General features: G+C 55.7%; 3 protein-coding genes across 3 annotated transcripts; 2 read left to right on the top strand and 1 right to left on the bottom strand.

The window, feature by feature from the left end:
- The first annotated feature begins 7,547 nt into the window (after positions 1-7,547).
- Positions 7,548-34,525, top strand: KASH5 (KASH domain containing 5). The gene is made up of 19 exons (XM_077840349.1): positions 7,548-7,704; positions 10,480-10,575; positions 11,231-11,411; positions 12,500-12,561; positions 13,739-13,811; positions 14,620-14,781; positions 15,779-15,896; positions 16,913-16,963; positions 18,087-18,164; positions 18,910-18,966; positions 19,589-19,648; positions 20,610-20,674; positions 24,582-24,669; positions 25,786-25,914; positions 26,765-26,877; positions 27,763-27,916; positions 31,782-31,846; positions 32,978-33,088; positions 34,263-34,525. The coding sequence occupies exons 1-19, from the start codon at positions 7,548-7,550 to the stop codon at positions 34,471-34,473; spliced, it is 2,031 nt and encodes a 676-aa protein (XP_077696475.1). The 3' UTR covers positions 34,474-34,525.
- A 1,063-nt stretch (positions 34,526-35,588) lies between these two features.
- Positions 35,589-39,432, bottom strand: LOC144278954 (GTPase KRas-like). Its single transcript, XM_077840350.1, has 5 exons — positions 39,312-39,432; positions 38,251-38,436; positions 37,954-38,132; positions 37,152-37,311; positions 35,589-36,673 (listed from the first exon to the last, which is right to left on the bottom strand). Exons 2-5 carry the CDS (start codon positions 38,359-38,361, stop codon positions 36,563-36,565), a joined length of 561 nt encoding a protein of 186 aa, XP_077696476.1. The 5' UTR covers positions 38,362-38,436; positions 39,312-39,432; the 3' UTR covers positions 35,589-36,562.
- Positions 39,433-41,687: 2,255 nt separating this feature from the next.
- On the top strand, positions 41,688-43,333 carry LOC144278735 (galanin peptides-like). The gene is made up of 5 exons (XM_077840061.1): positions 41,688-41,765; positions 42,027-42,081; positions 42,544-42,633; positions 42,713-42,787; positions 43,150-43,333. Exons 1-5 carry the CDS (start codon positions 41,688-41,690, stop codon positions 43,200-43,202), a joined length of 351 nt encoding a protein of 116 aa, XP_077696187.1. The 3' UTR covers positions 43,203-43,333.
- Positions 43,334-68,765: the final 25,432 nt, after the last annotated feature.

The raw sequence follows: 68,765 nt of genomic DNA on the forward strand, positions 1-68,765 counted from the left end.
GAGATGGCGACCAATCTTTTTGGGGCAGGGGACCATGCTGACAGGATCTCCCCAGCCACCCTGCCTCCCTTCACTCAGGCAGAGTTTGTGGGATGATGTAGATACCAGGGTGTCTGGGTTAGGGAGGGTGTAGAGTCCTTCTTGCAGCTGCTGCTGAGATGCTCCATTCTCCCCAGGGCTGCCTGAGTGACCATGGTTGCTGGACGGCCCACTTCTGCTCCTCTTCCCTCTTTGCCAGCCAGTGCTGGGAGTGTAAAGCTAAGCACATGGTGAGTGTGGGTGATGCATTGGGGCATCTTCTGTGCCAGAATGGGACTGGCTGTCTCAAGGGGATAATGAATAGGACATGGGGCCTTTCCCCTCTAGGGGGCACCTGCTCCAATCAGGCCCCAGTGGGGCGGGGAGTGCTGCCTGGGCTACCTGTGTGTGGGGGAGAAGTGCGCAGAAGGTGTGAGCCGTGGCGAGAGTGGGACAAGGTGCAACCCATAGCAAGATGAATGTGCCCCGGGCCTCTGCTGCACCAGCCATGCCTGTGAGATGGATTCTCTGCATGACCCCTCCCTGCGGCCCAAGCCAGCCAGCTCCCACAACCTCAGGAGGAAGCAGTGGGCCCCGAGAGAGCTCGATCAGTGCTGCCAAAGCAGTGAGAGAAAGCCAGACCCATTGGGTGGGTATGACCCACCCACATAGGGTCACACCTTGTATCTGTGGGCTTTGACCCCCTGTGCCTCTGTCACTCCTGCCCCTTCCCAATCCTGGTCTCTCTTAGTCTTTCAGCACAGGTCCATATTCCCCTCGTCGCTCTTGGAGGAGATGACACCTTTTGGGATTGACGATGAACCTGAGGAAACCTCGCACTCTCTTTTATTAGGGCCATTGGCGTAGAAAATCATCATCTTAATCCGCCCTCATCTCTCCCTTGTCACAGTCTCGGGCTTTGTCTATACAGAGCAACGATAGATGCATAGATTCCCAGAACACTGTGATCATCCAGCCTGACCTCCTGCATAACACAGGTCAGAGACCTGCCCTGAATTAACGCCACGTTGAACTAGAACAGATCTTGATTGAAAAATTGCCAGTAATGGAAAATCCCCCACAGCCTTTGGTAAATGGCTCCAATGGTAATTCCCTTCGCTGTTAAAAATGGGCACCTTCTTTCCAGTTTGAATGTATCTAGCTTTAACTTTCAGCCTTTGTCTGCTGGACTAAAGATCCCTCTGTTATCAAAATTTCAGTTCCCTGTGTAGATGCCTGTAGACTGTGCAATTAACTGGAATAGCACTCGTGCTTTATATTCACACCCTACCTTCCTAAGAATCGTTCAGCATTGGAACAGGTGACCAAGGGAGGCTGTGAAATCCCCATCACAGGAGGTTTTGGACAAACACCTCTCAGGGATGGCATAGGTTTACTTGGTCCTGCCTCAGCACCAGAGGGCTGGATACAGTGATCCTTTAAAGCCCCTTCCAGCCCTATATTTCTACAATTCATCTGACATAACTTTCAAGTTGTGACTCTGCTTTGGTTAAGGGGTGACTTGATCACAGTCTATAAGTACCTACATGGGGAACCAATATTTGATAGTGGGCTCTTCGACTGAGCAGAGAAACGTCTAACACGATCCAAAGGCTGGAAGTTGAGGCCAGACAAATTCAGTCTGGAAATAAGCAAGGCGTAAATTTTTGGCACAATTTCCCAAGGGTTGTGGTGGATTCTCCAGTACTGGGAATTGTTAAATGGAGATTGTCTGTTTCTCTCAAAGGTCTTCCCTGGGAATTATTTCAGGGCAGTCCTCTGGCCTATGATGTACATACAGGTGGTCAGACTAGATGCTGGTTTTGGAATCGCTGACACACACAAGGATTACTGATTATTTTTGCACTGGATTTTGCCTTTCTGAGACCCGGCAGTGGCACACATCACAAAGAGAACTGGGTAGATCCAGTTCGGGCATGCGATATTTCCTCAAATCCCTTCCCCCCCCCGACTCACCCCCCATGGCCTGCACAAAATTCAGGACAGACAGAAGCCATGCAAGGCTGCTAAAAGATGGGCTCGCTGCAGAAACGACTGAGTGAATTGCTCCAGGTTGTGTTATGCCAGAAGTCACACCCTTCTGGCCTTGAAATATGGACCCTTCTGGCCTTGAGATCTGTGCAGATTTACTACAGCCACCAGCTGCAATCAGGGGCTCCCACTGGGCCAAGGGACACACACCATGTCAGCGCTAAAGAACTTACAATCCCTATATTGAACAGAAGAGTTCACATCCCCAGTTTTACAGATGGGGGAGCTGAGGTTGGGAAGGTTGCTCGACTGGGAGGCATGGGTTTGAGTCACTGCTCAGCTACAGATTTGGGCAAGTCATTAAGGCCCAGATCCAGCAGGGAATTTAAGGGTCTAACTTCCATGGGATCCTTGGAGGATCTGGACCTTAGCCTCTCTGTGCCCCACTTCTCAGCCTCAGAAGGGTGCTGTGAGGGATAAATGCGTTAAAGAGTGAGGTGCTCAGATGCTGTGGATCACAGAGTTGCCTTAGATGGAGATAAAATGATTCACCCAAGGAGCTGGGAATCAAACTCAGATCTTCTGGGTCCCTGACCCCCACAACCAACCCTTCTTCTCCAAGGATCTCCTGGATGTTTGACCACATCCCTCCCCTCTATGTCCCTCCTCCCATTCCCAGTCTGTGCCCTCTACCTGACAGAAGGAAAGGCATGTCTGAGCCTGGATGACAGCCTATTGAACCTGATGGCTTGGGGGAGTCACTTGCAAATGGAGACCGAACTCCCAGTCTGCCTTCAGTGTTGGGGGGTCCCTTACTTCGGGCCGTGGCTGAAGAGATGTGGATAGATGTATGGAGGGGTATGTGTGGGGAGGAAGGGATGGAGGGTTGTATGTGGGGAGGAATGGATGGATGGATAGACAGTTGTGTGTGGGAAGGAAGGAATAGACTGGAATGGATGGAGGGGGATGTATGCCGTTGAACCTGATCCAGTTTAACACATCAATGAGAAACTGAAATCTGAGCTAGTTTTACAGATCCCCTTTCAGCCGTCCGGACATTATCAATCCCCAGTTATCTGACTGGTCCCCCATTATTAGCTGACCTGCTGTGACTCCAGAGTCCCTGAGCACACTTAGGGCTTGCAGTGAGGCATTACTGCCAAGCAGCAGCCATTGTAGGAGGCTTGGGAACTGGCCTCCATTCACTGTTTGCCACCATTTTGTTTCCCTCCAGATTCAGCACAATGTCCATATGCCAGAGGCCAGAGGGCAACATGGATTTGAGGGGCTTGGGCCAACAGCTGTCTTTCCTCCAGCCAAGCCTGGCGCACAGGGAAGAGGCAGTGGCATACTACAGCACCAACTCTTTGCGATGGTCGCTGCAAGATGGCCATGGGTCGGTAGCCAACCTCCCCAGAGGTACCACTTCTGTGGAGGACAATGGCCAAACCAAGAGGCTGAGTGAAGAGCTAGTGGATGGCTACGAAGGGGAGAGGCTGCCATTAGACACAGACGATCCTGACCAATCCAATTTCCAGTAAATGGCCAATCAGCTGGGACAGTACTTTGGGCCTGGCTTTTACTGAGGACTCACGCTCAGCTATGGCCATTAACTATTGACCTGGCTCATCCCTCCCTTCTCTCTTTTTCCTTCACCTTTTCCACCTCTTCATAGTTTTCCACCTAAATCAGTAGCTTTTCCAGACAAATATCCTGACAGTGACCGATTTCCGGCCGCTTTGCAGCAAATCAACCTCAATTATTTGATTGAAATTAAACACACAGCAGATTCATATTACCCCCTGGGCAATGGCTTCTCATTGCATGCAGTAATTGTGTTTTTTATTGCTTCAGGGGGCTTGAATCCTGTTTTGTACAGCAATCTATATAAAATCCTGGGCTGCTTTAATTCATCTGCACAACGTCCTATTGGATCTAGCTCTGTTTGGGACCTATATTCACGTTTTTCGTATTGTGACAGCTCTACTGTAATGTGGTGGTTTTGCGTGAGATCAGATGGTGTGTGTACGTGCCAGAGAGAGGGAATGCATGTGGGTTTTGTGCTAGAGAGAGGGAATGCATGTGGGTTTTGTGGGAGAGAAAGATCAGGCATCTGCTGCTCCTGCTTGTAGGAGATCTATAATCAAGGCTGGATTTTGGGATTTCTGGTTTCATCATGTGTGCAGTTGTGGTTGAATTCATTATAGTGCCACTTCTGCCTGCCACCTGCTGCTCAGATGCACAAGCTACACAAAGCTTGTGGGAACAAGGGGACCAGAACGACGCATAAAACTGAAGAGCTGATGCTCATTAGTGATTCCATGGCACTTTTTGCAAGAGTAACTCTCGGCTGCTGGTGCAATTTTAGCTGTGGGCAATTCCATTCGGCTTCTTGTAAATGTTGTCACTGCTATTGCATGAAAAGTGGGAGTGTTCCACTTCCTGTCCTAAACCACTGCGTACGGAAATGATTATTAACCACCTCAGAGTTTGGATTGTGAAGCCTTTTGCCCTAGATCAGAGAAGTGACTCAACCCTCTGATTGCTGGAGGCAGTTCTCAGCCCAGATCCGAGGACCAAGTGGCTGCCGCCACAAAAACTATTGGTGCTCGTTAATCTGTCACCAGGCCCAGTTTGAAATCCCCACACACACTTGGAAGAGGTCTCCACAGAGTGTGAAATGTATTGGTGAAGGGACAGCTGTCGTTCATGCCTGTCTTGTTTGTGCAAGTATGTCAGGTGTGAAGGCTTTGAATGCTTACACAACTCCATGCCCATTACATATCTTGGCATCCCATGCTGTCCATTCTTCCAGGGCTAGGCCAAGGTCATACAGACCCCCCCCCCCCGCCCAGTTACCCCTTTTTACAGCCACTTTCCATTGAAGTTTGGAAGCAGGTGGGGATTGGATGGTCTCCTGGGGCACAAAGCTACCCATTTTCAGGGTGTTTTGGGGTGTGGGGGGGATAGAGGGCATGATTGGACCTGTGTCATACTGCATATGGTACGTTTTTGGTGGGTGGCGTGGAGAATTAATTTTACCGGGGAAAGCATTATGGGGTGGATGGGCCACCCGTGTGGGCAGAGGTCATATTGGCATAATGGCACTCCCTGCCTTGCTATTTATGACTTGTAATATGGAAAGTTTATCTGAGGTATGTAGGAGAATTAATCCACTTTTCTTCTCTAGGGGGTGGTGTCATTTGTAAGGGGGGGGGGCTGCCTGCAAGGTCAAAGGTCATGTTGCCACAGGGATGCCATGTTGTGCACCTTATGGCCTGAAGTACTGCACATTGACTTCATTTTATGTGGGAAAAGTTAATTCCCTTTAGTATGGGGGGAGCCCCTCATTTAGGGATGTCCATGGACCATAGGTCACAGTTGCATGACAGCTCCTTGCCCAGCGTGGCCTATTTATTTCATGTGGATTAGGGGAATGAATCCACCTTCTTTTGGGGGAGACGCTAATTTAGGGGGAGGCCAGTCATTCATGGGCTCTCAAGAGGTCATTTTGTTGCTGTGACCTCTGACCTCACCCTAAATTGCCATTGTGATTTTTGCTCCTGCGGGTAGCCTCCCAACCCTCAAAGGAGAAAGCCCCCCCGCATCCCCGAGATGGTTGAAATAAGCATCTTTAAGAGGTTGCGTAGCCTAGTGGATAGACCCTCAGGAGATCTGAGTTCTGTCTGATCCAGGGCAAGTCATTTTGCCTCTCTGTGCCTCAGTTTCCCCATCTGTGGGGCTCATGATACTGCTCATTGGTAACACGCTTTGAGAGCCGCAGGGGAAAAGCCCCAGAGCTGGTCCTCAGCCCCAGCCCGTTTTGGGGTCCCCTTCTCATATGAAGGGGTGCTGCCTGCTCCCCACGCTGCTTGCAGCCTGTCAATGTTTGTTTCACCTGTGTGTGGGGGCCCACTTTTCTGGGGGGGTCCCTCATTGTGGGTGCCCTGCTCATGACGGGGGGGCAGCCTCTCACCCCTCCTCTATTTAATGCATGTGGGGGGTGAGTAGCCTGGTTTATCTGGGGGGATCCCCGATAAGTCACTGGTGACATAGACCCGCCCCTCCCCCACCGAGCCGAAGGGGCTCGAGCCGCGACCGTTGCTCCCGCCCCAGGTTTGAATATTCCCGCCTTTTTCGTGGAGGGGCGGCAGCGTTCTGAGGCGCGCGCGCCGGCGGCAACTGCCGCGCGCCGCTCTCCGCCCCCTCCCCCTCCCCCGCGTCCTCGCCCCGCCCCCTCCGAGGGCAGCCCGCCCCCTCAGCCACAGGGAGATGGCTGCCCTGGGTTAGAGGGGGGAGGGAGTGACGATGAGGTACTCCCCCAAGTCCCCCCCAGCTAATGTGGGGAGGGGGGAATAAATGTTGGAGGAACTTTAAATCCTTCCCCCCAGTAAACCCACAGGGAGCATCCCACGGCAATTTGCCCACGCCAACAGCCCCCCAGACAGAGCCCTTGGTGCCAGTCGCCCTCCCTCAGGGAGCCTGTGCCCAGCCACGGACATGATACCTCTCCCCCAGTTCCTGCCTTGCCCCCAACCCTCACGCCAACCCCAGAGAACCCCACAGACCAATGGCCCCCGTAAACCACCCAACCCCAAATCCCCAGCTTGCCCCCTTACAGTCACGCCAACCCCAGAGAACCCCCACAGTCCAACTGCCCCCTGAAAACCACAAAAGAGGTTGGTATCATTAGCCCCACATGGGAAAACCGTGGCACGAGCTGAGGCAGGGACATGCTGAAGGTCACCCAGCAGGCCAGTGGCCAATTCGGAATAAAACCCATTCTCCCTAAATACACCCTCATGTAGGCCAGACATCCCAGATAACGTCCCCCAAGTCACCTGGCCCATTGGTTCATCATGTCCCATTTCACCCCATTTTTACAGACTTTTGGGGTCTGCCTTGAGCTCAGGGCCCTGGTACAATTGTCCCCCCCCCTTCTCTTTCTTTCAGCACCACTCCCAAATACCTCCCTCAGATAGGCTGTCTACCCTAAATCCATCCCCTCCTTCCATCCCTCCCCGGGTAGGGAGGGCAGACCCAGATAACCCCACAAATACGCTTTAAATGGGCGTGGGGGGTCTCTTGACCCCCATATTGCCCTCCCTCTGCTCCTCTGGTTGATGGATGCCCCAGTTGATTAAACAAGACAGTTTCCATTCTGAGCATGGGTTGGGTTCCCCTGAGACTTCTTCCAAAAGCGAACACAGTTTGGGGCCAAGTTCTGATGGCACCACTGGGATAAAACCCTAGCTACACCCTAGCTACACCTTCTTCTAGATACACCCATGGGTAATCTGAGGGTCTGGCTGTACTGGTGTAAATACACCAATTCAGCTAACCCAGTGGCTAACCCATACAGCCAGCCCGTCGGTCTAGGCCTGGGAGTCCCTCGCCACCCGTTCTAGCCTCTCTTCTCATCTAATTTAATTAGATCAATCAATCTGCTGCAGTTTACCCCATTCCCAGCAGAGAGCTTGCTTGGAGGGCATCACGCTGTCTGTTTTATTGCAGGGCCAGCTAAGGTGATGGGAGACATGGCCTCGGGAGACATGCTTTCCCCACAGGGGGACGCTTTCCCCTGGATCTTGGATGAAGCCAGCTGCTGTGGGGAAACAGGTCAGCCAGTGAACATGGAGACCATGTCTAACCTTGCAGCAGTTGCAGAATTGCCCATGGTCCAGTCCTCAGAGGGTATGTAGCGCCCTTTATGGGGTCTGTCTGTCTACTCTGTTTCCCCCATTATTGCAGTTACACATTCTTTAATGCTACCCTATGAGCTAAGGAAGTGGCAACCAGAGGGTGCTTAAGTGCTTTGCTGAATGGGGGCCCATGTTGCAAATATGACCTTGAAAACGTGACCCAAGTGTCAAGTGAGCAGTATGGCCTGCCTGATTCTGCAGCAATAAGGGGAACAGAGGACCTGGAGAATTATAGACCAGTCAGCCTAACTTCAATACTTGAAAAGATACTAGAACAAATCATTAAACAATCAATTTGTAAGCATCTAGAGGACGCCTTCTTCTGTAGCATGGGGCACGGGTCACTTGCTGGAGGATTCTCTGCTCCTTGAAGTCTTTAAACCACGATTTGAGGACTTCAATAGCTCAGACATAGGTGAGAGGTTTTTCGCAGGAGTGGGTGGGTGAGATTCTGTGGTCTGCGTTGTGCAGGAGGTCGGACTATATGATCATAATGGTCCCTTCTGACATACATCTCTGTGTGTATATAATATCTGCTGCAGTTTCCACGGTATGCATCCGATGAAGTGAGCTGTAGCTCACGAAAGCTCATGCTCAAATAAATTGGTTAGTCTCTAAGGTGCCACAAGTACTCCTTTCCTTCTGACCTTAGTATCTCTTAGAGACGAGATCCGCTCCATTCCTCCAAATGGGTTGTTGGCTCTGAAACCTACAGATGACAAATTCACCGTCAACACTGTTAACTTGCCCAAGGTCGAAGAGGAAGACGGGGGTAGAACCCAGGTGTTCAGAAGCCCTAGCCTGGTGCTCGGCCTGCTAGACCTTGCTGCCTCCCAGGTTAGGGTCTGATTCTGCAGTCAGGTCGGTACAGGAGCCACAGTGGTGCAGACTGGATTTCAGGATTGAGGCCTTTCTGTGTGAGCTTAAGTGTGAAGAGGAAAAGCAAGGAGCACATTTGCTATAAGGCTGGGAGAGTTCATGGAAGGTGCTCTGTACCTTGACTAGCACTAAGTGCTATGATTCCACGCCAGAGGGACTCATAGATATCAAGGTCAGAAGGGACCATTATGATCATCTAGTCTGACCTGCTCAACGCAGGCCACAGAATCTCACCCACCCACTCCTGCGATAAACCTCTCACCTATGTCTGAGCTATTGAAGTCCTCAAATCATGGTTTAAAGACTTCAAGGAGCAGAGAATCCTCCAGCAAGTTAAAAGAACGCTGATGCTGTCTTTGTAGGGTGCACAGGGGAGCAGCCTGGGTTTTATTTGAATTGAGGTAAGTCACAGAGGTGGATGAGTCATCCTGTTCCACACAGCTGCCTCCCACCACGCTGCTCAGTAGGGCTTGCTTTAGTACAGAGTATGGATGCTGACTTGGTTATTCCAAGTTGTTAGGGTAAGAGATCAAAGAATGCTTGGGTACTGCGGTGGTTGCTGTATGACAGATAGATGGGCTGTGGGGGAGTGTATGGAGATGGAAAGATACGTACATACATAATATACTGTGGCTACGCATATCAGCCTTTGTGAACTCAATTCTCCTCTTAGTCACATCCTGTGATTTGACCTGTCAGGCCAAGTTCTGCCCTCAGTTACGTCAACATAAATCCCGAGTAACTCAATTTAAGTCCGAGGAATTAGTCCAGATGGGGCTGGTATAAGCAGAATTTGGTCTGTTGATATCCCTGGGCATAAGCATGAGATTTTTGTGGTGTGTGTGTGAATCATGGCATCTTAAAAGTTAGTGCAGGGATAAAACCTATAGTATTAGATTCCTGGGAGACCGTTCCCCACCTTCCTGCCCCCTCAGACAGGTCAGGATTGTTCCTTATAGCGTAATCACAAAGGCCAGTTGTCCACTATCCCACAGCACAGTACTGGGATCATAGGACAGTCCGGAATGGGGGAGATTTTGCTTACAGGTAATTAGGTCTGGAACCAGACATTAAGTTCTCCGGAAACATTCGCTCCATGTGCAGGGGCTCACGGTGTGTTAGAAACCATTAGGGAAGGGATTGATAGTAAGATAGAAAATATCATAGTGCCACTATAAATCCATGGCACACCCACAACTAGATTATTGTGTCCAGTTCTCGTTACAACCTCCACCCCAAACCCTGCTTTGCCTCCAGCATTTATAATGGTGTTAAATATATAAAACAGTGTTTTTAATTTATAAGAGGGGTTGCATTCAGAGGCTTGCTATGTGAAAGGGATCACCAGTAAAAAAGTTTGAGAGTCACTGCGACAGAAGTCTATAATATCAGGAATGGTGTGGAGAAGGTGAAGGGAAGTGTTATTTCCCCCTTCACATGACACAAAACCAGCGGTCACACAATGAAATGAATAGGCAGCAGGTTTAAAACAAACAGAAAGAAGTACTTCTTCATATGATGCACAGTCAGCCAGTGGAACTCATTGCCAGGGGATGTTGTGTAGGCCAAAAGTATAATTGGGTTTAAAAAAGAATTAGATAAGTTTATGGAGGGTAGGTCCATCAATGGCTATTAGCCAAGATAGTTAGGCACACAACCCCATGGTCTGGGTGTCCCTGAACCTCTGACTGCCAGAAGCGGGGACTGGTGGACAGGGGATGGATCATTCGATAATTGCCCTGTTCTTTTCATTCCCTCTGAAGCGTCTGGCATTGGTCACTGTCAAAGACAGGTTACTGGGCTAAATGGACCATTGCGCTGACCCAGCTTGGCCGTTCTTATGTTCTTAGCTTGTAAATGTTACAACTCTCCTCCTCTTCCTTACTAGAGTCATGGGAGAGCACTGCCATCAGCAGCAAGAGCCGATGCTCCGAGGAGCACGTCCTGACCTGCACGTTTGAAGCCTGTGACCTGGAACAAACAGGTAGAAAGCTTTCTAATGTCAGCTGGAAATGCACAGCCCTGGCAGAGTCCCAGCCACTTTAATGCTACCAGGAAATCAACTGTGCGTTAGATTCAATGGCTCCTTTGTGGAAGCCAGTGAGCATTCAGATGGCAAATTCCAGCCCCTTCACCTACCTCCCATTCTCAAGACCTTTGAAAAAACCATCTTGCATCCTAGTGTCCTGTACCTGGGATCTTCCACTCTCCTAGGAGTTAACAAGGCTGAGCTGAAAGCAGACAGCAGACTGCATGGTCAACTTCCTGAAGCAGGGGTGGGGGGCTATATTGCTATGAAGCAGAAGGGGCATAGATTACCATGTAGCTGCAGCAGAGGTGGCCCCACCTGTTAATCAGAGGTTGCATTGACCTCAGTGGGTCACTTTGAAAAAAGTCACTTTATTTAGGTCCCTTGATGTGGATTTAGGACAATGCACAAATCCATTGTCAACTACGCAGGGATTCCAGCAACTCAAACACCTAAATCCCTTTGAGGATCTGGGCCTCCCTCCCACTGATTCCATTGATCTCCAAACTCCCAGGCCATCACTGTAATCACAAGACAAACCTTGCATCTCTAGCAATGTTCTTGGTTTGCCAGGGGGTGACTATTGGTGTGTCTGAATTTCTGATTGCAGGACAAGTGTCTGTTTTCCGTATTATCGAGTACTTACAGTCTGTGACAGGGCAAAGCTGTGAGGAAGGGAGACTGCAGTTGCTTTACAACATGCTGGACCCAGAAGAGAGGGGTGTCGCTGTGGATTTACCGACCTTCCATGCCGTTATGAAGAACTGGATTGCAGATTGTCGGCAGGATGGGTGAGTAGATAATTTAGGAACATCTGTGGCATAGGTGTCACAACCCCACAGCGAGAGAGGCTAAGATTTTCATCCACAGAAAGAGAAACTGAGGCACAGACAGGTAAAAGGCCAGATGTTCAAAGGTACTTTAAAAAAAAATGGAAATGAATGGGTATTCAGCACCTAAGGCCTTGTGAAAATCCTGCTATGCACCGATCTGCATCTGCCAAGTGGCTTGGCCTTCCAGGGTTACACAGGAACTCATTGGAACCCAGGAGTCCTGACTCCCATTCCCTCCTGCTCTAATTTCCTAGACAACATAACACCGCAGAGCAGCAAATAGAACCCAGGAGTCCTACTCTGCCCTCCTAGTCTATATTCTCTCCAAGAGTTGGGACCCAGGAGTCCTGACTCCTACACTCTTGCGGAGACTTGATATACATCTCCCAGAGTTGTCCTAGGAGTTCCTTTCTCTTATCAGGTTTCAGAGTAGCAGCCGTGTTAGTCTGTATTCGCAAAAGGAAAAGGAGTACTTGTGGCACCTTAGAGACTCAATAAATTTGTTAGCCTCTAAGATGCCACAAGTACTCCTTTTCTCTTATCAGAGAACCTCACTGCTGTAAGAATCCACTCCCTGTGCTGTCCAGCTGTGTATCTATGTCATATGTGCCTCTTAGTCTTTAACAAACAAAAAAAAGGCTTCCAGAATCAGCTCTCATTATCAATATTAATATTTATTAGCTCTGTTCCCTTCTAACAAAACAGCCAGGTGAAATGCATAATATAACCCTTCTCTGGGCCTTTCTATCACAGCTTTATCTAGGACAACCCTAAGGCTCACCTGTTGCATGCATAACTTTTCTGACTTTAATCATTAAAGAGACCCAGTTGTTTCTTACCCCTGACTAATTAAGCGACCATCCTGCCTTAATTACAGCATGGTACAACACTCACCACTAAACTTGAGGAACTATTTTCATCCTTGTGTTTATTAAGAAGTGGGTGTGAATAGCGAAAAGTCACCTGATATGCACAGAGCACACGATTCATTTCGTACGGATGGTGATAAAGTGGGAATTATAACTATTCATTTATGTTTCATCCAGGGGATTAGACACCATGAAGGAGCAAGACAAGTTTGTGTACAATATGTGCCTGTGGCCATCTGGTAAGTTGTGCTGAAAGGGATAATAAAAAAAAGACAGTGTATTTAATTCTAAGTATAGACGGTTCGGTAATACAACCTCCTGTGCTACTGATTGGCCTGACTGAGGCGTCTGTCCTTGCCCTTTCTGCTGGGGACACAGGAAACCACCCAGGTTTTGAAATACTCTCATAATTAATCCTTGCATAGCCCCTCTGTCGCTGTAGCATCTGAGCGCCTCCTGAGGGTTTATAAATAGAATAATCAACAGCAGTCTTTCTCTTTCTGCCTGGTCTGCAGGAGAAAGAGCTTGATTAGCTTATAGGGCAGAAGGGTTGTGTCTGATTGGGTTTGTCTGCGTATGTGAAGATGTGTGATTCAGGGTCTTCTGGGGCCCAGTTCTGGGCTTCTGCAAAGCAGCCAGAAAGCTAGCTGAATTGGCTACCTGGGAGTTCTTAGGGCAATCTTCAGATGATGGGACTGAACCCAGAAGTCTGGACTCCAATGGGTCAAAATGCTTTTGAGGATCTAGTCCTACGTCTCTTTCTCTGCCCTCACTTCCTCGGTGCTCTGACAGTTTTGATGCACTCAGAAACTGCAGTGATATAAGAGTGTAGGTTATACAGAGGGCTTTGTAGAAGGATAGACTGAGTAGGCCTGCCATGCCAGGTCTTTCTCCCTAGCCTCTGGCACAGGAAAGCGGGGATGTGGCCAGAGTATCTCTGCATTCCAGTTATCCCAGCCACTCTCACAATCTCTAAGGGCTGCCAGCAGCCACAGTAAGTTAAAACAACCTCTGAGCTGCTCTACCTTATGTGGGGGACTCAAGTGCTGTCTGGATAGCCCCAGGATTGGGGAAACACAGACATAGCATTCAGCCACCTTTACACACCCCTACCCCTGGCACAGCACAGAAGCTGTGACATCCTCCCACGGCACATCTCCAGTGAGCCCAGGAGAGGCCAGTGGCCTTTCACAGACAAGAGAAAGACTCTTAAACATCAGTTATAACTTATTCCTGAGTTTAATACACCTCCTGGTCGGTTAGTGGGAGCCACTGAGCAGGTGTTCCTGAGCATAATTCGATATAGATCTTCAGGTTGCCATCCTCTTTTCCTACTCCTGGCAGCCACAAGCATCACGACCAGAAACCCATGGTAAGGCTGTGGCCCTGACATTGATCTCTGTTTTTCCTCTTCAGGGAGGAGGAGGAGGCCTGTCTCTAGTGCTGCTCAGTTAGAGGGATATGGCGGGGACGTCAGCTGTGTAAACTCGTAAGTACTAACTTCCCATAGTCAGCCAAATCAGGAAGGCTGGGATGTAACTAACCCATGCTGTAGGGTATTACAGGCTCGTACCTGTGTAAGTTTCCAGAAAAGGATTAGATGCTGTACTATCTGCAAACAGCAGCCACACGGCCTCTATCTCGACAAATGTTACAAGGACCATTCACATGCTTCAGGGAGTCAGGAAGGGATAACCCTCCTAGGTGTGCAGTGTTCAGTAATGAGATGCATTACTGGGGAGTCACAGTCACGCCCTTCTCCCAACCAGCCAGCACCAGCCATTGTTAGAAACCGTACACTGGCTTAGATTGATCACTAGTGTGAGCTGGATTGATCGCTGGCAAGTGATCCAGCGCAGCAGAACGTGGGATGCTGGATTAGATGGACCACTGTGGAGTGTCAGGAGGGGGATACTAGGCGGTCATCATTTTTCCTGTGGTGGTAATTTGGTCACTTTCCCTCTCAGAGTCTCTGAAGTGTCTTGTGCTGAACAAGATAAACCGGTGGGTCTTACCAGGTGCTGCCGATCCAGGTCTCCTTTGCTAGCCTGTAGGCAATGCCATCTGATCGCCATCCAGTCGGGTGTGATATGGGGTGGAGGTGTTCCAGTCCATTTCCTAGTGGGCTAAGACAAAAATCTCAGGCTCAGCGGCTGAATGCGTCCCCGATCAGTGCTGAGCCTGTGGTCTGGAGGCTGGGGTTGAGTGAGTGATGCTGTGCGGCGTCACAGTAGTGCAAGTGAGGAGAGCTCTCCCTACCGACTGCCCCCTTGCCCTCATTCGTGGTGGTCTCCAAGGGAAGAGGCTGCTGCCTTGATGAACAGCATTGAAGACCTGGAGTATGGCAACAAAAAGTTGACCATGCAGAATGCCAAGCTGCAGAGGACCATCGAGGCAGCTGAGGAACTCAACTCCCGCCTCACCGAAGAGATCTCCCAGCTGCAAGGCAGACTGAGAAGGTGAGTGGGACGGGAGGCAGCCGGGGGGGGCTGCAGGGAGCAGGCTGAGGGGCACTGTCCCCCTCTCTGGTTTAGCGCCGACACGGCTCTAGGGGGCAGTGTGCTTCAGGGAGCTGTATGGGACACTCAGTAGGGGGTGTTCTCCTCAGGCAGGCAGTGCTGGCCCCAGTGCGGTGCTAAGGGCCCCGTGCTGAAGGGAGCAGGGCGGGGGCTGAACAGGGGGCGCTCTCCCTGGCAGTCAGTGCTGGTCCCACTTCTCCAGTGTGTTGTTTGGAGGTGATAGGGTGAGGCCTACATGAAGCATGCTGATTGCTCATAGTCTCTGAGACCCTGAGGCATGCTCACTGCAGGATAGGGCATGCTCTCCCAGGTGTTGCTGGCTACATCCCAACCTGGCTAATTCCATTCTGCCTCCCTAAATTCCCCTGCCTGAGGTGTGGACCAGGTACAGGATTCACTTTGCCTTCCCGTGCCCAGGTGTTGTGCAGCCTTGCTGCGTGCTCAGACACGGCCTCCATGTTCCATTCCTGGGTGGGTGAATTTAAATGGCAGGTGAAGCGCTCGGTCTGGGGTTATTATTATTTTTTCGTTATTTCACGAGGCTTCAGCAATTTCCCCCTTCTGGGTGCTGGATATTTTAAACTGAGTAGCCGCTGTGTGTTTTTTTTTGCGGGGGAATTTAGCAGCTGTATTCATTGCTCAGATTAGAAGCTCTTTGGGGCAGGGACCGTCTTGTTGCTCGATTTGTACAGTGCCTAGCACATTGGGGTCCTGGTCGACAACTGGGCCTCTAGGGACTACTGAAATACAAAGAGTAATAACGAATATATCCATCATTTACCTCAACCATTGCAACTCCTAAGGCTTCCACGGAAACTCGGACATCTTATTCAGTGACACTTGGCCCTGTATTGCAGTTATCTCAGGCTATTTGACCATTGCTAATTCAGAGGCTTTGAATTACTGGCCTTTCCTAACTGGCTGCTCTCCTTGGTAGCACACAACAGGCCCTAGAACAGGCTAAATCAGTGGCTAACGAACTAGAAGACCTGAAGGCTGTTGCAAAAAGTCTGGAAGAGGAGAAGGGCAAACTTTACTCACAAGCCCGGCAGCTGGTAGGTGCTTGTGAGTCTTTGTTTCAGCAACATTTCCCTGGCTAGGAGTTCAGGCAGATAGCCTGATATCACTGGGAAAGCAGTATTTCCTAATGGCTAGAGTAGTGGGGCTAAGACTCCTGGGTTCTATCACTGCCTCGGGGGTGGGGGAGAGTCAGGTTAGAGCAGGAAGGGCTGGGAGCTGGGACTTCTGGGTTTGCTACCTGAAATTGCAGCTGATTTACCATGTGACTTTGCACAAGTCACGCACTCTCTCTGCATCTGTTTGCCCACTTGCATGGCTATGATCATGTAACCGCTCAAGAAAACCTCAATTTCCTTGCCTTCTCTTTGCTGAGAGCCTCAGAAAGTGACCATGTGAAACCGACACATCCCTCTCAAACATCTAACAAGTTGATGGGGCTCAGCGTCCTTCCTAGCAGAACAGTCCTTTGTGTTATAAACCCACTGTCACACCTGGGTCCTGGTAGCAAAGAGATCCAGGTGTGAATGGTCTCTAACTCCTAGGGCCTGATTCTTAGGTGGGTTGGATTGGCAGATGTGTGCTGATTTACACCAACTGATAACCCAGCAGTGCAGTGGGAGGAAAATCAGCAGGGGGCAGCATGTGGGAGAGCAAAAAGTTTTCCCGGCGACTGCCCATAGTGTGCCCGTTTTGTGGGATAAACAGAGGATTTCAGCCCGTCAATCTGGTGCTTTTCGCCAGCACTGAGTTCACTTACGTTTTTGTTGTCTTTCTTTAAACCCATGGGCATTTCAAAGTTGCCATCTGCTGCAGCCATGAGTGGTTTCTTGGCGTGGCACAGCTGTCATGGGGCACTCAGCTCTTGATGCAAATTAACCACCTGGATTGCGGGGGGAAGTAAAAATAAATGTGTGTTGATAACAAATAACACCGGCAGCCTAGTTACTTCAATTTATTGAACCAAGACATGGCCATTACTTGAGTTACGTCATAGGTAAACTCCGGGGGATACAGCTTAGGTCCATGTTTGGTTTGTTTTTTAAACTTATAGGAGAAGGAACAGCTGTGCCTCTCTCTACAAGTGGACTGTCTTCAAGAGGAGGTGAGGAGGGCTCTGGAGAGTAGCAAAAGTTTGGAGCTGTCTTTGGGAAGTTAACCATTTGTGTACTTTAATGCCAAGTCAGCAAGAAACACGGAGGAGGCAGTGTGGGTGACTCAGTGGGAGGTGGTCTTCGCTCTGAGTCAGTAGTGAATTGGGAAAGAGCACAGAGGAGGTCTGGAAAATCTGCCTTGCAATGAAATACAGTCTCCTTAGCTCATCACAGACAAGGTGAAAAGGTGACTAAGAGGTCTGTAAGTACCTAGAAAGCTCCTTAATGTAGCAGACAAAGGCGGAGCAGAATCCAGGGGCTGGAAGCTGAGGCTAGATACATTCAGGCTGGAAACAAGGTGTGCAATGTTAAGAGTGAGGATTATTAGACATTGCAATAATTTACCAAGGGGTAGGGCGGATTCTTTAGGAGTTGGAGTCTTTAAATCAAGACTGGATGTCTTTCTGAAAGAGACATTCTTTCTCAACCACTAGATATGGGGCAGGAGGTGGGAATTTCTGGGTAAAATACTCCATGTTCTGCCGGAGGTCAAGCTATATTATCCGAATAGTCCCTTCTGGCTTCAACATCTATTATTCCAGTGTTCCAGTGTTGAGCTAGGGGGCAGGGGACTCCGAGGGGACACTGCAGCATAAGTGCTGACTCCAGGGCCCCAGTGCAGCAGCTGGAGGGGGCGCTGTGTTGCTGCAGCTGCCATCTTTCTGGGCAGATGCAAAACTGCATCTGACTCCTTGTGGCCTGGCATTTTTTAATATGAGCAGGAATTATTAACCCCAGTGTCCTGATCAGGTTTCAGTGTGTCAAAAATCCAGATCCTCAGAGATATTTAGGGTCCTAACTTCCACTGAAGTCCATGGTAGATCTGGGCCTAACTGCATGTAAACTGCCTTAATTGCTGCTGTAGTTTCAGCTGGATGTGGAATTCATTTTCACTTCCTGTGCTAAACTGCTGTGCACCCTTAAGCTGCTTGTGCATCCCATCCCGTCCCATCCCAGCAGCGGCGGCATTTCATTGGTGAAGGGGCCAGGGGAGCAGCTAGAGAGCTCTCTTCTCATTTCTCTTTGATATGGTTTGCTAATTAACACTAAGCTTGACCTGCGGCTGCTTTACAGAACAGGAAGCTGCTCATAGAGAGAGACAGAGTGAAGCAGAAGGTTGCAGGGCTGGTTGCTGAGAAGGCAAATCTGAAGGTACTAACAACCAATGTCAACATGCGTGTCACCTATATCATTTGCTAGGCTCTAAGTACCTCCTCCTCAACAGTGCTGAGAACCCACAGCTTCTGTTGGCTTCCTTGTGTAGCTTGCAAGCAAGCGTGTGTAGCCCAGCAAAGACATTTGCACCTCTACAGGTCCTCCTAGCTGTTAAGAAGAGTGGGTCAAAAATTTTCCAATAGAAAATGCTGATATGACGAAATCTAAATGGTTTGCTAGATTGTCTCGCTTTCAACAGGAAATTATTAAAAAGTTCCATTTTGACTATTCTATGCTAAATTATTTTCATATAAAATATCTGAACATTTTTGGGAATATTTCGTTTTGTGAAAAATGATGAGATTTCTGGTTTTCATTTTAAAATTTTGGAATTTCCCGTGGGGTGGGAAAACAGCATTTTGGCCTGTATTGTGTGGTGGCTTATAGCATCTGAGTGGACGTCAGGACACCTGGGTTCTATTCCTAATTCTGCCATTGATTTTTTGTGTTATCTTGGGGGAACACATCTCTTTCCCCACCTCATGCCTCAGTTTCCCTTGCTGCAAAATGGGATTAATGCCATAATGCAGGGGACTGGACGTGGGGACTTCCAGTCCTACATTTCTATGATCCTATGCCACCCCGCTTTGCCACTGGGGTTTGAAAGTTTACCAGTGAATTTCGGTCATTTTGAGATCTTTGATGACAGGCTAAGGGTGAAGCACATATTTCCTTTCTCTAGGCCCAGCTCTGTGAAATTGAAACTCTCCTCTCCTGCAAAGACACTGCCCTTACTGAGGTGAGCAATCGGTATGTGACTGAGAACAGCGTGCTTGGTATTGTTTCTAGTACTGAATTTTCCTTTCTGTCCATCCTCTTGTTTGTCTGTTTCACTGGACTGGCCCTCAGCAAACCCGGGTTCTGTTCCTGGCTTGGCTGTTGGCCTGCTAAGTGACCTTGAATTAGTCGCTTCACCATTCTGTGACTCAGTTTCCCCACCTGTACAGTGGGTGTAATGATACTAACCTCCTTTGTAAAGCACTTTGAGATCTAGCGATGAAAAACCCTCGGTAAGAGGAGGTGTTATTAATGTCACTGATGTGTGCTGTGTACAGCTCCCTTTAAACTTTCAGCCAGCAGAAGTTATGGGGCTCGATGCAGGTGAAGTTCTCTGGCCTGTGTCATGTGGGAGGTCTGGTTAGATGAATACAATGGTCCCTCTGGCCTTAAAACTTATGCAAATCGTGGTTCTGGGTGTGCTGTCAGTGCTCATGACAACCAGCAGGTGTCGCTGCAGACTCAAAATTAAGCTCAAAGCTAGACCTGTGTCTAATAAGCAGCCACTCAGGGATAATCTGTCAGAGCCCCCTTTGTTACCATGACAGAAGGGGCAAAGCTGGTTTTTTTGGGGCTTTTTGCAGAAAACAAACTGTGCCGAAGAACTGACAGCGATGCTGGCGGAGTACAGGACCGTGGTGCAGGTAATGAAGGGTCCTGCCCATCTGCTCCGTTGGCCTCTCCACCTGATTCACCAAAGAGCCTGGATCCTCCCTGCCCAGCCCCATGTGCTTTCTCTGTATCCTCCTCCTGGAGCAGTGGACCATGGAGGAGACAGGTGTCCTAAGTCAAACGGCCCCAAGAAGTATTCACGCCATTGTGCAAGGCACCGGTGGGACCTCATCCAGCATACTGTGTCCAGTGCTGGTCACCTGAGTTCAACAAATGGCAATAAACTGGCCAGGGTTGAGTTTCAGCTGGAAATTAGAAGCTGATTTCTAACCATGAGAGCAGGGAGTTTCCACAACAGCCTTCCAGTAGGAGTGGTGGGGACAAACACTAATCTAATGATGGAGCTTGATAAGTTTATGGTACAACGGGGTGGCCTGTAGGGACTAGATTCAGTGACCCAGGACTCCCAGGAGATCCCTAAATTCAGCTGGCCTGAATCTCAGTTACTTTGCTCCTGCACCAGAGCAGGGGGGTGAGTGTGGGAGGGGCAGGTTAAGGTGGCTTTAAGCCATCTTTGCACTCCATGTATTCCAGGGCTATGGATAGGGGGCCCTGGCATAGGTTAGAGTGACCTCAGGGCTGCTCTAACTTAAGCCTATGGTCCCCTCTAGCCACGCCTCCAATCTGGCTCCTGTGGGGCTTGGGTAGCAGAGAACAGCCACAATGCCGTGTGCTCCAGCCATGCCCTCACTGGCCCCCTATGCCAGGGGCTGAGGGGAAAGCAGTTATATTCCTTGCACAGTGGGGAGTTTCTAGAGGCCATTTCTGCCCCACTTTAAGGACCCTTTACTGTGCCAGGGCCACCAAGAGAGGTGCAAGTGTAATGGAGAACTAGGCCCGTTGGCTGTAGGAACGCCTGATGAGCTGGGTGGTTTGGGAGAACACTGCTTATATGGCAGAGGAAACTCCAGAGGATCTGTCCTTCCTCCACAGGAGCTGAGACTGGAAACAAGCCAGCTGCAGGAGCAGCTGTGCCAAACCACCGAAGACCTGGCCATGTAAGTCCTTCTGAGCAGCCCCTCCTAGGTACCCAGTTCTGTTCATTGTCTGTACACCAGCCAGGCTGGCATGAAGGGCAGGGAGAATGTCAGTGCCCAGGGTGTGGGCGGTCAGAGCAGGAGTCAGAGGCCAGGTGCCCGAGCCAAGGGTCAGAGCCGAAGTCAGGAATTGGAGCCGCGGTCAGAGCCGGGTTACCTGGATGGAGGTGAAGTAGGAGCAGGGCTGGGTCCAGGGCTGGGGACAAGCAGGAGCTATCACAGCCACCAAACAGCTGCTGGACTGAGCTGGTTTACTGACCCCTCCCACCCATCAGGCAGCCTGCTACAGGTCCTGATTCCTGACAGACCACCGCCCAGGGAACAGCCACCTGAGTAGCAGCCCCAAGTGGTGGGCTGGAGGAGAGGGGTACGAGGGGGTGTAGCTGAGAGAGCCTTATTCCCTGGTTATTCTGTGCCACAGCTGAGTCCCGTGGGGCCACCGGAGCATGGATATTACTGAGAGTAGCGCTTAGGGGGCACCCTGCAATCCCTGAAGCAGTAAGGCAGGAGCTGCGTTGTGCGGCTCTGCAGCACACACCATGCAGTCCGATGCTTGCAGCTTCCCGCTCAGTGTTGGGGGTTGCTTCTGGGCTGCAGTTCATACACGGCGCCATGCCACTGGCTCCCCCAAAGGGTGCCTGGCGAGCACTGTCCACACTGCATGTGCATTGCAAGGCCAGCACTCTGTCCCCTGTCTCCTCCGGCAGCCAGCTGCTTCAGAGGGCAGCAGGGACAGTCCTGGAATAACCTGCTCAGAAGGGAACCTCAGGCCGATGAAATCATGGTTTATTCCCTGAGCCAGAAACTATCCCATCTAATCTGTCTCTGTGTCTGTCTAATGAGGGCAGACACACACACGCACTCTGTAGGTTAGAAGAAAAGGAGTACTTGTGGCACCTTAGAGACTAACCAATTTATTTGAGCATAAGCTTTCGTGAGCTACAGCTCACTGCATCGGATGCATACTGTGGAAAGTACACAAGATCTTTTTATACACACAAAGCATGAAAAAATGGGTGTTTAACATGCTTTGTGTGTATAAAAAGATTTTGTGTACTTTCCACAGTATGCATCAGATGAAGTGAGCTGTAGCTCATGAAAGCTTGTGCTCAAATAAATTGGTTAGTCTCTAAGGTGCCACAAGTACTCCTTTTTCTTTTTGCGAATACAGACTAACACGGCTGTTACTCTGAAATCTGTAGGTTAGGTTAGCTCACTCCAGAGCCAATGGATGGAAGCTGAAGCAGACAAATTCAGACTAGAAGTGAGATGCAGATTTTTAACAGGGTGTAATTAACCAGTGGAACAGCTCACCTCGGGAAGGGCGGGTCTCTCCATCAGTCTTTTAATCAAGACCGAGTATCTGCCCTAGCTCAGCCGGGAGCGAGAGGCTCGTTTCAGGAATCCCTTCTCATGTGCTCTGAGTGACGGTGAGATGAAACGGGAACCCTGCATCCAGTTCTGATGCCTTATTTTAAAAAAGATGTTGCAAAATTGGAGGGGGTGCAGAGAAGAGCTACAGAAATAATTCAAGAGCTGGGGAAAACAACGCCTTACAGTGAGAGATGCAAGGAGCTCAATCTGTTTAGTGTGTCCAAAAAGAAGGGCAAGAGGCGGCTTGATTACAGTGTCTAGGGAGAAAATCGTGGGTATTAAAGGGCTCTTTAATCTCACGGAGAATGGCAGAATGAGAACCAGTGACTGGCAGTTAGACGGACAGACCTAGATTAGATAAGTAGCAAAACTCCCTGGGGGTTTGTGCACACTGTGTGACCGGGGCCTTGCCCTGTCATGCTGCGTACCAGGGCTCCCTTTATAAAGGATGAATCAGCGATCACTAGATCTAATAAACGTGGCGGACAGGAGCAGCATGGGTTAGAGGCGATTCTAAGCCCCTCAGCGCAAGGCGTTATGGACCGTTCTAAGGCACTTCCTGCACTGCGGGGCTCTAACGACGGGTTAGCCATTTGTTAAAACCTCTACACACCCTTTATATATGGAACCATAATGTAATGCATGAACTGCTCGCCTTTACCGCGATATGGGATGGCTTTAACAATTTGCAGGGGAGGGGTCAGGGCACTTGTCATTCTTTGGCAGGGGTGTCAGAAAGGTGGGAGGAGGAGTAGAGAGCATCAGACAAATGGGAAGGGGAGCTTGGGCTGCTCTCACAGGGCTAGGATGCTGGCCCCAAAAAATCAGCTAGGGTTGCCAATTTTCCAGGATTGCCCTGGAGTCTCCAGGAATTAAAGGTTAATCTTTAATTAGAGATTATGTCATGTGATGAAACCTCCAGGAATATGTCCAACCAAACTTGGCAGCCCTATATCCAGCGTGTGCCTAGAGACAGCTCTGAAACCCACATTTCCTGTCTAGTCCATTGCCTGCCCCGTAGGGTGGGGCAGGATTGTTCCCTGTAGCCTCTTCCCCAGAGCTAGTCTGAATTCAGCTCGCCTCCTTGCTAAAGCCCAGGGCAGATGTGTAATGTGAGCTCCCTGCTGGGACCTCTGCACTGACCTCACCTCTTCCCAGCTCAGACCTCAGCTCCTGATATAAAACTGGATCGTGTGGCACCGGTGCGAGAGAGACACAGGTCTCCCAAGGGCCAGGCTGGGGACAGGACAAATTTCACTGGAGGCTGCAAGCTAGGCTGCATCTGCTTGGAAAGGGCCCTGATCCACAGGCTACCTGGTGCAGGCAGAAACACTCCTCCCAGCCATACTCTCTGGTGATCTCTATCCAGCAATTGTCTCTCACCACTCCGTGTGAACACTGCAGATGCTCCACTCTGTGCAGAGGTGAGGCGTGAGGTTTGAGCAAGCTCTCTTCCTGCCTCATGCTCAGGAGGAAGCTGTGGGGCTTGGACGCCACAGGAAGAAATGTTGGGGGCAGGGAGACAGCTTAGTTTGCTTAGCCACTCTCCTGCACTGGGGATGGGAGATCCAGATGACCCCAGAGAACCAGGTTTCTGAGCTCTTCTCTGGCCCTGCCCAGGTTACATTGACAATAATAAAGGCTCAGAGTTATGAAGGACTGTGGTTAAGGTACTGAACTCAGGAGATCTGGCGTCGTTCCCAGCTCTGCCACAATTACCCTCATCTCTCTCTGTCTCAGTTTGCCCTTCTCGTGGCTGTTTGGCTAGCTCTTGCTGATCTGGTCCCATAGGGCATTGGTGCTGCTCCCATGCTGCTAGCAATTGGCTGGGTGTTTCCCCCCTGGGTCACCCAGGGCCCATTGTTGATGATGCAAACTGCTCTCGGATCACAGCAGTCAGTGATGGAAAAGTCACCGCGGCACAGGCGTGTCGCACCTGGCTTATCATTGTCATGTTCATACAGCGTCCCAGGCACCATATGATAGAGTAAAATCCCTTGCAGATAGCTAGCAAAAAGAGCTCGGCGGCCCAGGAGGCAAATTGGCCAGAGGCCGCGTAGTCCCCAGCTCTGCTACTGTTGACGTAAGGCAAGCAACACCCTCTTTCTATGCCAGCCCTACTGTGCCCGCTGCTGTGCAAACAGTGAACATAAAGACCCTCCCTGCCCTGCAATTTTGAATTCAGAGCCGATTGCTGGAAATTTCATTGGCCTTAACTGTAATTAAACCATCCAGACTTCAAATGGTAAAGATTAAAAAATAAATAGCCAAGAGCTCTGGAAGAACTATAAACCCACCTGAGTCTGGCCATGAGCTGACCTCTAACTACAGGGGAATGGACTGTGGAACTCATAGCCACATGATTCCGCTGGGGCCAAGAATTTAGTACAATTCAAAGCGGGGTTGGATATTTATATGAAAAGCAAGGATATCCCAGAGGTTAGACAACTGAATGCAGAGGCTGGAAGAAAGAGAACTGACTGTGTTTATACAGGCTGCCGAAGGAGCTGCCCCACGAGCTTAAACCCCACCGTCAGCTTCCTGCACAGCCACTCTGCATGGAGATAGAAGAAATCCAGCAGGTAGGGGGAAGGGCAGCCTCGCATTGATCTGGCAAGCCCAATTAACCTTGTGCTTTGATCCTGGTAGAGTTCAAAAGTCAAGCCAGGTGAGGCCTGCTGGGTAGCTGGCTGGGAGGCCTCAAAGGAACAGCTACAGTAGTAGTGTTGGTGATGCAGTAGGGGGCGATGGCCTGCAGCATGCAGTAGGAGGTGCTGTGTCCTCAGACTCCATGCTGACCCCCAGTTCCCCAGCAAACAGAACAGTGAGGGGAATTAACTGCTGAAACGACTCTGGTGGATTTCCCCATCCCAGGCCCTCTTTAAATCAAGATGTTCTGTTTTTCAAAAAGATCTGCTGAAGTTGAAACAGAAATTAATTCAGGGCAGTCTTATGGCCTGGGATACACAGGAGGTTAGACCAGAGGATCAAGGGGTCCCTTTTGGCCCTAGAATCTATGAATCAAGGAAGCACGCTTGCTTACTACTCTACAGAAAGACCAGGGAAACATCTCCCCCAAAGCAGCTTTTCGCATCCCTTCTGTGTGCAAAGCTCGATTGTACCGTCACTGCACTTGAGCTCGCCACTTGGACCCGGACAGCTCCACATCCCTCTGGGAAGCCGCCACCACTTTCTTCCAGAGACAGGGCGAGAGAACTCCACAGTACAGCTGCAGCGTCTGGAGGGCGGGGCTGATATAGCAAACCACAGAGGAACTGCACTAGAAAGGTCCCCAAATAGCCCTGACCTGGGGGGGATGTCCTGTGGCTCAGTATTAGAATGGTAAGGAGTAACCGTGCAGGGCGCTCTCACCTACAGATCTCACAGCGCATAATAAAGTGCAAATCAGTGTCCTCATCTGCAGGATGCCCAGGGGGTAAACCGAGGTATGGGGCTGTTTAGTCCCTGTTTTTCATAGGCAGCCAGTTATTTCGGGTGCCTCAGCTAATTTGAAACTCCAAGCACCTGAGTTTTAGAAGCCACACAGGCTTAGCGGAGCGGGGCTTTGCCGCAGACTCCCTGGGCTCTACCGATGTTCTCCAGCTGAGGATTTGACGCTCAGCCCGCCCAAGGACAGTTTGCACGAGGATAAATCGCTGTTGTATGTGCACTACTGCCCCGCCCCGTTCTCCATGCAGGGACGAAAGGCCGAGGCCAGGCTGCCCAGCCCGCTGTGTGGGCTGTTGCCAGGCTCAGGAGCTCCTGCATTGTCACAGCAACTTGTCGAGATGAGCACCGTGGCTGTCAGGGCGGTGGCAGAGGAGCAGGTGAGGGTGGGAACCAAGGGTGGAGAGGGAAGCAGTGTTCAAGCAGTGTTCTCACCAGCTGGAGCCGTGCCCCTTTACTTGACCCTGAGAGCCACCATGCTGGGCTGACGGCAGGCCAGATGCTGGGCTAAATACTCAGATTAGTCAAATCTCGCAGAGCTGAACACAGGACTGGGCATGAGCTGGAAGGGAGGCCTTCAGCAAAAACCCACCTCAGGCCGCAGGATGTTATGGTGCTTCACTAGGGGGCGCTCTCCTTTATTTGTGCTGACCCCAATGCTTCTCCATGCTGCGGGGTTGCTCTCCCCTCAGTTAGGGCTGGCGTCAATGCCCCAGTGCTGGGCCAGGGGGCTTCTGCCGCAGGGAGCGGGGCGGGGGCTTTGTAGGAGGCACACCTCATTTGCGGGAGGCATTAAAAACTCTTGGGGTCTCCATTTCTAGCAGCGAGTAGTGTAGAGAGGTTAGGACAGGGTTGGGGGGCCTGAGAGTCAGGAGTCGTGAGGCCTAGTCCCTGCAGTGGAAGGGAACATGGTCCAGGGAAGTGGGAGATAGTGTCGGAATATTTTATTCCCAACTCCAGGGGCCAGTGAGGGCTAGTGGTTGCAGCGGGGGAGGGGGAACTTGTGTCAGGACTCCTGGGTTCTATTCCTGCCTCTGCCCCTCATTCAGAGCATGAGCAGAGCGAGTCTCTGCTCTTGTCTGTGGCTTAAAAGGGAGCCAGCCGCACTTACATGGGAACTGCAGAGCTTAGCTGGCCCGGGGATGCACTTTGGGAGCCTTGGACAACAGCTCCCAGATGTTTGCCTTACCCAGCTATTGGCTGCACTGACTCAGGGACCTGTTTCCCCAGGATGTGGGTGTGGCCGATTGCACCCCAGCATGGCTGGCTCAGCCAAGCCCCGCAGCGGAAGCCAAAGTCCTGGCTGAGCAGCAGCAGCGACTGACACCAGAGATGCCAGAAAGGTACGAACAGGGGATGAGGGAGCTGCCTTCTACCTGTCCCATGTTGCTGGCTCTTCCCCCAGCTCCATCGGGCACGTTGGCAATGCCATAAAAGACCCGCGGAACAGCCGTCCTGGCCCAGGGCAGCTGTCTGGGGCTCATCCTGCAGAGTTAGAAAACTGCAGTGTAGATGTTGGGGCTGGAGCCCAGGCTCTGGGACCCTCCCACTTTGCAGGGTCTCAGATCCCAGGCTCCAACCTGAGCCCGAATGTCTATACAGCAATTTTATAACCCCACAGCCAGAGCCAGCTGACCCGGGCTAGTTGTGGGTCTTTTATTGCTGTAGAGGTACCCGTCATTGACACACACCGGGGATATGTACACATCCACCGCACAAGGGAGATGATCCTTATTGGGGATTGTTAAATGCGTCTGCAACACAAACAGTTAATAAATAACAACATTCCCCACACTGCCAGCCAAGCTATCTGCTGAACTCCCAGCCGATCTGGAACAGCGGGGCGTTTGCGAGGAGCAGCTGCGATCTCTTGGGAATCATGTGGAATCTGATTGTTCTTGATTTCTTGATGGGCATAAAACCAGACTTTAAATTATTTCCCTAGCAGACGGATCTGTTAGTGAGAGGCAGTGTGGCAAGTGGATAGGGCACTTAGTTAGGAATCAGGAGACCTGCATGCTAGTCCCATCTTTGCTGCTAACCTTGGGCAAGTCCCTTCCTTGCCCCGTGCCTCAGTTTTCCCTCCCACCTTTTGTCTTGTCTTTTTAGCATGTAAGCTTTTTGGGAGAGTGACCCTCTCCCCTTATGTATGTATTTGTACAGTGCCTAGCACCAGCCTCTGTTCAGGCATTGCTGTGATGATAAACAACCCCTCTCTTCCCATCTAGCGGAGAGGAGAGGAGAGGTGGGAACTGCCCACCCAAGGAAGAGTTGTGTGCACATGGCACAGAGGAGCAGCTTAAACTAGCCATGGGGACCAGTGAAGAGTACAGCTGCTTATCCTGCTTGGAGACCCATGTGCTTCCTTGGCCGGAAGGGAAGGTACAGACCTTAGTTAACGTGGGCTAGCTAAATCCAACTGCCTTTCCTAGCACACGCCCAGGGGAATGCCTTTAGCCTGATTGCAGCCGGATGAGTTACAGCCTTGGCAGGCGTCCGCTCTCAGTCAGGCCCTCTAGCTGCTCCTGTGCTATAAATAATAATGGCACTGTCAGACTCAGGCGCGAGTGTCTTCAGGCTCCGGCCAGATCCTGCGATGCTGTCAGCTACGCCAGCGGCAGAACCAGCCTTATTTGTACCGGCAGCATCCCAGCCAGCACATGGAACAGCGCAGAAGCTCAGATTTACTCTCCTCCCCTGCGCTGGCAAAGGCCTATAAAATTTCATCCCCCTCCAATCATTCAACTCCAATCCCTGCTCGGTTACAAAGTGGCGCCGGCAGTAGGGAAATTGATGGCGATGAACGCTCGCGCTGACAATGAACACCCAGCCAGGAGGCATTAGCTAACCGCCCCATGGAGAGCACCAGCCATTTGAATAATAGGTTTCTGGAGATAATTTGCATTCTTGGAGCTGGTTGCTCTCCCTCCTTCTTGGAAAGAAATATTAAACACATGTCTGGGCAAGGGGTGTGTGTAACACTTGTAGGATTATGGTAGCACCCAGCTGCAATCAGGGCCTCATCGCACTGGGTGCTGTACATGAACACAGCAAGAGACAGCCCTTGCCCTGAAGAGCTTAGAATTGAAATAGCCCAGGCAGAGAAAGGAAGGGATTATCCCCATTTTACAGATCGGGAAACTGAGTCCCAGAGAGTCTAAGATCCAATTCAAGAAGGATGTTGATAAAGTGGAGAGTGACTCAATCACAGTCTATAGGTACCTGCATGGGGAACATAAATTTGCTAATAGAGGGCTCTTCAATCCAGCAGACAAAGGTCTAACACGTGGTAGGCAACCTATGGCACACATGCCAAAGGCGGCATGCGAGCTGATTTTCAGTGGCACTCACACTGTCTGGGTCCCGGCCATGGGTCCGGGGGGCTCTGCATTTTAATTTAATTTTAAATGAAGCTTCTTAAACATTTAAAAAACCTTATTTACTTTACATACAACAATAGTTTAGTTATATATTAAATACTTATAGAAAGAGACCTTCTAAAAACGTTAAAATGTATTACTGGCACACAGAACCTTAAATTAGAGTGAATAAATGAAGACTCGGCACACCACTTCTGAAAGGTTGCCGACCCCTGGTCTAATATGATCCAAAGGCTGGAAGGTGAAACTAGACAAATTCAGGCTGGAAACAAGGTGCAAACTTTAACAGTGAAGGGAGTTAACCATGAGAACGATTGACCCAGGCCTGTATGGGATTCTGCATCCCTGGCAATTAGAGGGGCTGTTTTTCTCAAAGACCAGCTCAAGTTCCCCCCGGAGTTAGTTCAGGGCAGTCCTATGGCTGCTTTCACAGGAGGTCAAGCCTGGATGACCACCGGGCTTCCTTCTGGCTTTAGCATCTACAAGATTTTCATAAGTGACTAATGATTCTGAGACTCCGTAAAGGGTGTTACTCAGAGGCCCAGACAGAGCACAAGTGTGTCTGCACTGGTACAAGGCTCATCTGACTGCCATCTTTTAAAACAAGCTGAAGACATGGGCCCAGATCCTCGAAGGTTATTTAGCCACCTAACTATGGGGGTCAGGCACCTAAATACCGTTGAGCATCTAGGCCATAACCGTAAGGATGCCAGCAGCAGCAGGAGTTGCGTCTACAATAGGGCTTCTCTGGCCTGGAGGAGCTGCAGCTGTTCTAGCACCAGCAGAGAAGACTAGAAAGAGCCGAGCTCACCATTGCCTTGCCCCTTGTGCAGTCATTTACAATAGTACAAAATGCTTCACGTGGCTGCCGGTGAATTGTGCCACAGGCAGAGATGGGGGCAGGGGCTGTAGTTAGATCAGGCCATTGTGAACTTTACGCTTTATTTCTGTTATAACCCGTGCCCCTCTCCTCCCCGACTTAGACAAATGAACATCTCTCTGGTAATGGGCTAACTCCTCCATTGTGACAGGTTTCAGAGTAGCAGCCATGTTAGTCTGTATTCGCAAAAAGAACAGGAGGACTTGTGGCACCTTAGAGACTAACCAATTTATTTGAGCAGAAGCTTTCGTGAGCTACAGCATCCGATGCAGTGAGCTGTAGCTCAGGAAAGCTTATGCTCAAATAAATGTGTTAGTCTCTAAGGTGCCACAAGTCCTCCTTTTCTTCCTCCATTGTGCTCGCTAATTACCCCTTTCCTGCTAAGAGGTTCTTATCAGCCACGGGGGCCCTGAATGGGAAGAGGTTCCTTTTAAAGAAAATTGTTTTCTGCTAGGGAAAAGGAAATAAAAAACCCACATGGCCCTTAACAATATTGATGTGTCTGCCTCACGATTACTAGCTGGACAGGAGTATTTCCCGTAAGGGACCTGTTTATCTGAACAGCCCCCACCATGAGGCAGGCCACTGCTGCGGTCTTGTCGTAGCAATGGGGAATGGATTGCAGCAAAAAATCCTATTTCCTTGTAAGAGCTAACTCCAGGGTTACCGACCGTGCACTGGGTCTCACTTTTACAATCCATTTCGTTAAGGGTTCGTTGCTTCTCCAGCTGGACACCCCTAAGCAGTCTGACCGGAGCAGCTGCTCAGGACTCCTCGGTTTGCTATTGATCTTAGGCCATATCTACACCGCACAGCCTATGCCCACCATAGATGCAACCTGCACTGACAGAAGGAGGCGTTCTGCTGGAGTAGGAACAGCATCTGTCCAACAGCAGCACTCATACGTGGGCATCCCTGTGTCTACACTGGGGGTTTTGTCAGCATAGCTAAGTAGGGCAGAGAGTGGTTTTGTCACACCCCTGACTGACACAGCTGTGCCAGTGTAAGTGGAGACCAGGCTGTACAGTCTGCTTTCCGTACAAGCCATTTTTGTGCTTGAGTCACTGTCCATAAAATGGGCACACTGCTGCCAGACCTCCCAGAGAGATAGGACTTGTGCTCGGAGATTGGCAGTGGAACAAGCCTTTTAGATGGGCAAGCAGTGCAGTATAGATCCCTCCGCTTTTTGCCTGGCTCACTAGAGCCCTCAGACAATTGAAATGCCAACTTTGCCTACCACAGGCCAGCTTTCATGCCCCTGTTTTAGGAACATAGGACAATTGCCAGGCTGGATCAGACCAGTGACTGACCAAGCCAGCAACCCTACAGTTACAGGATATCCTACCCCACGTTGTTTAAAAGTGCAGTCTCTGAACCATGAGGGTTTACATCCCTACTAAACCAGACAAGACAGATGGTCCTGTGGTTTGGGCCCTCGCTTTGGCATTTGGCAACATGGGTTTGAATCCCTGCTCTGCCCGTCTTTGCATGTGCCTCAGCTATAAATGGGGGATAACAGTCTTTCCCTCCCTCCTAGAGGGTTGTGAGGCTAAATCTGTTAGCAAGGTGCTCAGATAAAACTCTTTATTAGTTTTTTTAAATTATCTTATTATCCAAGATATTCTGATTGAAGTGTTCAACCCCTTTGGAAAATGTGACCGGCTTCCACTAGATCCCGGAGTAATGAGAGCTCCCCAGGAAAATTATGCGTTAGGTGAAAGAATACTGATTTCCTTCCTTCAGCATGCCTCCTGGCAACCCTCTGGAGCCAGCTGGCAGCTTTCTGGAGCCAGCAGAGAAGAGAGACCCCAGCTCCCTGCTAAGAAAATCTGACAAGCACCCTACTGTAAAACCCATCCTGCTGCCATGGCAGTTCTGTATCACAATACAGCCTGCGGTACAGCAGCTAAGCTCTGCTGAGCAGGGTGGGGACAGCTCTGGAACAATAGCCCATTCACTCCTCATTGTATCTGATTGTTTCTCTCAGGCAGCAAAGCCTATCTGTCTGGAGGCCGGGCCCGCAGACACTCTGTTGTCCAGCGCAGCAGAGAGGTAAGCCTGTGAGTGACCAAAAGCTGCTAAAGGGGTAAGGCTGGCATTTTAACCATGGTGAAGAGCCGTTACGGGGGTCCGGTTACAGCCCTGAGAGGGTGGAACAGCCCCGCAGCTGGCACACGGAGCTCTGCTGACTTCCCGGTAGCTAAGATCATTTCCACCAGCCGAGGATGTGGCTCAGAGCCACAGAAGGGACGTCCAGAGGTCATCTACTCCACCCCCCAACACTGAGGACAGACCCAGCAAACCTCCCATGCCCGGGTTTCCACAGCCTGCCTTGGTCACCCATTCCCTTGCTGAGCTAGCCTTAAAGCTAGAAAGCGTTTCCTAATATCCAACACAAATGGCACTTGCTGCAGACAAAGCCAGTTCCCTCTTGTCTTACCCTCGGTGGACATGGAGAGCTGATCGCTGTCCTCCTTAGAATGATCTCATCAATACTGGAAGACTTATCCCCCCCTCAGCCTTCTCTAGACTAAAATGCCCAGTTCTTTCAGCCCTTCCCCAGAGGTTGTGTTTTCTAAGCCTCTGATCATTTCTGGTGCTCTCCTGCTCTCACCAACTCCAGCAAAAGCCCAGTCGCACCTTTAGCAATGGTGGGGCGTTTGCCATTCCCCCATGGGCCAGAGCACAGCGTGAAGCTGTTGTCTAGAATGATCTTAGTTGTCCAGCCGGGCTGGATCTCACCGAGCTCTTCTCACTATTCCTAACAGCTCTGTGACTGGCTCAGCATCTGAGCAGGTGAGTGGCCCTGCCTGGGTATCTCCCTGCTCCAATTAAAGACCTGTGGCAAGACTGTGGCTGGCCTGGGTCAGCTGACTTGGGCTCAAGATTTGGGGGGCTATAAAACCAGAGTGCATTCGGCCTCTGAGACCCCACGAGGGGGAATGTCTCAGAGTCCAGGCTCCAGCCTGGCCCCAAACCTTTTATAGCCCCACAGCCTGAACCCTGCAAGCATGAGTCAGCAGACCCAGAGCCACAGGATTTTTATCCCCATGTAGATGTACCGTGTGTCTGGAGCACGTAGCCTCAAGCTGTCCCTCCCCACAGTCCCCAGCCAATGGCCTTGTTCAATATCCCTCATCCCAGCGATGCACCGAGATTCAAAGCTTGGCCTCTCTATTCCAGGAGCCCTGCAGGAGGCCTGCAGCAAGGTGTACTCGTCCCAGTACAGAATCAGCTGTCCCCGATCAAACAGAAGCAGCTGCACGACTGCTGGTTTGAAACCTTTGCACTATGGTGAGTAGCCCCCTGCAGCGTTCAGTCTAATCCCAGTCCTCCACCACACCCCCGTGCCTAGGCGGTTCCACTCTCCCACACACCCACCAAAGAACTCTGTCCGGTCAGTGCCAGGGATATCCCAGAGGATGCGCGGGTGAGTCAAGAATGTTTTTTCTGATGTATCACGCTCAGCACTGGGATGTATAAACAGCAAGAACCCCAGGAGGAGCAAGGAGGTTACATTCCTTTGGTATTTGGCCTGGCTGGAATCTTGTGCCCAGTTCTGGTGTCCGCAACTCAAGAAGGATGTTGATAAACTGGAGAGGGTTAAGAGAAGAGCCCCCTGAATTGTTTGAGGATTGGAAAACATGGCTCCAGGAGCCACATCTAATTAGCTCACAGAGATGGTTAAGGGGTCAGTACCGACGTCATGGGCTCTTCAGGCTAGCAGATAAAGGTCTAACACGATCCAGTGGCTGGAACCTGAGGCTAGAGAAACAAGGCACAATATTTAACAATGAGGGGAATTAACCATGGGGCCAACATCCCAGGGCTGGGGTCAGTTCTCCATCACCAGCTATATGTAAATCAAGCCTGGCTGTTTCTCTCACAGGCCTGGTCTATTTCAGACAGCAGTTAAGGAAGTGTGGTCCTTGGGGCAGCAGGACCGGGGCGGAACCTGCTGACCTTGCAATGTGGAAATCCAGATGCAAAGGGAAACTGAGAAGGCTCAAGGCTCACCCAGGAGAAAGTGGCACCAGCTTGCCTAACAGAGCAACTTTCAATCTGTTGAGATAGGTGCAAACCGCAGGGTGGACACTCTCCTTTCACAGCAGCTTAAACCACTTCCTGAAAGATTTAAGCTAAAGTGAAATAAACCTGGTCTAAAGTGAGGTCATAATGTGCCCCAGGTTAACAGAAAGCTCTGAACGGTGTGTGCAGAGGGGCGTTAACCAACACTGGTGTTAGTTCCTTTCTGCTACCGCCCCCCGGTGCATAGATCAGACTGGGGGGGGGGGGGGACGGACAGGCGCACATCTGGGAGCAAGAGCCTTCAACCCCACATTTATCTTGGTGTGAGCTTTCTTCCTGATGGATTGATTTGGGAGGTGGCTCTCTGGTGCATTCTGGATGGGAGGGGGCAAAGTCACAGCATCTCTCCTTTGTAAAAGCAACACGTTTCTTTGTGCAGGTTTCCCTGGGGCCTGATTTCCCTTCTGCAGCGACCACAGCCCCACGTCCTGCCCAGGCGCCTGCTGTGGGCCCTGCTCGTCACACTCCTCCTGGTGCCAGCGCTCTGTTGCCTGGTGTTACCAGGCCGGCAGCAGCCCGGCTGGACCATGCCCACAAGGCTGGTGTGGCCGCACCTCCAGCTGTGGTACCTGAGGCCCCCTCCTGTCTGACCCCTTCCCACCTAGACAGGGGAAAGCAGCTCGTTGGGGGCCAGGGAAGGACCGTTTTAAGCTGCTAGCCGCCCTCGCTAGGAGCAGCTCCCACTTGAAGGCAAATAAAACAGCAGTTTGGTCCAATAAAACGGGAGCGTAGCTTTCGGTGCAGGGTCAGCCTGTGCCCACAGCTGGCCAAGGGAGCTCGCGTCCCTGCTGGGTCCCCTCCCGCAGGCAGCCCTTGTTCTCGGTCGCCTGAGGCCCCTTCTGCGGCACTCTGGCAGCTTTGAGTGGCTGTGATAGGGCCCCCCTCCCACCAACCCACCACCAGGGCAGAGCTAGCCTAAGGGCTTCGCTGCCAGCCCTTGGCACAGGGGACAGGGCAGGGGTGTAGCCAGAGCTCCCTGCACGGTGACTATTCCCTACCCCCAGGGCCCACTGGGGGCAGAGCAAGGTGCTGTGGTTATTCTTTACTCCTCGGGGCCAGTGGGAATCAAAGTAAGTTAGGGCAGCCCCAGATCTGCCCCATCGACAGCGGGGCCCAGGCAGGCCCCAGATCCAGGAATCACAAAGGTGGCTTTAAACTCCATGCCCATCCCTGCCCCAAGCAGCCCAATCGAGAGCCAGGTCCCGCTTCTGCAGCCAGACGGTCCCGCTCCCAGCACCTCCTCTCCTAGAGCCCCACAGCTGCAGAGCCCTTGGGTGAGCCCTGGCCTGAGCAGCAGGAAAGATCCCAGCTGTCAGCACTCGCGATTACCCCCTCAGCCCAGGTCTAGTGCTCAGCTTCTGCCCCAGCACACACCCTGGTGCATCCCACCTGGTCCCCCAGGCTTGGATGCAGCCATAGCACACACCCTGCGAGCAAGCGGAGACTGACGAGTTTAAGATTCAGCCACCCTGGGACCTTGAGCATTTGTGCAGAAGCAACAGAACTGTGGACAAAAGCTACACGATGGTGGAGTCGGGGTCTGTCTACCTGGGATCCCCAGACCAGGAACTGGGCTGCCGGTTCTGCCCTCCCACCTTCCTCCTCCCAAAATCAAACCAGGCTGCGGCAGCTCCCCGTCAATGTCAAGTACGATTTTTCAGCCCAAGACGCAGGGTTTGGGAAACGCAGGCCGACGGGGCACGTATGTGGCTGGGTTAACTTCTTCACTGGTTTATTTGCAGCTCCCACTTCTCTGCACAGCACATCGGGGGAGAAATGCCTTTCTAGGGGGCGGGCCCAGAAACAGAGCATGCGTACACAGCTGAGCCATTGCCACGAGCTGCTGGATCTTCCCCCCATCACAAAAACTTACACGGATTTCCCAGGAACAGCCAAAACAGCAGGAGAGGAACAGAGGGTAACCCCAATCTATCACTCCCCTCAAAACACAGCTAGTGCCCTTCTTACGTCTTTGCTCTGAGGGACCCAAATCCCGCCACGGTCCCTGGCTTCCCACCCACCAGGTATGCCAGTGGAGTGGGGCCATCCCCAGAACTTGGCACCCTTCTTGACTGCAGGGCTTACGAAACCTCCAGCTGTTACACTCTTTTATTTCGCTGGGGAGCAAATTACCCTCTCCCTCCATGGCGGGAACAGGTTTGCGCTAAGGGGGGCACAGCTGTTCTTGTCCTGGTGAAGACCTGCTCTCCAACTGGAAAGCAAACCAGAGGGATGCGGAGAGCTGCTAACGGGACCAGAGATTCAACCACGCTAGGAATACACTGTCCGTGTCACCACAGCCTGGTGTTTGATCAGACAGGGAGGAATTACAACCCCTCAGCTCATGGGATTTTGCTGCCCACGCTTCCGTCTTCTGTCGTTCCAGGGGATGTTTCCAAACGAAGGGCGTCTCTGGGCTGACATCAGGGGGTAGGGTAGATCGTTGCAGTTTTGAAACTTGTTTTTAGTTGGAGCTTCAGGGACGAATGGAACCACGAAACCAAAAGAGAGTCACATCCTAGTCTCTGCTGCCTTCTCCTCCCGGCTGCTCCAAAGCCAACCGAGCATCAGGATGTTGCTGGATGCTGCACTGCTGGAGTTTACCAACCAAAAGGGCTCAGGAGGGGAAGGGCGGGGGGGGGCGGAAGGATCCTCACCGCTCCCGCGCCAGTCTGTCCCTCAGAGGATCACGCACTTCTTCTTGGAGCATTTCTTCTTGCGTCCATTGCTGATCTTCTCTTTGTGCTTCCGGATCTCCCGCACCAGCGTGTAGAAAGCGTCCTCCACTCCCTGGCGTGACAAGAGCACAAAGGGCGAGAAGAGAAACACGTGCAGCTAAAGGGCAGTTTAGACAAATCCCCCGCCTGAAAGCGTGGCTGGCGCAGAGTTAAGGAGCCCTAGCGTGGCCGACAAAGGTGCCGAAACGCTGCAGAACACAGATGCCGGCATCTACCCCCAAATGCTCGGTCTCCTCCTAGCTCTGATGCACGGGATGTTTAATATCCCTCCCAAAACGCATTCCAACAAGACTAGCCAAAAGTCTCCAGTCACTCTTGGAATCGAGCTAGGCGTTTCGGGATATGGAGACCACCTGGGGGACCCAGCCTCGCAAGGAGAACATGGGTAGCAGCCTGCCCCAATCAAAAGATTTTGTATTTGCCACCTTTTTTTAAAAAAAAAAAAAAATCACTCTCTGGCCAGCTCTGGGGCCAAGGGAACAGGCTGGTGTCACTCTGCATCCCCACCGCCAGCAGTGTCCCCCACGCACCTGCCTGGTTTTGGCCGAGGTCTCAATGAAAGGGATGCCGTAGTTCTTTGCCAGCTCCTGAGCCTGTTTGGTGTCCACCGTCCGAGAGGGCAGGTCACACTTGTTACCGACTAAGACCATGGGGACGTCATCCGAATCCTTCACCCTGCTGATCTGCTCCCTGGGGCAGAAGGAAAGGGGCCATCAGAGCCGAAGTACACAGTTGGGGCTGGAGAGAAGAGCAACCCCACCGCCAACCGCCCCCAATCCCGCAGCATCGCTGCCCAGCGGAGAGGACGCCAGCCGGACGGCATCTGGGCTCCTGAGGGGCCATCGACTAGAGGCTGCCGCTGCTGCTCTGGCTTTAATACAGAGCCGGAGCCAACGCTCCCTGGTGCCAGCGGGTTCGGCATCGGCAACCCAACACTCCGCCACAAAACGGGGGACAGCATGGCCTACGACCAGGCAAGGTGTACAAAGGTCTGCCGATGTTCCCCAACCCCCCGCATCCCAGCCCTGGGCTCTCCCCAGCTCTGCCGATGCTCCCCAACCCACAGCCCCCCATTATCCCAGCCCTGGGCTCCCCCCAGCTCTGCCGATGCTCCTCAATCCCAACCCAGAGCCCCCCTTTATCCCAGCCCTGCGTCCCCCCCCAAGCCCTGTTGCTGCCCCCCAACCCCGACCCGCAGTCCCCCCCATTATCCCAGCCCTGGGCTCCCCCACAGCCCTGCCTCACCAGTGCCTCTCAACTGCAACCCACAGCCCCCCGTTATCCCAAACCTACCCACGCACCGCCCCGGGCTGGGGAAGGGACCCCGCTGACCTGTAGTGGTGCACGTCCTCGAAGGACTTTGCGTTGTTGATGGCGAAGACACAGAGGAAGCCCTCGCCCGTGCGCATGTACTGATCGCGCATGGCGCTGTACTCCTCCTGCCCGGCCGTGTCCAGGATGTCTAGCAGGCACGTCTCGCCGTCGATCACCACCTGCTTCCGGTACGAGTCCTGAGAGGGGATGAGACAGTGCCTGACACACGGGGCCCTCTGGGGCGGGAGGGGGGCCCCTGGGCAGGGGGGCTGGGCAGGCAGGGCCCCCTCTGGGGCCGGGGGGAAGGGGTCTCACCTCTATGGTGGGGTCGTACTCATCCACGAAGTGGTTCTGGATGAGCTGGATGGTGAGCGCACTCTTGCCGACACCACCAGCCCCCACCACCACCAGCTTGTACTCGGTCATGGCGGCCGGGGCGTGGCGCGGGGATCAAACGGCCCCCCCGGGGGTCCCGGCCTGGATCATCGCTCGAGGCTGGCCCTGGAACCAGCCACAACATTAGAGCAGGGGGCCAGGATGCCTGGGTTCTCTCTGCCACCGCCCGTGTGGGGAACCCCAGACCGGCCCTGAGAACGGCCTCCCGCACTCAGTACCAGCCCTGCAACCCCCCCGCTGCCCCCAATACCTCCTCCCAGCCTAGCCCCCCCAGCCGCCGATGGCTACCTCCCCAAACGCAACCCCTGCCCCCAGCCGCCAATGGCCTCCCCCCCAACGCAACCCCGCCCCCCAGCCGCCAATGGCCTCCCCCCCAAACGCAACCCCTCACCATAGCATCTGCTCCCCCCCCAGCATTGCCCCCCATCAGCCCTCCCTCCCACATCCCCACCGCACCCCCCACTTCAGTGTAGCCAACTCCCCTCTGCCCAGCCCCCTTTAACACACCCTGAAGCAGATCCTCCCTCCCTGCTGCTGCATTCAACACCCCCCATGCCGCCCCTCCCCTATACCCCCCACACCGCCCCTTCCCCCATGCTGCCCCTCCCATACCAACCCTCCCGTCCTACACCCCACCCCCCACACTGAAAGCTTCCCCACTGTATGCACCCCACAGCAATGCAACTCCGCCCCACCCTTATGCACCCCCCCAGCCTCCAGTGCATCTCCCCCACCCCGTCCCTCAATGCACCGCCCCACCCTTATGCACCCCCCAGCCTCCAGTGCATCTCCCCCACCCCGTCCCTCAATGCACCGCCCCACCCTTATGCACCCCCCAGCCTCCAGTGCATCCCCCCCAACCCCGTCCCTCAATGCACCGCCCCACCCTTATGCATCCCCTCCTCCCCCTGCGCCCCCAGGCAGCACCCCGCCTTTCTACAGCCCCTCTCCCCCACGCCTGTGCCAGACCCCCCCCGCACCTGCAGCCGGCTCAGGGGCTCACTGCCCCCCCACGGCCCCGCCCTGCAGCCGCTCCCGGGCCCAGCACGGGACAGGCCTCGCGCCGGACACCTCCCCCCGCAGCCAATGGCAGCGCCGCCCCTCCCCCACGCCACGCAGCAGCCAATCAGCGCTGGACGGGGGGGCACCATAGAGAGGGAAGTGGGGTAGGGGTAGAGAGGCTGCGGGGGGGCAGCTAGCGCCCCCTAGAGGGGCCCGAACCGTCACCCAGCCCTGCCGGTGCCCCGCACTCCCGACCCGCAGCCCCCTGCTAGCCCAACCCTGCTGGTGCCCCTCACTCCCGACCCGCAGCCCCCTGCCAGCCCGGCCCCCCTCAGCCCTGCCAGTGCCCCCCACTCCCGTCCCGCAGCCCCCTGCTAGCCCGGCCCTGTCCCTCCCCCAGCCCTGCCAGTGCCCCTCGCTCCCGACGCGCAGCCCCCTGCTAGCCCGGCCCTGGCCCCCCCCCAGCCCTGCCAGTGCCCCTCGCTCCCGACGCGCAGCCCCCTGCTAGCCCGGCCCTGGCCCCCCCCCAGCCCTGCCAGTGCCCCTCACTCCCGACCCGCAGCCCCCTGCCAGCCCTGCCCCCCTCAGCCCTGCCAGTGCCCCCCACTCCCGTCCCGCAGCCCCCTGCTAGCCCGGCCCTGTCCCCCCCCCCAGCCCTGCCGGTGCCCCTCACTCCCGACCCGCAGCCCCTGCTAGCCCGGCCCTGGCCCCCCCCCAGCCCTGCCAGTGCCCCTCACTCCCGACCCGCAGCCCCCTGCCAGCCCTGCCCCCCTCAGCCCTGCCAGTGCCCCCCACTCCCGTCCCGCAGCCCCCTGCTAGCCCGGCCCTGTCCCCCCCCAGCCCTGCCAGTGCCCCTCACTCCCGACCCGCAGCCCCCTGCCAGCCCTGCCCCCCTCAGCCCTGCCAGTGCCCCCCACTCCCGTCCCGCAGCCCCCTGCTAGCCCGGCCCTGTCCCCCCCCCAGCCCTGCCGGTGCCCCTCACTCCCGACCCGCAGCCCCCTGCTAGCCCTTCCGATGTGTCTCTATGTCCCTGAAGTCACTCGTGAGCCCGGTGACGCACTCAGGAGGTGCCCCCGGCCCTTGGCCAGGATTCACACAGATGCTCTAATTGTGCTGACGGGGACAAGGCCTGAGGCTCTTATCCAACCTCCCTAATGAGAATAAAGGACCATCCGCCAACGCCCTGGGGGGGCTGGGGAGCCAGGACTCCTAGGTTCTATCTCCAGCGAGGGGAGGGGACTGGGGTCTAGTGGTTAGAGCGGGGGGGGAGGGGGCTGGGTTCTCTCCCTCGCTCTGGGAGAGCAGTGGAGTCTAGTGGTTAAAGTGGGATGGGGTTGGGACCCGGGACCCCGGTCAGGACCAGGCTTATGAAGCTCATTTCAGTAATGGGGAAACTGAGGCATGGCGAGATGTGCCCAGCCCCCCAGATAAAATCAATGAATGCAGGTAGTGCCTGGAATAGAACCCAGGCGTCCGGCTGCCCCGCTGATTTCCCCTTGAGCTGCCCCTAGAATCCCCCAGCCCCCCTCCCCCAGCCCGTGTGCAAGAGTCAATTAGAGCTAATAAGACCAATTTTCAGACGTATTTTCTGACTAAGTGGAAAAGAGAAATTAGAGGCAAAATAAATGAAACAGCCCCCCCCCGAATCCGTGGGGGGCAATTAGCTACACCCTCCAGGCATGACGCACCCATCTGCCCCGCCCCCCCCAGCCCCTGCCCTATATAAATCTGGTGCCTGATCCCCCAGCTGCGACCAGAGCAGGGCAGGATTTGAGGTGAGATTCCTGCAGCCCCCCAGAATCGGGCCCTGCTGCTGACAGGGCTGTGGGTTGGGAGTGAGGGGCTTGGGGGGGGGAGCCCAGGGTTGGGCTAGCAGGGGGCTGCGGATCGGGAGTGAGGGGCACCAGCAGGGCTGGGGGAGCCCAGGGCCGGGCTAGCAGGGTGCTGCGGGTCGGGAATGAGGGGCTCTGGGGGTAACCCCAGGGCTGGGCTAGCAGGGGGCTGCAGATCGGGAGTGAGGGGCACCGGCAGGGCTGGGGGAGCCCAAGGCCGGGCTAGCAGGGGCTGTGGGTTGGGAGTGAGGGGTGTGGGCAGAGCTGGGTGGGGGAGCCCAAGGCTTGGCCAGTGGGGTGGAAGGGATTTTTTCGTCGGGGTGAACAGAAATACCCTTTGGTGCATTGGGCTGCGGGTAAAGCCAGGTGTGTGTGTGATGAACAGCGAGTTTGGGGGGCAGAGATAGAGGCAGCCCGGACTCCTGGGTTCTATCCCAGCTCGGGGAGGGGGGTCTAGTGGATAGAACAAGGGTGGGGGAGCAGGGAGCCTGGACTCCTGGGTTTTCTCTCTCTCTTGCACAGATGGGGATCCCTGCTGTGCTCTGCATCTCCCTGGCCCTGTGGGGGCTGCTGGGCGAATGCGCCAGGATCCCTCTGATGGTGAGAGCCCCCCCCAGACCTGCCCCAGACCCCCCTCCCAGCCTGCCTCCTCCATCCCCACCTGTCGCCCCGAGGCGGCAGAAGCCTGGGCCCCCGGGGCCCCCTGAATGGTACAATCACCACCAGGCCTCTGGTGGGGTCCTGGGCTGTCCCAGTCCACGGGCGGGGGGAGCTCAGACAGGTGCGGGGAGCTCAGACCTGGGGGGGAGCTCAGACTGGGGGGGGGGCAAACTACTCAGTTAATGGGGATTTTTTCTGCAGCCCAAAGACAAACGTGGCTGGACCCTGAACAGTGCAGGCTACCTGCTGGGCCCCCGTGAGTACCCCACCGCGTGCCCCCCCCGAGAGACCCCAGGCGGCCTGGCTCCCACCGGGCCCCCCCCCGGAGAGTACCCAGGCGTCCTGGCTCCCACCACCCCCCCAGAGAGAACCCAGGCGTCCTGGCTACCCCCCGCCATGCTGCCTCCCGGAGAGAACCCAGGTGGCCATGCCCACCCCCGCCCCGGAGAAAACCCAGGCATCCTGGCTCCCACCACCCCGCTGTGCCGCCCCCGAGAGAACCTAGGCGTCCTGGCTCCCAGCCCTCGGATCTAACCACTAGACCCCACTCTCCTCCCAGAGCTGGGATAGAACTGTGGTATCCTGGCTCCCATACCCGCCCCGCTCTAACCACTAGCCCACTCCCCTCCCAGAGCTGGAGAGAGAACCCAGGAGTCCTGGCTCCCAGCTCCCCCTGCTCTAACCCGCAGCCCCTCCCTCTCACCCTCTCTCTCGGCAGATGCCCACCGCCCGCTGATGGATAAGGGGGCCTTACCTGGGAAGCGGGAGGCCACTGAGGAGCTGGTGCAGCTGGAAGTGGGGTTCGAGGGTAAGTCCCCCACCCACGTCCCACTGCCCCTCTCAGGGCCCCTCTCTGCACCCCAATCACCGGCCCCTCTGTCCTCCAGGTGCCCCCCTGCGCCCCGCTGCCGAGCACGGCTTCCAGACCTTGCTGGATTTCCTCTCCTCCCTGTGTCTTCCAGGTAAGTGCCAGGGCCAGACCTTGGGGGGCGGGGGGCCAGGACTCCTGTGTTCGCTCCCTGGCTCTGGGAAGGGAGTGGGGTCTACTGGTTAGAGTCAGGGGCCTGGGAACCAGGACTCCTGGGTTTGTTCCCTGGCTCTGGGAGGGAGTGGGGTCTAATGGTTAGAGTTGGGGGGGCAGGTGGGAGCCAGGACTCCTGGGTTCTCTCTCCAGCTCTGGGAGGGGAGTGGGGTCTAGTGGTTAGAGGTGGGGGCTGGGAGCCAGGAATCCTGGGTTCTCACACCGGTCCCTGGTGAAGGGGAGGGGGGCTAACCAAGGGGTCTTTCTCTCCTTTCTCAGTTTCTGTCTCATTCCCACCTGCAGAGCTGGGGGCCCTGGATTGTCTGCCCCTCCCCGATGCTGCCGGCCAGCCCTAGCCCCCCGGCCCCCCGCCAAGCTTCGTGTGCCAGGAGCCCCCACACACACATGGTGATGGGCACACACCTAAGGGCAGCACCCATGGCCCCCACCCAGGCCCCCTGCCCTGTTGTGGACATGCTCAGCCCTCTCCCACCTGGGGATCCCCCCACATCTCGTGGCCTCCTGCGCAGACCCCCCCCCCCGCTCCCATTCTTCCGCCACCAGCCCCCTAGTGTGACTCCCCCCGGCCAAGAAAGGGGGAGTCGCCCCTGGTACCCATTCCATGTCCTGCCCTGAGTGTGATACTGGCAGGGGAGTGGGGGCTAGTGGTTAGAGCAGGAGTGAGGCTGAGAGCCTGGACTCCTGGGTTCTCTTCCTGGCTCTGCAACTATTTCCCTATGTGCCTTTGGGGGTACGTCCCTTCTCTGTCACTCATTGCCTCAGTTTCCCCTCCTGTGGCACCCTGGAATTCCCTAGTCATCATGCTGCATGGGGGACAGTGACAGGCTGTGGACTCACCCAGGACCCCCAGGAGACTCCCCCTCTGCACTTGACACAGCTGCAGCCAGCGCCGGCCCGCGACACGTCCCGGAGCTGGATGTTAACCCGATGCTCCCCGAGAATGGCGGCTGTGGACTGCCAGCAGCGGAGGGCACAGATGAGGCCAGGGACCCCCGAGTCCTGCGGGGATCCTGGGGCAACAGACCCTCCCCAGCCTCAACTCCCAGCCTCGGGATGGGGGGCGGGGGACGAGCTCAGGGGAAAGAGGGGCCACCCTAAGCAACCAGCCAATAAATATTTCACTGCTTGATATTCCTGTGTGGTGCTTGGGCTGGGAGCCAGGACGCCTGGGTTCTCTCCCCGGCTCTGGGAGTGGAGGGGGATCTAGTGGTTAGAGCAGGGGGGCTGGGAGCCAGGACTCCTGGGTTTCCTCCCCGGCCGGGCAGAAGCGTAGGAGTGATACAGCAGGGATCTGTGGGTCGGCAGCGCCGCAACCCCTCAGGGTCGCTCTCACTGGGTTGAGCTCCTTGGATTCCTGCCCCCTGAGACTCACCCTCAAAACCTGCATTCACTCCCGCCACGCTGGCCCTGGGTCAGGCCAGGAGCCCCCTGCAGTGAGTGCCCCGGGATGGGCCCCGGAGGCAGACAGACCCCCCCAGAGGGAGCCAGGCCCCCCAGCTCTGGGCTTGGGAGTGACTCAATGTGATGAAGTGAGACTGTTCTTAATGTTTCCTCTGAATACTGTGGGGGTGCCTCAGTTTCCCCTATGCAGTTCTTAAGTCTCTAGGGGGTGGGGTAAGGGTGTATGATCGTTGCAGAGCCCTAGAGGGCAGGTGTGTACAGGGGTCTGGACACAGAGAATGGCCGACACCCTATTTCCTGGCAGCTGATGGCCTGGGCCCTTCCCCCCTGCCAGGTGAGAGCTAAAGGGCTGGAGAACAAAGGGGTCAGGTGCCCTCCTGGCCCTGGAAAGGGACAAAGCCCAGGGGGGGCGCTGGAGGGAGTTTCAGTTTGGGGCTGGCTGGGGATGGGGAGTGAAGTGCAGACGGGGTTGTCTGGCTCCCTGCCCCGCAAAATGGACCTGGCTGAGGGGTCCGGTTCTCTGCACCTATAAGCTCTGTGTTAGACCATGTTCCTGTCGTCTAATAAACCTTCTGTGTTACTGGCTGGCTGAGGATCCCGTCTGACTGTGGAGTCGGGGGGCAGGACCCTCTGGCCCCCCCCAGGACCCCGCCTGGGCGGACTCGCAGTGGGAAGCGCCCGGAGGGGCAGGGGAGGCTGAATGCTCCGAGTTCAGACCAGGAAGGTGGAAGCTGTGTGGGCTGTGTGTCCTACAGACAGGCTGCTCACAGAAAGGAGACTTCCCCAGAGTCCTGCCTGGCTTTGTAGGGAGCAGTTCCAGAGCATCGCCCGGGGACTCTGTGACAACTGGTGGGAGAGGTGGGATGTACTGCACCCCACGGATGGCACTTCCTGCAGTAAGTGACTGGGGAGCAGTAAAACGAAGGGGGATTGACGGGGACCAGGCGTGCTGAAGGCTCAGAGAGGAGCGGTTTCGGGGGGCGGTTAACCCCTGGGAGTGTGTGACCAGAGAGAAGGACTTTTGCAGTAACAGGGTCCCCCTGGGGATTGCAGCGAGCGGTCCCAGGGGCGGAGGAGTCTGCAGCTCGACCCTGGGAGAGAGGTGGTGACCTCGAGAAGGGCTGGCACACGAGGGGTTCTCCCTGGAAACCGTGGGGAGCTGAGAGCACACAGGCCTGTGAGTCCACAGAAACTTGGGAAGAGCAGAGTGACGGCCTGTCACCGTCTCCTTAAGAAGGACATTGTAACCCTGTGCAGAAAGAGAGGGTTGAGCATTGGAAAGTTCACCAAAGCAGAGTTCATCCTGCAGCTGGAGGAGGATGACCACTCTCAGGGACAGATTCCTGACCCCAAATGGGGCTATAGCAGGATCTGGGAGCAGCTGGAGCGGGAGCCAGGCATCCCCAAGACTCCTGTCTCCGACCAGACGGGGGTCTTCACGATTGGGTTCCCCATCGGGAGATCGGAGATGGACGGGATTGGAGCTGAGTCCGAGAGAGCAAGAGGACTGTGGGAGACAGCGAGAGCCCGAGAAAGAGCTGCAGAAGCAGCAGCAGCATGAACTGGCGGTGGGGGAGCGGAGAGGCCTAGGGGACCTCCCCGGGGTGAGTGGGGATAGACCCCGGGGGGCCAGTTCCGCAGGGAACCTCGAGACGAAATTGCTGCCCCTGGTTAAGGAGGGGGGGGATGTGGATGCCACCCCACTGCCTTTGAGCAGGCTGGCGATTTGAACCAAGGGGACCCTGCGGAAAAGCCCCAGTGTCTAGCTCCCTTGCTGGGTCCCAAGGCCACAGACTCCATCAGCCAGATGGTTGGGGAGGTGGACAGGCTCCCACTCCTGACCCCAACCTATATGTCTGTGTGGAGTCTCCTGGGGCCAGGCCCCTCGGACCCCCAGTGGGAGCGGAAGGTGATGGTCAATGGGGAGACATTCCTGGGGTGGCGAGATCCTGGGACAGAGAGAACTGGTGTCAGGCCCCGGCTGGTGCAGCCTCCGAGGCTGAGGGGCTGGGTGAGCTGGGTGAGGGTCCCAGGGACGAAGCCCCTCGCCCTGCCTATGGCCCAGATCCCTGTGCAGACCCAGGAGGGGTGGGGCTGTCTGGTTTTTGGGGTTCTCCGGGATATCAGCTGTGAGACCCTGTTGTGGGGTGACTGTGTCTCTTTGGGACAGGATCCAGGCCCTGCTCCTGTAACTGCCAAGGGTTTGAATTTGAATCCAGGGAACCAATCGGTGGAGGGGGAAATGGTCAGTGAAAATGCAAAAAGAAAAGGAGTACTTGTGGCACCTTAGAGACTAACCAATTTATTTGAGCATGAGCTTTCGTGAGCTACAGCTCACTTCATCAGATGCATACCGTGGAAACTGCAGCAGACTTTATATATACACAGAGAATATGAAACAATACCTCCTCCCACCCCACTGTCCTGCTGGTAATAGCTTATCTAAAGTAATCATCAGGTTAGGCCATTTCCAGCACAAATCCAGGTTTTCTCACCCTCCACCCCCCCACACAAATTCACTCTCCTGATGGTGATAGCCCATCCAAAGTGACAACTCTTTACACAATGTGCATGATAATCAAGTTAGGTGAAAATGCAGATGATCTGGCTGGCAGGGGGGAGGAGCGGGCTCAGGCTACCTGCCTGCCTGTAACCAGACCCCTGGGGCTGGGTGGGACAGAGAGATGCTCCCTGCCCCTTTGCACACTGGAGAGGGGGCTCAGGCTGGCTCTGATGCTGTGAGGAAAGCAGCGAGCTCCCTGCCTGCCCCCACTGGAACAGCAAGGGCAGCGCTGAGCACAGTGGGAGCTGAGACCCCAGCTGAGTGGGGGGAGACACAGGCAGGGCAGGGGATCTGTGGGGAGTGGCAAGGTGCTTGGTAAGGAAAGTTTGGATGAGCCTAGGCAGCCTTGTGAGCTGATGGCTGTGTCTAGTCAGCAGGGAGGGAAGGCGAGGAGAGTGGAAGGTGAGTGTCCCTGGACCTTACCTGTTAGCTGGGTGGAGAATTGGGACAGGGAAGGAAACGTGCCTGTGTCTGTCAGGGGTATTGACTTGCCCATGGAGGGAGCTACCCTGGTCTCCAAGCAGTTGTCTGTGACCAGCCTTGTGTGCTGGGACAAGGGGAGAGAGGTCCCAAGCTGGGTGTCTGGGAAAGGAGAATGTGTGTCCGGCTCTTCTTTGTCTGTGGAGCAGACAGAAGGGGCCTTTCAGCCTGTGATGGTTGAGGGTCGTGCAGTTGTCTCAGAGCTGGTTCTGGATGCAGCTAAAGCCCAGGAAGGGAAGGGTCCGAAGTTTGTGTCTGCTCGGGAGAATGGCCCTGTAACTAGGTCGCATCCAGTTAGGGTCTATGTAAAATCCCAGAGTCCAGACAATTTTGGTGCTTGTATTTTGCCTGTTGCTAGTGTGTGGCTGGGAAAGGGTGGAGCAACTCTGTCTGATCAGGGTGAGATCCTAGCCAGGGCACAAGGAGAGCATGAAGGTGATGTGATTGTGTTACCTACTGAGGGTGTGGAAACCTGTAGCAAGAAGGAAAAGATTCCTGAACTTGTGGGTGGCAAAGGGAAGGAGAAGGCTTCTGATCTTTTCTCTAGGAAGTCTGTCAGTTTGCCTGAAAGGGGATTGTGTAGGAATCTGCCAGATGGGCCAGAGGTAATTCTGGATGTAAGGGAGACCCAGAAAGAGTCTGTTGTTGCTCAGGAAAGTGTTCCTCTAGAGCAAGCCCTCGGTGAAGAGGGTAAGAGCAGAATTTCTGGGAGGGGTGAATTGTTGCATAGAAAACCCTAGGGAAAGGAATCCTCAGGGAGTCTTTGCAAGCAGTTTATTGCAACTGAAGGGTGTGAAAGTGATTTAATCAAGAAAGTTTCAGTTCCTAACAGCCAGAAATTTTCTGTTGTGAATGGATCCACTGACTTTCCTGTTGAAAGACCCAGTGTGAATTGCTTTGAGAAGGTCTCAGATGGAGTGAAAGCTGTTAAGAAAGTTAAACCGTCCTATAACCAAGTGGCTGTGTTTGGCCAGCTTGTTGGGGAGAAGACCCAATCCCAGTTTGAACCCCTGGGGTTTTGGGATGGCCAAAGGGCACAGGCGGCATAAACCTTCCCACATGCGGCCTGCAAGTGCTATTGACCACCTCCGACCTAAGGGAGGGTGTGAAACTGGAAGGGCCTGGTGTAACTCCCACCAAGGAATGGGAGAGATGCTGGGGCATCCATGGGAACGTTGGTGGCTTCAAACTTCCCCAGGTCACCTGCTAAAGTGATGTCGCTCAGTTTGATCTCGAAGGGGGGAGAGATGTGACGAAGTGGGACTGTTCTTAATGTTTCCTCTGAATAGTGTGGGGGTGTCTCAGTTTCCCCTAGGCAGTTCTTAAGTATCTAGGTGGTGGGTGTCACGGAGTGTGGGGGAGTCCAGGCCCTGCACCCCTCTTCCTGGGATTCACTGAGACTCTCAGGCAGCCAGTAAAACAGAAGGTTTATTGGACAACAGGAACACAGTCCAAAACAGAGCTTGTGGGTACACCCAGGACCCCGCAGTCAAGTCCTTCTGGGGGAGCAGGGAGCTTAGACCCCAGCCCTGGGGTTCCCTGCGTTCCCCCACCCAGCCCCAAACTGAAACTAAACCCCCGCAGCAGGCTCCCTCCTGCAGCCTCTGTTCACATTCCCGGGCAGAGGTGTTACCTCCCCCTCCCCCTCCTGGCTCTGGTGACAGGCTCTCAGGTCTCCCATCCCCAGGGCACATTCCCAGGTCAACACTCCCCCCTCCCTGCTGCGTCACATCGTCACAGTGGGGTAAGATTTCAGAGTAACAGCCGTGTTAGTCTGTATTCGCAAAAAGAAAAGGAGTACTTGTGGCACCTTAGAGACTAACCAATTTATTTGAGCATGAGTTTTCGTGAGCATCCAATGAAGTGAGCTGTAGCTCACGAAAGCTCATGCTCAAATAAATTGGTTAGTCTCTAAGGTGCCACAAGTCCTCCTTTTCTTTTAGTGGGATAAGGGTGTATGATTCTTGCAGAGCCCTAGAGGGCAGGTGTGTCCAGGGGTCTGGACACAGAGAATGGCCGACACCCTGTTTCCTGGCCACTGATGGCCTGGGCCCTTCCCCCCTGCAAGGTGAGATCTAAAGGGCTGGAGAACAAAGAAATCCGGTGACCTCCTGGCCCGGGAAAGGGGAAACTCCGGAGGAGGAGGGGCTGGAGGGAGTTTCAGTTTGGGGCTGGCTGGAGACATGGAGTGAAGGGCAGACGTGGTTGTCTGGCTCACTGCCCCCCAAAATGGACCCAGCTGAGGGGTCCTGTTCTCTGCACCTACAGGCTCTGTGTTAGACCATGTCCCTGTCGTCTAATAAACCTTCTGTTTTACTGGCTGGCTGAGAGTCATGTCAGTCTGCGAAGTTGGGGGGCAGGACCCTCTGGATTCCCCAGGACCCCGCCTGGGCGGACTCGCAGTGGGAAGCGCACGGAGGGGCGGAGGAGGCTGAATGCTCCGAGGTCAGACCCAGGAAGGTGGAGCCGGGGGAGCTGTGTGTCCTGCAGACAGGCTGCCCTCAGAAAGGAGACTTCCCCAGAGTCCTGACTGGCTTCGTAGGGAGCAGTTCCAGAGCATCGCCCGGGGACTCCGTGACAGTCAGCTCCATCAAATGCACAAGCAGCCGTCTGGCTGGGGTCCAACTGACGAGCATTTAACTCTTCTAAGATGTGGGTTGTCACAGATGCAGCCGATGTGTCTTCTCTAACTTGAACATCTAGAAATGCACCTACCGGCCTACCCCCGACATTAAGATAACGTGCGCAGTGACTTAATACTCGATGCCCGTTTGCATCGGTGCTTTCATCAGCCATGTATGCAAATGTTCTGAATGTGGTGAGAGAGTTCTTCCCTTTTTCAGCTGTTGAGTCTTTCACTGTTGCACTGCACGCCTCTAGCCAGTCAGTTGAGTTTCCTGCAGAAAGTCAGCGAGCATTTGCTGGTCTCGTTCGGGACCAGTGTTCAACTCAGGATGAACAAGTGACCGTGCACTTAACACTGGCCTCCAGTTTGTAGCGTGTGGTATCTCTTGCCACGTTTGTTCGCATGAACTGTGCTGTGTCTCCAGCATCCTTAACAGCCTCATTACGTACGTCTAAAGTTGGCTTTGAAAGGGGGCTTATAAGGCTTTCTGCATGTGGATACACTCCAGAGGCCTGTGCTCTGCTGCCTTTTCACGTAGTTTGTCGGCATTGGCTTTGCTGGTCGGTTTGACAAACCCAGCTCCTCCACTTTCACCAGTTATAGCACTGGGAAGCGTTCCTCCTTCATAAGCTTTTTTGGAAGAGGTGCGCCGGTCACCGTCTTTTGTAACTTCAAGAAATGGGAACACTCTGACCGACAAACACCGGGAGCTGCCTTTAGGTTTCGGAGACACCGTTTCTTCAGTAGGTAGCTGTCGGATGTGGAGACCCCACTGGACCCATCAGACGACATGTTGAGATGCTCTTGGTTCTTGGTGTGGTCTTCACCTTGGTTGGGTTTTGAGGCCTTTGAGTGGAAAAATTGTTGCACTGTTTTTTGTCTTTTCATTTTCACTTTGACCTGCAACATATAAAAGAGATCTGAATAAAGTAAACTCTTTGTTAGGATAATGCAAATTTAACATAAGGATCATGCCAGTTACACCAGAACACATCACGGGCCTAGATTTCTAAAAAATATAAATTTTTTTAAAAAATGTATTTAATTTAAATGGACTTTTGAAAAGTAAGCCATCCTGGGTTACGAGGGAAGTCCTCTCATGGATCAGTAACTGGTTAGAAGATGGGAAACAAAGGGCAGGAATCAATGGTCAGTTTTCAGAATGGAGAGAGTTAAACAGTGGTGTCCCGGAGGGGTCGGTACTGGGGTCATTACTGTTCAACATCTTCATAAACGATCCGGAAAAAGGGGTAAACAGGGAGGTGGCAAAATTTGCAGATGATACAAAACTATTCAAGCTAGTTCAGTCTAAAGCAGACGGCAAAGCATTACAAAGGGATCTCACCAAACCGGGCGACTGGGCAACAAAATGGCAGATGAAATTCAATGTTGATAAATGCAAAGTAAGGCACGTTGGAAAACATAACCTCAACTATACAGACAAAATGATGGAGTCTGAATTAGCTGTTACTACTCAAGAAAGAGACCTTGCAGTCATTGTGGATAGTTCCCCTCTGCGTGCAGCGGCAATCAACAAAGCAAACAGAACGTTGGGAATCATCAAGAAAGGGAGAGAGAATAAGACAGAAAATATCACGTTGCCTCTCTGTAAATCCATGGTACATACCCACCTTGAACACTGCGTGCAGATCTGGTCACCCCATCCCAAAAAAGATCGATTGGAATTGGAAAAGGTGCAGGGATGGGCAACTAAAATGATTCGGGGTGTGAAACAGGAGGAGAGATTAAAATGACGGGGAATTTTCGGCTTGGAAAGAGACGCCTCAGAGGGGATACGATCGAGGTCTGTAAAATCGTGACTGGTGGGGAGAAAGTGAATCAGGAAGTGTTGTTTATTCCTTCTCACAACACACAAACTAGGGGTCACCCCATGAAATGAACAGACAGCAGGTTTTAAAAGAACAAAAGGAAGTATTTCTTCACACAACACACAGTCAACCTGTGGAACTCCTTGCCAGGGGATGCTGTGAAGACCAAAACTATAACAGGATTAAAAAAGAACCAGATAAATTCCTGGAGAATAGATCCATCAGTGGCTATTAGCCAGGACGGGGAGGGATGCAACACTATGCCCAGAGTGTCCCTAGCCTGTTGCCAGACGCTGGGAACGGGCGACAGGGGATGGATCACTTGATGGTTCCCTGTTCTGTTCATTCCCTCTGGGGCACCTGGCCTTGGCCACTGCCGGGAGACAGGATACCCGGCTATAGGGACCATTGGTCCGACCCAGTGTGACTGTTGTTACGCACAAATTAATTATAATAATAACAATGTTTAGTACAGAAACTCCCCAACATGACGACCTCTCAAGATAGCAACAAGGTGAGTCAACACCGGGGCAAATGATGCCTTTTAAAAATCTTGCCCTTGTAGGAAACATTTTTCCGTAAGTTGCCATTCCCAGTCACAAATCTAGCAGTCTGGAGCAAAGTCACGAAGATACAGTCCAACCCACAAATGTACATTTAAGGGGCCCCTCACTTTTCCCTGCAGCGCACCCCACTCAGCGGTCAGTGGAGACGCAGAGTTCAGAGGTGCTTTCCCGGGAGTGCCCCTCCCAGCTGCGGGGCAAGAAGGCACCTGGCTCGCTCCCCCAGCTGCTCGCAGCTCGCTCTGGCACCTCTTCGTTGTGCCACCGTTCACCCCCCTGCTCTGCGGCCAGCGGCCCTGCGCCTTCACCTTCCGCTGCCCCCTGCCACCGCGGCCTCCGCGAGTCGGTCTCCTGCGGGCCCACCGCCATGCCAGCGGAGCTCTCGGCGGGGAAACTTCGCTGCTCGCGCCGACTGTCCCCCCGCCGGCCTGAGCCCTGCGACCGGAGGCCACTTACCAGCCTCTCCACGGAGCCTGCTCAGCTCCGTCTTTGAACAGTGGCGAGGGGCAGGGCCCCAGCCTGGCTATTACCAGCAGGAGAGTGGGGTGGGGGGAGAGAAAACCTTTTGTAGTGGTAAACACCCATTTTTCCATGCTTTGTGTGTATAAAAAGATCTTGTGTACTTTCCACAGTATGCATCCGATGCAGTGGGCTGTAGCTCAGGAAAGCTTCTGCTCAAATAAATTGGTTAGTCTCTAAGGTGCCACAGATCCTCCTGTTCTTTTTGCAAATACAGACGAACACGGCTGCTGCTCTGAACCCTGGCTCCTGAGGCCCTCAGTCAGCACCGGCTAAGTACAGGTCTGCTGCCCTTTCCTCAGACAATAAGAACCCCCCACCCCGGCCGCATTCACGCCACGTGTGCCCCCCACCCCAGCCAAAACCTATCACAGCTCCGCTTGCCGGGGGGATGAGGGGTGAATGTAAATACAACTGGTCCTGAAGCCTCTCCCCCCGGCCCGGCACTAGCTGTCCGGGGGGCTCCTCAGACTCTGCTTACACACCATCATTCGAAGGGGTCCGGCTGGCCAGCGTCGCCCAGGAGAAAGCACGGGCATGGCCCGAAACCCAACAGCCGGCGAAGGCCGCACGGCCCGGCTCGTACCGCTCCAGTCCCGGAGTTCATCACGCACTGCACAGGCTTTCGCAGTGCGTGTCGAGGTTTCGGTTTCAATTCAAATGTCCAGACAGTCACTGGCACGGGGTCCCCGGGCGCTGCCCTGGATCTGCTCCCCACGAAGCCAGGCAGGACTCTGGGGAGTCTCCTCTCCGGGAGCAGCCTGTCTGCAGGACACACAGCTCCCCTGGCTCCACCTTCCTGGGGCTGACCCCCGAGCCTCCAGCCTCCCCTGCCCCTCCGGGCACTTCCCCCAGCGAGTCCGCCCAGGCAGGGTCCTGGGGGGGCCAGAGGGTCCTGCCCCCCAACTCCGCAGTCAGACGGGACTCTCAGCCAGTAACACAGAAGGTTTATTAGACGACAGGGACATGGTCTAACACAGAGCTTGTAGGTGCAGAGAACCGGACCCCTCAGCTGGGTCCATTTTGGGGGGCCGTGAGCCAGACAACCCCGTCTGCCCTTCACTCCATGTCCCCTGCCAGCCCCAAACTGACTTCCCCTCCAGCCCCCCCCGCTTCTCTGGGCTTTGTCCCTTTCCCGGGCCAAGAGGTCACCGGATTCCTTTGTTCTCCAGCCCTTTAGCTCTCACCTGGCAGGGGGAAGGGCCCAGGCCATCAGCTGCCAGCAAACAGGGTGTCGCCATTTATGGACCCTAGCCCTTTGCTCTGCAACAATCACCCCCCCTTATCCCCCCACCTAGAGACTTAAGAACTGCCTAGGGGAAACTGAGGCACCCCCACAGTATTCAGAGGAAACATTAAGAACAGTCCCGCTTCGTCACAGTCACTAAACTGGCACATAACTAGTTCACAAAACTGAGGGGGGGAGAATTCAGGGGGGGCTGTAAATCCCATGGAAACGGCTCCTAGGAACGCCCTGGCAACCAGCCTGGTCCCAGTTGTCATGGGAACAGAGGGGTGTAACAGCCCCCCCATCCCAGCACCCATTGCTGCCCCTGCCCCTTCAATTCCCTGGGGGCCCCCCATCTCTGGGGCTCCCTTCCAGCCCCTCCCCCAAGTACCAGCTCACCTGCCCCACATATTATCTGGGGGGCCAGGCAGAGCGTGGGGGTCAGCGGGGGGCAGAGAGGGGCCCCGCCCTGGGGCCGGATGGGAGCCGGAACCCCCCAGAAGGGACAGGCCCCTTGCCCCATTCCTGGCCCCCTCCCCCAGCCAGCCAGTCCCGAGGTAACTTGGTGTGATACTGGGGTCACTCCCGGGCCTGGAAATTGCTCCTCACTTAATGACCAGCCTGCGACAAGCAGCAGCAAACGAGCAATTAGCCCGTGGCTCCTTAGGCTGGTGTCTGGCTAGGGAGCCCCCCCCCCCATCTCTCTCTCTCTCTCTCTCACCATCTCCGTGGCCCCCTCCCCCCACCAGGCATCTGCATCTCTGTCCCCAGTGGGGGCCGTGGCGTGGGGGCCCATCTGGCTGCGCAAGGGGAATTTGGGGGGGAGGGATCAGTAACACCCCCCCGCCAACAGCCTGGAGTGGGGCTGCTCTCCATGGGGGCAGCTGGAGGGGGGACGAGACAGACACACCCGCTGCTGAGGGATGGGAGGGATGGGGGGGGTGAATTCGGCGTGTCTGGCTGTGTGGGTGCGTCCGTCCGTCTGTCTCCGTGTCCGTCTGTCTGTCTGTGCATCTGTCTGTGTGTGTCCACCTGTCTCTGTGTCCTCTGTCTGTCTCCCTGTGCGTTCCTCTGTCTGTGTTTGTCTGTGTCCGTCCGTCTGTCTGTCCGCCCGTCCGTGTGTGTCTGTCTGTCTCTGTATCCTTTGTCTGTCTCCGAGTGCGTCCATCTGTCTGTCTGTATGTCCACCTGCGTGTGCATCCGTCTGTCTGTGCTTTATGTCTGTCTGTCTGTGCTGACCGGCAGGAGGGGGGATGGTCTGCAGGAGGGCGGGGGGGGGGGTCAGTTTCTCCCCACACACAAACCCCCACCCGGTGTTCCCATCGCTGCCACGGGACTTGCTGGGCAGCTGCCATCAGGGTCCAGCCCCCCCAGCCCAGCCCCCTGCCCAGCACCCCCCCATCCAAACCCAGCCCCGCCCCCCAGCCCAGTGCCCCCTGCCCAGCCTCCAGCCCAGGGCCCCCAAATCCAGCACCCTCTGTGAGGATGTGACGCAGCAGGGAGGGGGGAGTGTTGACCTGGGAATGTGCCCTGGGGATGGGAGACCTGAGAGCCTGTCACCTGAGCCAGGAGGGGGCGGGGGAGGTAACACCTCTGCCCAGGAATGTGGACGGAGGCTGCAGCAGGGAACCTGCTGGGGGGGTTTAGTTTCAGTTTGGGGCTGGGTGGAGGAACACAGGGAACCCCAGGGCTGGGGTCTGAGCTCCCTGCTCCCCCACAAGGACTTGACTGAGGGGTCCTGGGTGTACCCACAAGCTCTGTTTTGGACTGTGTTCCCGTTGTCCAATAAACCTTCTGTTTTACTGGCTGGCTGAGAGTCTCGGTGAATCCCAGGAAGAGGGGTGCAGGGCCTGGACTCCCCCACACTCCGTGACAGCTGGTGGGAGCGGTGGGATGTACTGCACCCCGTGAACGGCGCTTCCTGCAGTAAGTGACTGGGGAGCAGTAAAACGAAGGGGGATTGACGGGGACCAGGCGTGCTGAAGATTCAGAGAGAGACGGTTTCAGGGGGCGGTTAACCCCTGGGAGTGTGTGACCAGAGAGAAGGACTTTTGCAGTAACAGGGTCCCCCGGGGGATTGCAGCGAGCGGTCCCAGGGGCGGAGGAGTCTGCAGCTCGACCCTGGCAAAGAGGTGGTGACCTCAAGAAGGACTGGCACACGAGGGGCTTTTCCTGGAAACCGTGGAAAGCTGCCCGGCCTGCGAGTGGCCAGCAGGGAGATGTACGCTAAACGCCTTAAGAGCGACCTGGTGGAGCTGTGCAGGCAGAGGGGGCTGCGCATTGGGAGGTCCACCAAGGAACAGCTGATTGCCCAGCTGGAGGAGAGGGATCGCTTGGATGACCCGATCCTGTCCCTGAGGGAAGCCGCCCGGTGGACGCAGCGTGGGCCCTGGGGCCTGACTGGGCTGGGAGGGCTCAGACTGCCGCCCAGGACATCCCGAGACCCTTCCTACCTATGCCTGGGGGAGGGGTTGGGGGAAGCCCAGCGAATACCGAGGGCACCCTGACCCCAGCAGCCAGCAGGGGATCCTCCCGGCGGAGCTCCCCATCCCTGGAGCGGATGCGGCTGGAATGGGAGAGGGAGATGAAAATGAGGGAGCTGGAGGATCATGAAAATCAACGTCAACATGAACGTCAGGAGAAGGAGAGGGAACGTCAGGAGAAGGAGAAACAAAGACAGCATGAACTGGAGCTGGCCAGGCTGAGGAGCAGTGGGGCCCCGGCTGCGGTGAGTGAGGAGGGACCCAAGACTGCAAGGAGCTTTGATAAGTGCTTCCTGGCCCAGCGGAAGGAGGGGGAGGACATAGATAGCTTCCTGACGGCCTTGAGAATGCCTGCAAGATGCACAGGGTTGACCCTGCAGACAGGCTCCAGTTCCTCACCCCCTTACTGGACCCCAAAGCCGTGGAGGTGTACAGCCGAATGACAGGGGCGGAGGCAGGGGACTATGAACTGTTCAAACAGGCCCTGCTCCGTGAGTTTGGGCTGACCCCCGAGATGTACCGGAGAAGGTTCTGGAGTCAGCGTAAAACGCCTGAGGTCACCTACCTACAACTGGCCAACCGGATGCAGGGGTATGCCCGCAAGTGGACAGCTGGGGCACAAGCTAGAGAGGACCTGCTTGACCTAATCGTACTGGAGCAGCTGTATGAACAGTGCCCTTCCGACCTGAGGCTGTGGTTGGTGGACAAAAAGCTCGAGAACCCCCAGCACGCAGGGCAGCTGGCCGACAAGTTTGTGAACAGTCGGTCAGGGGGTAGCAGGGAGGAGTCCCAAAAGAACAGGGCCCCCCCCAATGCAGAGAGAGAGTCACCATGGGGCCTCCCAGTGGGGAAATATGGAGAACCCCCTCCAAAGGGGAACGCCTGGCGTCGGGCCCCTCCGACCCGCTCGAAGGGACCAACGTGACCTGAGCTGCTATCACTGTGGCCAGAGAAGCCACGTACAGACCCAGTGTCCCGGGCTCAGGGACAGACTGAGCAGACCCAACCTACCCAGGGTTAACTGGGTAGGGACTCAGCCGGACGAGGGGCAGACGACCCAGGCAAGGGGGGCTACCAGTTTACCACCTGCTCAGGAGGGAAGAGTACCCCCGGCCAGCTCCGCCAGAGGGCTGGATGCTCTGGACTCAGGGTGCTCAGTTTACAGAGTGGGCGCGGGGCTGTCCCTCCGGAGAGAGTGCCTTGTTCCCCTGGAGGAAGGTCAATGGATACTGGGATACGGGCTCGGAGGTGACGCTGGTCCGGCCCGAGGTGGTGGCCCCAGATCAGGTGGTACCCAACACCTACCTGATCCTGACAGGGGTGGGCGGGACCCCATTTAAGGTGCCTGTGGCAAGGGTACACCTGAAATGGGGGGCCAAGGAGGGCCCCAAGGATGTGGGGGTACACCACCATTTGCCCACTGAGGTTTTGATGGGGGGAGACCTAGAGGACTGGCCAAGCAAGCCCCAGATCGCCCTGGTTGTGACGTGTAGCCAGAGCCGGCGAGGGGCACTGCACCCTGACCTCGGGGAGGGTACCACACCGGAGGCGCAGGACCCTACCCTGGTGGGGAGGGAGCGCCGAGGGGCACGGCTCAGAGAGGCGGAGGCCTCAGACCCGGCCAATGAGGGGGAATCAGGCCCCATCCCTTCCCCAGCCGCTGAGTTCCAGGCCGAGTTGAGGAAAGATCCCTCCGTGCGGAAGCTCAGGGACCTGGCCGACCTTGGTGTGGGACGGACCATGAGGAGAGGCTGCCAGGAGAGGTTCCTGTGGGAGAAGGGGTTCCTGTACCGAGAATGGGCTCCCCCAGGGGAAGTAGAGTCCTGTGGGGTCAGGAGGCAGCTGGTGGTCCCCCAGAAGTATCGCCGCAAGCTACTGTACCTGGCCCATGACATCCCCCTCGCAGGGCACCAGGGAATCCGGCGCACCCGGCAGAGGTTGCTACAGAACTTTTACTGGCCCGGGGTCTTTACCACGGTCCGGCAGTATTGCCGATCCTGTGACCCCTGTCAGAGGGTGGGGAAGGCCCGGGACAAGGGGAAAGCGGCTTTGAGACCTTTGCCTATCATAGAAGAGCCTTTCCAGAAGGTGGCCATGGACATCGTGGGGCCTCTCAGCAAGACGACCCGGTCGGGGAAGAAATACATTCTGGTGGTGGTAGATTTTGCCACCCGCTACCCCGAGGCAGTGCCCTTAGCTTCCATTGAAGCAGACACCGTGGCCGATGCGCTCCTGACCATTTTCAGCCGAGTGGGGTTCCCCAAGGAAGTCTTGACAGACCAAGGCTCCAAGGCCCTGCTCCGGTGCTTGTGGGAGAAATGTGGGGTCCGGCACGACTGGGCCTCAGCTTATCACCCCCAGTCCAATGGGCTGGTGGAGAGGTTTAATGGGACGCTAAAGATGATGCTGAAAACCTTTATGAACCAGCACCCGCAGGATTGGGACAAGTACTTACCTCACCTGCTGTTCGCGTACAGGGAGGTGCCCCAGGAGTCGACCGGATTTTCGCCTTTCGAACTGTTATATGGCAGGAGGGTGAGGGGCCCCCTGGACCTGATGAGAGACGAGTGGGAGGGGAAGGCCACTTCCGATGGAGAGTCAGTGGTGGAGTATGTCCTGATCTTCCGAGAGAGACTGGCTGAACTCATGGGCCTGGCCAGGGAGAATCTGGCCAGAGCCCAGAGGAAGCAGAAGGTCTGGTATGACCGCACGGCGCGGGCCCGTGCCTATGCCACCGGGGATCAGGTGATGGTTCTCATCCCCATGAGAAAGAACAAACTACAGGCCGCCTGGGAGGGCCCTTTCAAGGTCGTCAAGCAGCTAAACGAGGTGAATTATGTGGTGGAGCTGTCGAACCGGGCGCACCACCGCCGGGTGTACCGTGTGAATATGATGAAGCCATATTATGCCAGGGGGAATGTGGTGTTGGCCGTGTGTGGACAGTGGGAGGAGCAGGGAGATGACCCTTTAGTAGATCTATTCCCTGGGACCAGAGCTGGTGCCCCCCTGGAAACAATTCCCCTCTCGGATCAGCTAACCCCTGCCCAGCAAGCTGAGGTCAGGGGGGTGCTGCATCCGTACCGTCACCTGTTTTCCAACCAGCCTGGACGCACTAATCTGACTGTCCACCGGGTGCAGACAGGGTCGCACCCGCTGATAAGATGCTCCCCCTTCCGAGTCACAGGGAAAACTGCTCAGGACCTGGAAAGAGAGGGCAGGGATATGCTGGGTTTGGGGGTGATCCAGCCGTCTGCCAGCCCTTGGGCCTCGCCGGTGGTGCTGGTCCCCAAAAAGGACAGGTCGGTCCGGTTCTGGGTGGACTATCGGAAGCTCAATGCCATCACAGTATCTGATGCCTACCCCATGCCCAGGCCGGACGAGCTCCTAGACAAGCTGGGAGGAGCTCGGTACCTTACCACCACGGACCTTACAAAGGGCTACTGGCAAGTGCCGCTGGATGCAGATGCCCGGCTGAAATCGGCCTGTATCACCCCTCTGGGGCTCTATGAGTTCCTGACCCTATCTCTTCGGGCGACACTTCACCGTCTACACCGACCACTCTCCCCTGACCTGGCTGCACCAGATGAAAGGAGCCAACGCCAAACTCCTGAGATGGAGCCTGGTCCTGCAGGATTACGACATGGACGTGGTCCACGTGAAGGGAAGGGCCAACCTGATAGCGGATGCGCTGTCCCGGAGAGGGGGCCCCGAACTTCCCCAGGTCACTGGTCACAGTGACCCCGCTCAGTTCAGTCTTGAAGGGGGGAGAGATGTGAGGACGTGATGCAGCAGGGAGGGGGGAGTGTTGACCTGGGAATGTGCCCTGGGGGTGGGAGACCTGAGAGCCTGTCACCTGAGCCAGGAGGGGGAAGGGGAGGTGACACCTCTGCCCAGGAATGTGAAGACAGGCTGCAGGAGAGAGTCTGCTGGGGGGGGGTTAGTTTCAGTTTGGGGCTGGGTGGAGGAACACAGGGAACCCCAGGGCTGGGGTCTAAGCTCCCTGCTCCCCCAGAAGGACTTGACTGAGGGGTCCTGGGTGTACCCACAAGCTCTGTTTGAGACTGTGTTCCTGTTGTCATAGAATCATAGAATATCAGGGTTGGAAGGGACCTCAGGAGGTCATCTAGTCCAACCCCCTGCTCAAAGCAGGACCAATCCCCAATTAAATCATCCCAGCCAGGGCTTTGTCAAGCCTGACCTTAAAAACTTCTAAGGAAGGAGATTCCACCACCTCCCTAGATAACGCATTCCAGTGTTTCACCACCCTCCTAGTGAAAAAGTTTTTCCTAATATCCAACCTAAACCTCCCCCACTGCAACTTGAGACCATTACTCCTCGTCCTGTCCTCTTCCACCACTGAGAATAGTCTAGATCCATCCTCTCTGGAACCACCTCTCAGGTAGTTGAAAGCAGCTATCAAATCCCCCCTCATTCTTCTCTTCCGCAGACTAAACAATCCCAGCTCCCTCAGCCTCTCCTCGTAACTCATGTGTTCCAGACCCCTAATCATTTTTGTTCCCTTTCGCTGGACTCTCCAATTTTTCCACATCCTTCTTGTAGTGTGGGGCCCAAAACTGGACACAGTACTCCAGATGAGGCCTCACCAATGTCGAATAGAGGGGAACAATCACGTCCCTCGATCTGCTGGCTATGCCCCTACGTATACATCCCAAAATGCCATTGGCCTTCTTGGCAACAAGGGCACACTGCTGACTCATATCCAGCTTCTCGTCCACCGTCACCCCTAGGTCCTTTTCCGCAGAACTGCTGCCGAGCCATTCGGTCCCTAGTCTGTAGCGGTGCATTGGATTCTTCCGTCCTAAGTGCAGAACCCTGCACTTATCCTTATTGAACCTCATCAGATTTCTTTTGGCCCAATCCTCCAATCTGTCTAGGTCCCTCTGTATCCTATCCCTGCCCTGTCCAATAAACCTTCTGTTTTACTGGCTGGCTGAGAGTCTCAGTGAATCCCAGGAAGAGGGGTGCAGGGCCTGGACTCCCCCACACTCCGTGACACAGGGCCTGGACGCCCCCACGCTCCGTGACACCCTCTGAGCCCAGTGCTCCCCCAGCCTTCGAGCCAGGCTCGGCCCCGGCGGGCAGGTTGGGAACCTCCAGCTGGACCCAGCCCCAGATATGTCAGCCAGCCTCACAGACCCCCCTGCCTCCATCCTATCCACTCCCCACCCCTCCCTCCATCCCCCACCCCCAGATATGTCAGCCAGCCCCACAGACACCCCCTCCCTCCATCCTATCCACTCCCCACCCCTCCCTCCATTCCCCACCCCCAGATATGTCAGCCAGCCCCACAGACACCCCCTCCCTCCATCCTCTCCACTCCCCACCCCTCCCTCCATCCCCCACCCCCAGATATGTCAGCCAGCCTCACAGACACCCCCTCCCACCCACCCCCTCCCTCCATCCCCGCCCCGCCCTCCTCCAATGAAGACACCAGCTCCTGGCTTTGGGCTCTGAGTCAGCAGACAGAAAGCAAAGATCCTTTATTGAGGGGCGCGTGGCCCCCGGACGGCGGGACAGCCGGACGCCCCCCCTCAGTCGGGGTTCACCACCAGCAGTTTCTGCATGTAGGAGTTGAGCCATTTCTGGCGCTCCAGGGCCGTCAGCATCTTGCTCTGCTCCCGGAAAGCCGCGTCGTCCGCCACCACGATGCTCCTCTTCCCGCCCCAGGCGGGGGCCGGGGCCAGCTCTGCAGGCGGGACTTCCTGGCTTGGCCCGCTCCAGGGACGGGACTTCCTGCTTCGCCCCTCTCCGGACAGCATCCGCAGGCTCCAGTCCTGCAGGGTGATGGACGGCAGCTGCAGGTCCCAAGGGGCATCCCGCGTCCACAGCCTAGGGAGAGAGAGAGAGAGAGAGAGAGAGCCCCGGACTCCTGGGTTCTCTCCCCAGCTCCGGGAGGGGAACGGGGTCTGGTGGTTAGAGCAGGGGGGGCTGGGAGCCAGGACTCCTGGGTTCTCGCCCCGGCTCCGGGAGGGGAGCGGGGTCTGGTGGTTAGAGCAGGGGGGGCTGGGAGCCAGGACTCCTGGGTTCTTGCCCCGGCTCCGGGAGGGGAGCGGGGTCTGCTGGTTAGAGCAGGGGGGCTGGGAGCCAGGGCTCCTGGGTTCTCACCCCGGATCTGGGAGGGGAGCGGGGTCTGCTGGTTAGAGCAGGGGGAGCTTGGAGCCAGGACTCCTGGGTTCTCTCCCCAGCTCCAGGAGGGGGGCAGGGTCTGGTGGCTGTGGGGGGCTGGGAGCCAGGACTCCTGGGTTCTCTCCCCGGCTCCAGGAGGGGAGCGGGGTCTGCTGGTTAGAGCAGAGGGGGCTGGGAGCCAGGACTCCTGGGTTCTCTCCCCGGCTCCGGGAGGGGAGCGGGGTCTGCTGGTTAGAGCGGGCGGGGGGGGCTGGGAGCCAGGACTCCTGGGTCTCGCCCCGGCTCCAGGAGGGGGTCGGGGTCTGGTGGCTGTGGGGGGGCTGTACCTGTTGGGGGGATACGACGGGGGGAGCCAGGCCCCTGAGCACAGGAGCAAGGAGCAGCCCAGGAGGAAGGTGACGGGGACCAGGCCTCTCCCAGCGCCGGGCGGAGTGTCCATCTCCGATCCTGGGGGACGGAAACAGGGTCAGAGCCCCCTGGACACAGACAGACCCTGCCTCCCCCCGCCCCCCCCAGCAGGCCGAGCCCAAGATCTCCTCCTCCGCTCTCAGCCCCCAGCTTTCCTGGCTCGGCTGGTACCAGCACCTCCCTCAGCCCAGCGGTGCCCCCCCCCAGGCTGAGCTCAGGCCCCCAGCCCAGCCCCCCAACCTAACCCCCTCTTCCCCAGCCCAGTGGTGCCCCCCAGGCTGAGCCCAGCCCCCCAGCCCAATCCCCGCACCCCCCAGGCTGAGCTCAGCCCCCCAGCCCAGCCCCCCAGCCCAACTCCCTCTCCCCCAGCCCAATGATGCCCCCCAGGCTGAGCGCAGCCCCCCCGGCCCCACAGCGCCCCCCACAGATTACCTGTGATCCCCGTAGTGGAGCACGGCCCAGCAACACCCCGTCTCCCTAGCCCCAGCTCCCTGGGGTGATTTATACCCGTCCGCCGAGCCCCCCAGCCGCCCCCCTGCTCCCAGCATGACGCAGGCTCGGGCGGCTGGCGGGGGTGTCAGGGTCACGGATCGATGGCGCCGCTGCCCAGCCCGGGGGGGTCCCCGACCCCATGCACGGACCAAGGCGTTAATGAACCAGCCGGGGTGGCAGGGGGCTCCTGGGACCCCCAAGTCTGACGCCTGGGTGGCGGGGGGGGGAGTTCAGAGTCGATGGGACGGACGGATGGACGGACGGACCCCTTGGCCTGCGGCTCCTAATTGCCTGCCCCTCCCCCCCTCGAAGGCCTCGTTAGACGGCGTCGCTAACGAAGCCCCTGGCCCGCGCGCGTGATTCACTGCCGGCCTGGCCGGCTGTCGATGGCGAGTGGGTGGTTCCGGGGGGTGTCTCGCTCTCCCGGGCTCATTAGCGCCAGCCTCGTTAGCCGGCACCTAATGAGCTGGCGAGGAAAGCGGGGCTGGGCCGTGTCTCCCAGCTGGGAAGGAGGGCGCATCCTGTAGGACCCAGGCCCCGAGGCAACCATCCCCATATTGCGCCCACTCTGGGGGCCGCAGTACCCCGTGGAGGGGGCCAGAGGGCCCTGGGGATCTATGGGGACCCCACGAGACTCCCACCCTGGTCCCATGTCACAAGGGCCCCAGCTCGGGCGGCCCAGCCCTGGGAAAACCCTCATCCCCCCAAAACCTGTTTATCCCCCCGGCTCTGGGAGGGGAGCGGGGACTAGTGGTTAGAGCAGGGGGGACTGGGAGCCCGGACTCCTGGGCTCTCTGTGCATTGCAGGGCCGGTCCCGTGAGGGAAGCTGAAGCCCCGGGACGGATCCTGGGGGGGCTGATTGGGGTGGGGGCAGGGGGGGGGACTGAATGCAGACGACGCTGGTTTATTTCCAGAGAGGCCAGAGTGGGGCGGAGGGGCCAGGCCGGGAAGGGGGGGCTGGCGGGCAGCACCAGGCGGGCAAGCCAGATATCAATCGCCCGGCGCTCACCCCCAAGTGGCTAATTGGGACTGGAGAGCAGGGGGGGGGGCAGACGGGAAAATTGTTTCATTAAATTAATGGAGCCACGCAGCAGCCAGGGACATGGAGCTGCCGGGGCCGGGGGGGGCTGCCAGCGGCTGGGGAGTTTGGGGAGGGGAGATGGGGGATTAACCCCCCCTTGCAGGGACAGACAGGGGAGTGGGGATGGCAGATCAGTATCCCAGGGTACAGACAGAGGGATGGGGGGCAGGGGGTTGGGGGAGGGGGGAATGAGCCCCCCGGGGACACACACAGAGGGATCTGGGGCAGGGGGTTGGGGTAGGGGGAATGAGCCCCCCCCGGGGCACACACAGCAGGATCGCATGCCCCGTGTGTGTGTGTGTGTGTGTCCCTTCCCCTTTAAATCTCAGCCCTGGGGGCCCCACCCCTTCCAGCTGCCCCTGATGGGGGCAGGAGTCATTTATCCCCCTGCCTGGGGTGGCTCCCAGCAGCTGTAGCTGGGGCAGCTATGGGGAGCCAGCGCTTGGGGGCCCTATTCTATCTTCTCTGGCTGAGTCTGGGGGCTGCCTTGCTGCCTCCTCTGGGTGAGTTAGTCTGGGGCCCCCCAGCACCCCCCCACCCCATCCCCATGCAGCTGGGGGCAGAGAGGAGGGACTGGCCTCAGCTGAGCCCTGGCCAGGACTCCTGGGTTCTCTCCCTGGCTTGGGGAGGAGCTGGGCTGCTTGGGGCAGGCTCTCACTGCCCCCCTGTCCTGCCCCCCCAGATTACCCTGTGAGGTTGTACTCCGAATCCTCCCGCCTCTCCACTGTCCTGCGTGTGCGCCCCGCGTTCTGCCTCTTCGAGCGCTGGCGGCAGGCGACTGTGGACCCCAGCCAGGCGCCTCGGGCATCGGCCACGATCCAGGTGCACGTACAGCCCTCAGGTATGGGGAGGGGAATGGGGTCTAGTGGTTAGAGCGGGGGGGGCTGGGCGCCAGGACTCCTGGGCTCTCCCTCCAGCTTGAGGAGGAGAGTGGGGCCTAGTGGTTAAAGTGGGGGTGGGAGCCAGGACTCCTGGGTTCTCTCCCTGGCTCTGGGAGGGGAGTGGGGTCTAGTGGTTAGAGCGGCGGTGGTGGGGAGCCAGGACTCCTGGGGCATGACTCCATGTTGCTGTCTCCCCCAGGGGACAATGCCACCTACAAGGTGCCCCAGGGCTTCCCGGTGCCCCCCTGCAGCCCCCTGTTTGAGGAGCCCCCCCTCCCACGGGAATTTGCCTATGATGTGGGGCCAGGCCTGGCCTGCTTGAACTACACCTGCACCCGGGACCTGCTCCCTGGCCGGAGCTACAGGTGATGGGGGGAGGAGTGGGGGGGCTAGGATGAGGGGCCTTGGGTGCTGCCTGGGAGGGTTGAATCTGTGGGGTGTGGCTGCAGGGTGTGGGGAGCGTATAGGAGCGGCTGGGGAGGCAGAGATTGTGGGGGTGGGGAACGGGGAGCGAGGCCTAGTGCTTAGAACGGGGGAACAGTCGTGAGCCAGGACTCCTGGGTTCCCTCCTGTTTCATAAGAACCAGCTGCCTTGATTCCTGCAGGGTGCGGTTTGCTCTGTACGGCCGAGCCGTGACCCCGGTGATGGTGACGAACTGGTCCCGACCTTTGGAGACGAGAGGTGAGACCGGTTCGGGGGGGCGAAGGGAAAGGGGCGCTGGGCCTTTCCCCTCCAGGGGGCGCTGGCTCCCAGAGCTGGAGGTGTGGCTTAGTCTGGCCATGCCCCCTCCCTTGTGCAGCAGGACTAAGCCCCACCTCTTTGCCCCTGTGGCTTTTCCCCCCCCAGGTCTCCCCCGCAGCTTCCGCGCCATGGAGCCTGGCCCCGGCAGGCGCTCGGGGGGCATGGTGGTCGTCACCGTGCTGCTGAGCGTCTCCGTCCTGCTGCTGCTGGCTGCCATGGGGCTGGCCGTGGTCCTGGGGCGCCGCTGACCCCTGCTGGCCGGAGAGACGCCACCTCCTGCTTGGGGGACGACCCCCCCTCGGATATTGCAGGGACGCCCTGTCACTGCGTCATTAAACGCTCTGCTTTCCACCTCCTGGAGTCTGTCTGTCTGTCCAGCGGGCCGGGAAAGGAGCAGGAGAACGGCCATGCTGGGCCGGCCCCACGGGCTGTCTGGCCCCCAGGCTCCTGTGGGGTGCCCGGTTTGAGGCAATCATCGAGTGATCCATCCCCCACTCCCAGCTTCTGCCAGTCAGAGGCTCAGGGACACCCAGAGCATGGGGCTGGCTCCTGGCCCATCCTGGCTAATAGCCACTGATGGACTGACCCACGATGAACTTCCCTCATTCTCTTCTGAACCCTGTTCTACTTTGGGCCTTCACGACATCCCCTGGCAGGGAGTTCCTCAGGTTGACAGGGCGTTGGGTGTTTTTTTGTTTTTTTTTAAACCTGCTGCCCATTAATTTCAGGGCATGACCACAGGTTCTTGTGTCACGTGAAGGGGGGGAATAACCCTTCTCCACACACCAGTCCTGATCGTATAGACCTCGATCATACCCCCCCGCCCCGTCCTCTTTCCCAAGCTGAACAATCCCTGGTGTTAATGTCTCCTATCCAAGCTGTTCCATTTTTCTGTATCATTTTTGAGGCCCATCTCTGCACCTTTCCCACTTTTTACCAGATCGTGGCCGCCAGCCCGTGCCAAGAGCTGCCCACGCCTTTCTGGGGCTGGGGGGGTGTTTGGATTTACCGACCGCTGTGAGGATCTTGCCTGGTTCCTCTCCCTTTCCTAGGGGTCCTGCATCAGCTTAGCTCCTGGGGGGCAGGTTTCCTGAGAAGTGTCCACCGGGACTCTCAGATCTCTTGTGTGAGTGGGAACAGCGAATTCAGACCCAGCTCGATCCACAGGCCTGGTGCTCTCGCCCAGCCCCTTCGGGGTTGCTTTCACTAGGGTGAGCCCCTTGGCTCCCTGCCCCCTGGGACCTACCCTCTGAACCTGCAGCTCTTCTGCCCCCCCTCTCCAGGGTCAGGCCGGGAGCCCCCTGCAGCGAGTGCCCTGGGGGCAGACGGACCCTGCCCCAGAGGGAGCTTTGGGCTTGGGAGTGACTTGGCAAGCGGGGTGGGGAGGGGGTTGTTGGGGGTCTGAGTGCAGGGTGGAGAGTCCTGGGTTAGTGCTGGGAGCAGAAATTACAGCCAAGGCCCGCTGGGTCGGGCCTGAGCCCAGAGTGGTCCCCCCACCCCACTCCTTAGTCCTAGGGCCCCTAGCAGGCCCACACGGAGCAACCCCCTGCCCCCTCCCAGCCCTTTGTCCTCCAGCTGCTTGCATCTGGCTGGCTCCCTGCCTGGGGGCACCTATGGGGTGTTAGCTGCTGGGTGCCAAGGGGCTGGGCAGTGGGTTGGACCGCTGTCTTCTAGGCCCCTCCCTGGGCATGGGAGTTGGGGGCCTGGCCCTAACCAGCTGCTGTGGGTCATACCTAGGTCTGTGCAATGAGCAAACAGTCTCTTCCTCCCCCACTATGTGACCACGCAGCATGTGGGGAAACTGAGGCACGTACCGGTGTTAGGATATTGCTCTTCAGGCCTGTCTGCAAAGGCCGAGACTCTAAGAACGTAGGTGTGTTCTTATCACTTCGCTGGTTCTAGATGTATAAAAGACAGAATCAACATCGCAGTTTGCCTGCTCCCGGGGCCTTTTCTCAGGCTGACCGGCTGAGGCCCTGGTCTTAGGCTAAGGCCTCTGGCTAAGCAGCAGGGACTGTTGGGCTGTTAGGAGGAGGATCCTGTCCCGATCACGCCCCTCGCCTCCAGAGATGGGGACGAGCCTGGAGGATGGAAAAGGACACGGCGTTGGAGAGGGTCCTGTCTAGCAAGAACTCACCTCTCAATGGCTGGGCTGTGAAATCCTCACTTCTGGGCCGCTCTCTCACGGTCGTCCCCTCTTTCGTATGGTTTGTCTAATCTCTGTCTGGGTCTCTAATTGTTTGTCTGCTGTAGAATTAATTTTTGCTGGATGTAAACGAATTAAGGGAGAGGGACATAATTGGTCAGATAATCATATTAGGAGGGTTAGTTACATTTCAGTAAAATGATGGGTTATGGTAAAGCTAAGCAGAACTCAAGTTTTACTGTGTAGTCTGCAGTCAATCAGGGGGTGGGGATGGGGACTGGGGCGCAGGCCAGGCTCTGTGGCGTCAG

The sequence above is a fragment of the Eretmochelys imbricata genome, chromosome 23 (genome assembly GCF_965152235.1).
Source record: "Eretmochelys imbricata isolate rEreImb1 chromosome 23, rEreImb1.hap1, whole genome shotgun sequence".
Taxonomy (NCBI): domain Eukaryota; kingdom Metazoa; phylum Chordata; order Testudines; family Cheloniidae; genus Eretmochelys; species Eretmochelys imbricata.

Bases quoted from the DNA above. Each gene is read 5' to 3' on its own strand.
- KASH5 (XM_077840349.1), top strand. From the start codon at position 7,548: ATGGCCTCGGGAGACATGCTTTCCCCACAGGGGGACGCTTTCCCCTGG. The intron at 18,967-19,588 runs GTGAGCAATCGG...GGCTTTTTGCAG, and splicing joins AAGACACTGCCCTTACTGAG to AAAACAAACTGTGCCGAAGA. The intron at 31,847-32,977 runs GTAAGCCTGTGA...TCTCTATTCCAG, and splicing joins TTGTCCAGCGCAGCAGAGAG to GAGCCCTGCAGGAGGCCTGC.
- LOC144278954 (XM_077840350.1), bottom strand. From the start codon at position 38,361: ATGACCGAGTACAAGCTGGTGGTGGTGGGGGCTGGTGGTGTCGGCAAG. The intron at 37,312-37,953 runs GTCAGCGGGGTC...CTTCTGCCCCAG, and splicing joins GAGGACGTGCACCACTACAG to GGAGCAGATCAGCAGGGTGA. The intron at 36,674-37,151 runs GTGCGTGGGGGA...TTGTCACGCCAG, and splicing joins CCTCGGCCAAAACCAGGCAG to GGAGTGGAGGACGCTTTCTA.
- LOC144278735 (XM_077840061.1), top strand. From the start codon at position 41,688: ATGGGGATCCCTGCTGTGCTCTGCATCTCCCTGGCCCTGTGGGGGCTG. The intron at 42,082-42,543 runs GTGAGTACCCCA...CTCTCTCGGCAG, and splicing joins AGGCTACCTGCTGGGCCCCC to ATGCCCACCGCCCGCTGATG. The intron at 42,788-43,149 runs GTAAGTGCCAGG...TCCCACCTGCAG, and splicing joins CTCCTCCCTGTGTCTTCCAG to AGCTGGGGGCCCTGGATTGT.